Raw genomic sequence first — 72,089 nt, 5'->3', positions numbered from 1 at the left:
CACTTTTCATTGTTGGTCATTTTTTACAATATGAATTAATTATTCTGGAAAAAAAAAGTGTGTGAAAGATCTGAAATTTTGCACGAAGATTAGTGGTCTTAAACTATATTAAATGATGCATTTATCTGGAAAAAATATTTGCAGTCCCATCATGTCAAAAAACCTCAGTGGAGTCCCTTTAAACTAACTCGGCCTCAAGTCATCTCTGCCCTATACTAATATGTATCCCATGCCCAGTTGGTATAGGATCAAGTTGACCCTTTACATGTATAGATTTAAGTTTCAAACAAAACATATATGAAATACTTCATATATCGAAATGAAAGTATCCCAGCAATAGGGAGAGCATCAGATTAGTAATACTTGGGCAGCTAGTTGATAAATGATCCGCGTCACAACAAAATCAACATAATGGGTTTGCGACCATCCCCACAGTCTGATCAGGATCGATGCTGTTTGCTTACCAATCCTATTACAAGTAGAGAAACTGATAGCAAACAGCATGGATCCTGATCAGACTGTGCGGATGCAAACCCATTATGTTGGTTTTGTTGTGACGCGGTTCATATGATCTCAGACTTACGGTCAGTTGTCTCTCACCACTGCTTCATGCCGATCAAGGGCAGAGAAATTTATAATACTGGTTAGCTATAGAGGAAAGGTATATCAACCAAGTTATTTAACCAAAAGTCAGCATAAAAATCCAAACAAACAGACAGCATAGGTTAGGGAAAGTATATTGGTTCCAGGAATATACTCCCTACAATTGCCACTTGAAACAGTAAGAAAATAATCTGTTTGTTTATTCATTTTGTTTTACGAGGCATCAACACAGTTTAGATCATATGGCACTGAAACAGGAAAGATGATTTTGGCAAAACCTTGGGTTTTACACTAAACTCCGGGATCAAAACCACCTCACCTGCTTGAGCTAAGAGATGCACTATTGACTCCATTATTTTGAACCAATTTAGTTGCCTCTTACAATCATGCAGGGATAAACGGTGGCTGCATTGTCGGCAATCCCTTAGTCACAAGGGGTAAGAAAATAATTTACGTTGAAAAGTATTAGAATCAAATTTTAGTGTAAATGACCTTGATCTAGTCTCTATCTACAGTGTACCATTGTAGGATACCCGAACCATGTTAATCAACCGTGGGTATCCACTATCCAACAATGCTTAACTACAAACTGAACACATGTACCTAACATAGCAGTTATAAGACAAAAACTTGACCAGTAAAAGTAGAAATACATTTCTGTTCTTCATCCAATACAACTCAAATATCAACCAATAGAAGATGTTCATGCAAGAATCGATAAAATTGTTTCACATTCTAAATGATTATCTAGAGAAAATAAGAATCCCTACAGAAATCCTCGCACATCAAAATTGAAAATGTTGTAAGAGCTGTTTAGCAAATCTTAGTAAAAACTTTAAATCTTTGAGAATATTTCCTTTTTTTTACCTGATTTGAGCCATGAAAATTTTATAAACATCAGCTTGTTTTGAGTGTCGTAGTGCTGCAATAAATTTGGGAAACGATCCTGGCCTTCTCTTAATGGCATCTAGAAAATTCATCACAGCATATGCTTCCCCATGGTTCTTTATTTCTGCCTTAATACTTTGTATTGTCATCAAACTAAAACCAAACTGTTCCATATAATGCAGAAGATCTACAAATAAATAAATTTAAATTTGTCCAATGAAAATCAATGTTTTAAACCAAATTGTTCCATTTGATGCAGAAGGTCTACGAATAGATAAATTTAAAGCATTTTAAAGACCCACTATGCCTTAGAAATGCTATTATTTTTATTTCTTAAAAGCTTTTTTTTCCAAAAAGGTACTCATTTGCTAATTACCTGAATCATCTTTTCCTTCTGTTGCCTTTTGACTAGCCTTATTAATTTGGCATGAACGGTTTGACCCATTTTACAGACTTTTTTTCATACTGTCAAACTGTTGGAAAAAGACATTGCCCATCCAAAATTATCTCCATGTCTCTTTGACAAGTCTAACTCTACTACTGGTACCTACTAATATAGTGTCTGTCTATCAAAGGGCTTAGAGCGAGTTCTCAGAGTGTGAGTATTAACAGAGACAAAGATTACAGAGATAGGCAACTTCCTAGCCAGTTAAAATATCACACGTGCCTGCTAAACTTAAAACTTGTAGCAAATACAACTAATTAATCAGATATCAAAATCAGTAAAATAATATATTTTCTGAAAGCTTATGTATTTGTCTACGGCTGCAGGTAAAAATATTTACAGTTCCCATTTAAATAAATGATACATCAATTTTTAAAGAGAACTTCTTAATAATTTTTGTTACAAAACTATTCATATGACGAAAAAAATGGGCTCAGTGGGTACATGTATGTTCTGCTATGTTTTTCTAAGTGAAAGGCATGGAAAGTTACCAATATTTTAACATGTAGCAATAGATAAAAAATTTATGTTTCAAATGGTATATAATATTAAATGATCAAATGTATATCCATTAAGTTTTATGTCACAGGGTGAGAAAAATGTGCAGCCTGTCCGGGACTAAAACCCAGGACCTTTGGAATACCATACCACGGCTCTACCGATTGAGCTATCCGGCCCCTTACACATCTTCTCCCCTAAATAGTGAACAGTTCTGAAATGTGACATACTCCCCTGCTATAATAAAATTCGTCCTCGAATTTCACAGAGTTACATGTACAGAGCAGTGTAAATTAAACTCTGAGCTATATCAGTCACGGTCCCCCGTTGGGCGCCAAATGTCACAGGGTGAGAAAAATGTGCAGTCTGACCGGGACTCGAACCCGGGACTTTCCAAATACCGTACAGCGGCTCTACCGACTGAGCTTCTTCTCCCCTAAATAGTGAACAGTTCTGAACTGTAACATTTATTTACTACAAAATGCCTAATTTTTCACTTTTCGATAGGCATGAGTGTTATTTCAATGACAATGGAGTATAAAGGAGCTGCTTATCTCTGTTATCTATGTCTCTGATATTTAATCAATATGGTGCTAAAATGTTTGAAGATGCCATCCTAGACAGTAATTCTTTCCATTTACATTTAATCACTGCAAAAGTTAAGTGGAATGACAGACTATTCTCTCCCTTACCAGTTCCCCCCCCTGACGGTTCTCTCCCTAACCGTTTCCTCCCCTGACGGTTCTCTCCCAAATTTGAAATATGCAGACAGTTCTCCCCCAATTTTATTTTTATAAGTTATCATTTTAGTTTTGACTTAATCTAATAATATTTCTTAATGAAGATTATGAAACAGAACAGAACAGAACAGAAATTTTATTCAAGATTTGTACATGGTACATCATCTTACAATTTGTACAATTTAAATATACTATACAATAGTCACATGACATTTAATGTACATAAATATAGCTATAGATCTTAACATACATACTGTTAACAATGAAAATATAGATAAAGAATACAACATTAAATATTCTATTTACTTCCTACATAGAGGATTAACCATTCATTATTACATATTATAAGACATGGATGTTCTATTAGCCATAGCATCTCTGATATAGTAAGCCAAGTTACATAATATTTTCTTATTATTACAATTTAACAATTCAATAAATTTGAACATACTTGGTCTAACATAGTAGTATCTCTTAATATATTTTTTACGAATTTCAAGAAAACAGGTACATACTAATATAAAATGGTATTCATCTTCAATGTCACGAAGATTACAATATATACAATATCGTTCATTTCTAGGAATTCTGTTTACACCATAACGTCTGGTTTGTATCAGTAATGCATGTGAAGACATATGTATTCTACTTATATAAGTTCTAAGATTTCCTGGTATAAGATCTAAATAATGTTCATAACCAAACCCACTCTTCAAATTATTATACAAATTCAAAACTGGGCTACCATTTATGTCAGAATGCCAGTTTTGTAAAAAGTTATCTATTACACGTTGCTTAAATTCGCAGATAAAAGAATGAAAAGAATGTGTTTGATATTAACTGCATTTTATGTTTTATGTTTATCAGCTGAAAAGTGTTTGTAAATTTAACACCTTTTTTCAGCATTTTAATCCTATCAACACCTTTATTGTGAGAGATATAGATCATAATGGACAGTGATTGATATACACCTGTAATTATGTTAAGGTCTAGCTTGTGATGTTCATTCATTTGTTAAATAGTGAATAAGGTTGAAACAAGTATGTTCTAGAAAATAAATAAACAACAACTGGTATGGAAACACATTCCACATTTAATTTTTTACGAAATTGATTTAAAAACATGTAGTCATTAACTTGAAACAATATTTAATACCAAATAACTAATATAATACTTATTCATCAACACCTTTTCACAGCTATTTTAATCTAATCAACACCTTGATTCTTGAGTAATGAAGTAATAAACACCTCAATTATCACTGACAGCAAACTTAACGCATACATGTGTGTATTGAACTCCTTTTTTTTCATTATACAAAAGTTAAGCAATTAAAATTTATTAATCATTTTTTGCCTATAAATTTTATTTTATTTAAAAAAAAAAAAATAATATCTTATGATTATCCTAATCAAATAAATTATTCATTTATTATTTTCAATGACTAAACACGTTAAAAAGTATACATTACATCTAAATAAAAAATCAGAATAATTTACTTATATCATCATTGATCAATTATTGATCAATTATTATTATATGTTAAAAAAAGTTTTTCTAATTCAATTTATATCAATTGATAATAATGTTACAAATTTATTAAACATCTAAATATATAAACCTACCCATTTATTTAACATCTAAACACTTCAATAAAATCTATTTTTTTTAAATTTATATCAATTGATAATAAACTTACCCATTTATTTATCATCTAAATACTGTAATAATAACGTAATTATAAAAATAAGAATGGGGAGGAACCGTCTGCTTATTTGCAAATATGCAGACAGTTCTCCCCCAAAATAGGGAGAGAACCGTCAGGGAGGAAACGTCAGGGGAGGAACTGGTAAGGGGGAGAATAGTCTGACTACCAAGTTAAGTCATGCCTTTTTTCCCAATTTTTAACAAAACATCGCTGAAGTTCCCAATTCCATGGGAATGGGTCATGTTCCCAAAATCCTGGAAAAAAAAACACCCTGAGTCAGTTTAAGTAACAGTAAGGTTGTATATATGACCACATGGATGATGGAGCTAAACAGCTAAATATTTTTTTATATATCTGTGATAACCAGAACACTGCTGTAGAATGCCTTTCCAATATCTAATTAACCATTTATTCTAACAACAAGATAAAATACAAAAATGTACCTTGTTTAAGAACAATTTTGTCTAAAATTAAAATATTAATTATCTAAAACAGTAAAACGTACATCAGTGTTCATTAACATGTTAAAACTCAAATTTCATATGAGTTGACAAACCTGCTAAATTAATTATGTCCTTGATCTTGACAATAACTTCCTTATTTATGTTTTCTACGTCCTTAAACTCCATAGTCGATCTGTGATTAAGTCCAATCAAGAAAATTAATCAATTCAAAACCGAAAGTAGGTGACATCCATAATCGCAACTTCTGGGGCCTTTCTGTCAAACTTCGGATAAGAATTATTATCAATAATAACCAAAATATTCCGCTTGCAAATGAAAAGTGAAAGGAACACTTTTCGCGGAAAAAGCCGCACGCGTCCAAAACGACAAAATTATTAATGTTGCATGCTCGGTTTGGTGCATGGGCAGTACTGGAAAGTTCAAGTAGCTGTCCATGCCACTGGCATCATGAAAAGGGTGAAATTTTGAATCAAGAAACATCTGCAGATGTGTTCATATGGAGGTTGTCATGCAACCTTGAACAGCGTAAACCATTTAATCACACACCCGTGCCGATTTTGCGACTCAGTAAATATGGTATTGCACGACCGTGCATATATTTTGACGTGACGCCATTAGCGTTATACAAACATAGTGTAAAGACGGGCTAAATGTTAGCGTTATACTATAGGCGCGTCAATGAAAAATGACTCTTACGTCATTACTTTCATCAGTCTTTATTTTGGGTATGTGATAAAAAGAATATTAGATTTGTCTAAGTTCATTACTGAATTTATTGCTATCGTTGAATAAAATATTATTATGCTCGCCAAAGGCTCGCATAATATAATTTTATTCAACTCGTGCAATAAATTCAGTATTGAACTTACACTCATTCAATATCATCTATGTCTGATAATATTAATGTTGTCAGTTCACCCTATTTTGAACAATCCGGTTCAGTTTTAAAAGTGACATAAAAAAATGATCTTACGAAATCAACAACAAACATTATAAAATTTATGTAAAGAGAAGACAAATTAAGATAAATGCAGCTCTGTTATGAAATTGTTAAAAGACAACAATTTTGAAATGCCTATAATAAAAGTAATGATAAAAATGTTCATCTCAGAAGAATTGCTTACAATATCGAGAAAGAGTGATCCTTTAGAAGCATTAAAAATCAGTCAAATAAAATGAAAATTGCAAACTGACATTGATTGTGTCGGTACATGAGGGAAATTATGAAAAGTGCAACATCCCTCACTTGATCGATACTTGATCGACTTGATCGATACTCAGTTTTTATCACTAAAAAGTGCTGGAATCAATAACCCCGAAGTATCAGAAAAATATAACAACATTGAAGTGAAGTATGGGGCAACTTTTTTACGGCTGCCAGTGGCCACATGTCACTTAACACCAACTGTTGTGACACATAAATACAGATGCATCTGGGGGAAAAATATCCCTCGGAAGCATTAAAATATAAAGTCAAAAAAATTTAAAATAAATATTGTAGCTCGACTTGGCGGAAAACTAAATTTTTCAATCTAAAATTTGCGGTGAATCAATATCCAAAAAGGGACAAAAATTGGGAAATTTTTAAAACATTTAAAAAAATGTTTTTTAAAGTAACCAAAAATTGGATAAAAATTGAAAATAAATTTGGGAAATTATAACTTTTAAGTAAAACAATTTTTTTAAATAAAAATTAAAATAGATTTATCATTACTTTTGTAATTCCAAGAAAAATGAAAAATTTAAATTTGGGGAAATTTTCAGATTGCCGAGATACTTTTTTTTTTTCTTTTTGGCCAGCCCACTTTTTAAAAATTGAAGTTTTTTTAAAAAATACATAAAACCTTTTTTTTAATAAAACAATTTGACCTTTTTTAAAGAACAATTTTCCCACGGATTTAAAATTTCAATTATATTATTTTTGTAATTTTAATTTTAAAACCCGGGGTTAAAAAATGGGCCCTACATTGTATACCCCAGAAAATTAAATCACTGGGGGTTTTCATTTTTGGGGGCAATTTTAAAGTAAAACTTACCCTTTTTTTCCCAAAAAAAATTTCAAAATTGGGGGACATAAAAGCATAGGGGTTTTATGATTCTAGCCGATCTCTGGGGAAAGTTTTTTTTTAAATAGAATTGAGGTTTCTGGTGCATTTACACGAACGCAATAACAAATTCATGGTTCTAAAGTTTTCCAGAAAATTTCAGTCTTTGGAGCATGCAATAGCGTTAAATGCCATTTTTCTTTAAATACTAAATGATAACGTTAGCTTCTGGTGCAATTTTCAGGTGCACATTTTATAATTCACACTCTACATTTCCCAGAATGAATTATATCAGACGTGCAACGATGTAATTTTCAAAAGGTGGAAGATGAAAACTGAAAGTTTACTGAATTCTAGATAGAAACAGTATCAGTTTTGCAGAGGGGAAGAGGCTATAAATGACCACTGCAGAACAGGGAAAAAAGAGGGAAAAGCCTTCTGTAGAAACCTTAAAAAGAAATGATTCAGAAATGCTTTAAATATTTTAAAAATTTTTTAAATTTTAGGGCCTTTATTTTTTTTGGGAAAAATTTAAAAATTTAAGCCCAAAGGCAAATGTAAAAGGGTTAAAACTTAGTCCATTCTTTGGGGTATTTAAAAATTTACCAGAAAGATCAAATTCAAAGGAAAGGGACTCTTTCTTACATTTTTTTATCTATTATTCTGTAGACTTTTGAATCTGCCTCAAACAGTGACAGTGTTATGGACAAGGTGTACAATAAATACGAAGTCCTGAGAATCAACCGCAAGAAACAACCAACTAGTTATATTCCCTTATATAAACGACATGGTTAACACCTAAAATCCCCTGAGGCTGCAAACTATTTAGGTGTAACAAAAAGTTAAGAGCTATCTTTGACCAATCATATAAATAACATAACAGCAAAAGAAAATAACTCACTTAGAATTATAAAAAGAAATTTTAAAACTTCTAAGAAACTGCCTATAAAAATATTTAATACACTTGTTACTATTTATAGTAACAAAATTACCTATCATTTCAACTGATTATGAGTGTCACGTGACCTATTATGAGTTTGCGGCCCGGGGCCGAGAACTAGTTATCAGCCCGCAGAACATGTGCACGTGCACAAACTGAAACAATGACGTCATATTTTACGTCATCAAACAGTTAACTGTAAAAGTGAAAGTAGGTTGTCAGCACGAATCGCTTTATTGTTATTATGAGAGCTTAAGCGTATTAAGTACAAACACATTTTTGTTACTATTAAAAATTCCGAAAAAATGTAAATAAAACTTGCTCCTAGGAACACACAAACAGTAAACATCTATATGTACAGAACAGTAGAAGAGTAGACAAGGATTTCAACGAAAGAACTTCAAAGTATTTGTTGTTGTTGTGTTGTTTTTTTTTTAATGCTACTATTAGAATCAAACCAAGGTGATTAAAGACATTAAACATCAGAGTGGGGGCCGGGAAAAGGGAAAATGGGCCCTGAAAAAAATAAGGGCCCCTCGGGCAAAAAGCCCTCGGCCTTTAAATTCTTTTTGGGGGCCGTTTTCCCCTTTCCCGGCCCCTTTTCTGTCGGTTTTAAACCCTCTTAGAAAGGGCCCCAAGTTAAAATTTTTGTTCCCCCTTTTGGGACCCTTGGCAAAGTTTTAGGGTTTAAAAACCCGGGCAAAATACAAAACATCGTTACTTTGTCGTTTTTGGGGCTTTTGACTTTGTAACCCTTAAAAGTATAGCCACGGATGTATATTACAGTAAAAAAAATTTTCCGGGTTAAAACAGAATGGCCATTTTGTTGTTTTTTTTGGTGCCGAAATCACGAAACAAAAGTTAAATTCAAAATGTTCAATTTGTATAATTTAGGGGAATTCGTGCCCCCCCGGGAAAGGGAAAAAGTAAAACAAAAAAAAGCGGTCCCATAGGGGTTTTGGGCCCCCTAAAGCCGGAAAACCCATCAAACCCGGACGGCACAGAAAATGCTTAATTTAGTATTTTCTTTGTTCAGTGGTTGTCAGTCACTTTTTTATCAACAATAAATGCATGCTTCTTCTAAAATTAAGTAAATTAGATTTATTTCAACCTCCGTAAATGGTAATATTTTAATGTCTTTTTCAAGAATGTTGACGTTGAAATTTGGGGGCCAAGAAAGCAATGCCTGACCTCATATACCAGCTTTAATCATTTGCCAGAGTAAACAATAGAATATCCAAAACTTCAGCATTTGATGCTGACATATTGTTTAACATGTTAAAAATAAAAATCAAAACACCCAAGCTTTTATCTGAATTAAATCGCGTCATGTACATATCTGTCCGGACAAATCGTACTGTAGTGTAGACAATTTAGGTAATTTTGATACCCTCCTTGTCGATTCTCAGATATAAGTTCCCAATCTTCGAAATAAACAACTAGTTTGTTAGTTGGAAATGACTGGTATCAACATTTTTGGTTCTATGTTAAAGGGATTATGAAATCTTACGGAAAAATGTTCAAAAAGTGTCCCGGTTTTATGGTCCCCGAACCAGCACTTTAAAACATTAAATTTTTTTCGCTTGAAACCGGGATAAGTATGTAGCTTAGGGTCCGTTATGTTTCTTTTCGCGGAAAGTGTAGCTTTCGATATCCTTTTTCCCGGCGCTTCGTTGCAAAAAACGTTAAAGAAACTGTTTCCCGGTCTCAAATTTTGAAAAACACGCTTCCCTTTTTTTCAAAATAAAGAAAATTTTGGCTGTTTTACAAAATTGTTCAAAGGTATGAAATAAGAAAATTTTAATTATGTTTAATTGCTGTTTTAAAACACACTGACTTTAAGTTTTTGACTTTTGAAAAAGGGCCGGAAAAATTTAAAAGATTTTTTTCCGGATAGGGTTTAAAATTCGACGGGTAATTTCTGTTTTTTTAAATAAAAAATTATTTTAAAATAATAAACCCTTTCCATTTTTTAATGAAAAAAAAAGGTTTTTTTTCAACTTTTTTTCCCTTCGATGGGGGCTTTGTCTGGGGCCTCAAATTCTTTTTCAACACTTTCGAATAAATTTTTTTCAAATCAACAGAGGCACCCAATGGCTTTTTTCTTGATTAACAGGCTACGAAAAAAAATTGCTTTTTTTATTATCTATCTCTGGTCTCCAACCCCCCTTTACGAGTTTTTAGGGGCCCGGTTTTAGTGAAAACGGGGATTGTTAGAAAAAGGTGAAAAGAAAAGCAAAAAAAAGAAAACCCAAAAAATTGACTGTTTGGGAAAGGTGAGACGGGAAAAATGTTTTTTATCATGGTTAAAATGTTAATAGTGAAACAAGATGATAAGAGATAAAATAGTTTAAAAACACTGGGAGTACAGGGCCCTCGATCAACCAAATCTGCGGCCGATATTCGGCCGCAGTCCCCCACCAAAATAGTATGTTTTTTTCCCCCTAACAGAGGTAAAAATTCCCCCTCGAAACATATAAAGTGTTAAAGAGAAAAATTAAAACTAATGTTGTTTTTGAAAATTAAAATCCATCTATTTGACGTCTATTTTGTAAGAGGAATATCGTACAGTACATGTCTGCACGTTTCCGTTTGTTTTTTTCCCCAAAATCTACCGTCACATATTGGCCTTTCATCCTGTAAAAATGCTAAAATTTCAACAGAAATATGCAGAAGAAAATCGCAATTCCCATCAACAATTTGATTTCAAATTGTTTATTCATGAAATCATTTTTTTTGTCTTCAAAATGTTAGTTTAAACATAGTTTATTTCGAACAAATTCACAATATATATACAGACAATAATGTACACAATACAAACATATTACATCAACCACGGTAAATTTTGCCGTGAATTACAAACTTGTAAGTTTTGTTTTCATGATACTTTATTAAATAACTGATGAAAAACGATCTTATAATAAACAATCAATTTAATTTTATATAATTTACATCAGAAACAACTAGAATTGTGGATGTGTAAACAGAAAACAAACAAATTTTCATTTGTCACATATTTTCGCGAGGCCCGATTTTTACGAATGTTTTACCAAAGTCAAGAAAAGGAAGCTTTGTCTTATTAAAAGGTGTGTTAGAAACACTAGAAATGTAGTGTATGAATAGAATTTACTTTAAGGTCCATGTATTGTTCATATTAGGTGGAAATGGAGACATTTGTCTGGATGTGTTTCTAAATGATTAGGGGGGGGGGGGGGGGATCATAAAGAAAGCTAAGCAGCATAAAAGATTTGATGGTGTAAGGTGTTCAAAATTTTCTTTCAAATCTTATCAATCACTTCTGAAACAGTTTTAGTGTTACCTATTATGGATTTCTTTACATGTAAATAAAAAACAGCTGATATTTAAATAAGTGTATTTGATAATAAAAGAAAAGAGAAAAAATTCCCCCCAACACTAAAAATTCCCCCTGCTGAGGGTAGCGACCCGCTTCCCCAAATTGGATTGAGGCCCTGGAGTAAGACTAGTACTGCAAACCCACCACTGCCTGTTGAACTGACTCAGGTTGGGCAGGTGGCAATGTTACTAGGGAAGTTTTATTCCATAGTATAATGCTATGAGGGAAGAAAGAATACTTATGGTAGTCAGAGGATACCTGTATTTGGCGTAGGGATAAGGGATGCATATGTCTGGTTAATCTATGTGGGGGTTTGAACATAAGTTGGGAGATTAATTGCAATTAGGTTATGGTATAATCTTATAAAACATTATCAGTCTACAGTCCAATCTGCGATGTTCAAGGATCGCCAGCCCAGTTCTTCCTGCATGGCTGTGACACTAGAGTGGAGGGGAGTAATCCCTTTTAACCCATCTTATTGCGCGTCTCTGGATCATCTCAACTTTGTCAATATTGGTTTTAGTGTAAGGAGACCAAATAGTTGAGGCATATTCAACCTGTGGGCGGACCAGGAACTGGTATGCTAGTTCTTTCACTTTCTCATTTTTAGTAATGACATTTCTTTTAATCAGAGTTCCAGATAATTTTTTTACACTGGGGGTAATTACCCCCACTTTTCAGAATGTGGGGGTAAATTTGAATATATCGTAAATCTAAAGGGTACAATTAAATGACTTACTTTTTTGTACAAAAATAATATGATCCTTTGAAAATAAAATATTTTTTAATGAAAATACATTAAAGATATTTATTTTGTATTAATTTAGCAGATATTCAGCGTGAATTCACTTCAATTGAAAGGCCTTTACCATATTCTTATTTTATTTTACAACAAAAATTGGTGACAATACATAAACAGTAACATTACAAATAATCATCAATCAATTGCCGATGTCTGCATGTTTATTGCACCTTCATTAGCCCATACATAGCCAGCTTTAAATTTATGACAAGTCAGATATTTCATTCGTACTTCAGTACCAGTTTCTGAAATTTGAAGCCACGGATAACATTTTTGCCAATTTTCAAGTGTTGTGTTGCGATTCACAATTATGTGCGCCCTTTCCGTTTTAAATACACAATCTAAAATGTCTTCAACAATAGGATTCACAATTATTTTAGTGTGTAACTGAGTTGCGTTAAAAAATTGTCAATTTTTGGAAGCAGCCATGATTTACGTCTTTATTAACAAACGCTTGCAATTATAAATGGAAATCAAGCCACACGTTTTACCAAGCGTCTACGCGATAAAGACATAATTTGACTGGTTTACAGAATGAAAAGTAGTTGGAAGTATTTTGGCGGGTATTAAACGGAAAAAGATACACAGTCAACTGTTAAACGGAAATTGGAATCAGCTGTTTCGAAAATGAAAGTACACACCAAATACGCTTCGATTTTTCATTCTTTGCGTATTTAATTTATAGCGTGCGTAAATGAACGCAACAACTTTGAAATATGGTGCGTATTTAGCTGCTTTTGAAGCGTAAAATACGCCGATACGCACGTTATCTGGAACTCTGTTTAATAAAGCCAAGGGATCTGTTTGCATTGGAAGTTATTCGAGATATATGTGTATTAAATTTAAGGTCAGCAGATAGATCTAGTCCGAGATATTTAGCATTTGTAACAGACTCTAGGACTTGGCCATGGAGCATATATTTGTGTTTTATTATGGTTTTATTTTTGGTGATATGGATGACTTGGCATTTTGAAGGGTTAAACTCCATGTCCCACTGCTTCTCCCACAGAACCATATTGTCTAGATCATGTTGGAGAGTTGGGGGGTCTGAGGAGGAATTGATGGTTAAGTAATACAGCAGTGTCGTCTGCAAATAATCTGACTTGGGATTTAAGGACAGAAAGATGGTAGCTTGTTGATATATAGAAGGAACAAAGGGGCCCTAGGACAGAGCCTTGGGGCACTCCAAAGGTAACTGGGGACTTCAGATGAGCAGTCACTATCCACAACTACTGTCTGTCTACGGCCAATAAGGAAGGACTGTAATCCAGTTTATAATTTGAGGACAAACACCATGTTCTTGAAGGGTATCTAAGAGTTTAAGATGGTTTACTTTATCGAATGCTTTGGAAAAGTCAAGAAGTATGAGGTCTGTTTGTTTGCCATTTGAAAGGTTGTTCACAAGGTAATCAGTAAGTTCAATGAGTTGTGTCTCACATGATCGTCTTATACGTTATATGATGTCCATAAATAGACAAATGACAACAGAAAAAATAATTCTATGCTTGTTGAAGTTCAACATCTTTTTATCAATTCTCTATCTTAATTTTTATGACTATGAGCATGTTACTTTATTGTTAGAATGAAATACATGTAGATAATAAAATAATAGGTATTAATTTTTCTTGCATTATCGTATAATAATGCAAAGTTTATCGTTAAAAATGCATTGTTATTAATCACTTTGTTGTTAATCAGCGGTCCCCTATATATTGTTAAAAGTGGTGTTTATTGTAGCTAAAGATACTTCAGCGCACAGGTTTTATAGTATTGCTAGACCTGTTTGCTGAAGCCAACCCCGTATCAACCAGACCCGTGACATTTTTATGTCATGCTGTAACTCAATAAATTTGCGTGGTCTGGACAAAAACTATTTTAATACAGGTAGTTAGATATATTTGGGACCCATCAGTCTATATTTTTGAACACACAATGTTAAATTGATGAAATATTGCCTCAAAGTTTATCAGCGGGTTCACATTTCATAAAATTCGTCGCCATTGCTGCCCTAATTATCACCTGACCAGCGAGAATTTAGGTCGGATACCTTTGCATGACATTTGGTGACAAGTGACCCAAATGCTATTTTTAATTGAAAACGTGGCTTTGCAATTATGAATAACGATGTATTTATTCAATAACAGACATTGTACCAAAAACATGTTGGACTTATATTGTTTTGAGTGATGATTCATGAATTATTTGTTTGTTTTTATATAAAACCATACACTTACTAAAAATAGTGTATGGTCCGTTACTAAAAATAGATGCTAGAATTTCCAAAACATGAATTCCCGCGAGATCTCATTTGAAAGCAGACTCCATATTGGTAAAAATCCTCTACATATTTCTCTAAAAAATAGTTGGGTACACAATGTCATTGAAGTTTCATTTAAAAACAAAACATGAATTGGTTCAAAATTGATTTGTTTATCAAATGGTATTTTTATTTGACCCAAACTTGTTTAATAAGGGTGATTTAGTAGGTTTTTATGTACGGCGCACGAACTGTCAAATTTTGGTAGCCTTTGCAAATAGAGTTGACCCATAACTTTACTGTCGCAACGTCAAAATAAAAGCGACATATAAAGTTATGGAAGCCAGAACTATGTTTATTGTATATACAATATTGTGTATCATTTTAGGTAATCATCTGCTATGGACGGGGACCTTTATGATGAGTTTGGTAATTACATAGGTCCAGAATTAGACAGTGATGATGATGATGATAGCGATGACTCTGGGGACCAAGATGACGTAGAAAAGTACCCAGATTACGGAGGTGCGGATGTAAGTACTGGATACTACCCAAAGAAGTGTTAAAATGAGCCGCGCCACGACAAAACTAACGCAATGCATTTGCGACCAGCATGGATCTTGACCAGCCTGCGCAGTCTGATCAGAATCCATGCTGTTGGCTATTAGTTTCTCTACTTGTTATAGGGTTTGTAAGCGAATAGCATGGATCCTGATCAGACTGGTCGCAAACGCACTATGTTGGTTTTGTCATGACGCGACTCAAACTATCTCTTAACCCTTGTTAGAACAAAAAATTCTGGACAGATTTAGCTTTATCATTGACCTTTCTTTATATGATAGATGAAATTCAATTATTTGTTTTAGATAGGCATTAAAGAATAGCATGTTTGTGTGTCTGAAATGAATAGAATTTGTATAATTATACATTATAATAATAATAATAATAAAGATTTAATTTAAAAGAGCATCACAATTTGGCATGCTCAGTGTTCCTATGAACCTAGATAAAATGTACATATATACAGTTTTGGACCGCTGAAATCATGGTCTGCACTTTTTCGTTTTGGTGATCTATCCTTTCTTGCATAATCACAAGAAATCACAATTTCATATGTGTTGTTTTTGTGCTTGAAGTTTTATTTGTATGCATAAACATGTGATCTTTTTGCGAAAATTTATACATATTTACTGCGCTTACCTGGAGACCTGCTTTAAATTAAACTCTTCAAAAAGTGACACAAAGTGTTCAATTTGACTAATGATAAATCATTTGATGGATAATATACCATCATTTCATATTCACGTTGTAAGCAAGTCAGTAAATTACACTAAATGTTGGCTATTTTGTTACACTAAATTACACTAAATGTTGGCTATTTTGTTACACTAAATTACACTAAATGTTGGCTATTTTATTACACTAGGACGAGGAGGCTATGGATCAAGATGACGAAGAGGCCTCCGACATGCAGGTTGTTCTTCATGAAGATAAGAAATATTATCCGACACCGGAGGAGGTTTATGGGCCAGAAGTCGAAGTAAGATACATTTGTGCTGTCCGAGTATTAAAATTGTTTTAGGAAATATAGACTATAGGCAAATTGTGTATGATATAAAATAAAAAAGCAATGACTCAATAAAATCGTTTTGTGCCGAAATTAATTCAAAGAGCTTTCAAATGCTGTGGCCTGTGTAAGATAGGTTTTCTGTAATACAGTTGTGGGTGGAAAGATTAAATTGACCTTTTTGCACAGCCTGTACGGACAAGTGAAATATTTTCATAACATTTTATAGATTTTATACGGACAAGTAAAGAGATCCTTTAGCATAAATGGACAAGCAAGTCAAAATCTGATATTAGTTTTTGGTAAAACTATCTCATGACTTTGGTAAAATGTGCATTAATTTTTTATGCATGTTACTTGAATATAGTAATCAACGATAATATGATATTATATAAATGCAATGCTTTCTTGAATTTCAGACAATAGTTCAAGAAGAAGACACTCAGCCTCTATCAGGTAAAGCATTTAGTTACAGTGTGATAGTTTAGTTTATTTGGTAGTTATCTATTTACCATTTAGGCCTGTACATTGAATTTTTTGAGAGGGCTCAAATATAACAGGATACGAAACTTTGACGTAAGCTTACAGAAGGCTGTTTACCCTTATTGTGTAATTGAGTCTAAAAGGCATATTATGCCTCGACAGGAACAAATGAATAATTGAGCCGTGTCACAGCAACACCAACATAGTGCGTTTGCGACCAGCATGGATCCAGACCAGCCTGCGCATCCGCGCAGTCTGATCAGGATCCATGCTGTTCGCTACCAGTTTCTTTACTTGTAATAGGGATGGGCAGGCTGGTCTGGATCCATGCTGGTCGTAAACGCACTTTGTTGGTTTTGTCGTGACACAGCTCATATTTCCTTCTTTAGAAAGGGCAGGCATGAGTTTTGTAAAGTTTATATGGTGGTTTTAGAAGATACAGTGTTCTGCCAAGGTTATAAAAAAATAGGGACAAATGTCTCCTTAAATAAAAAATATTGGGGACATTTTGAATATCAATAAGACATCAAAATTTTAAAGAAAAGATTACCTGATTTTATTTTGATGTTAATCTTCTTTATGATGTTATGAACACTATTTACATATGTACATCACCACTACTGCTTGTTGGAAAACTGAACTTAAACCAGAGAGTTTAACTTTATTTAAATTTAAACTGTTCAAACTGTAACTTGTGAATAACTGAAATGTTTATCATTATTAGAATAAATTATAAAAATAACTTTCTCATTTTCTCACTCCCTCCACACTTCCAATGCCCTTAAAAAGTCAAAGTCTTTCATTGAACCACCTTCAAGTTTCACAGTCATGACATCATTAACAGTCTCTGGTAGAAGTCTATTTCTAGAATGGAGTTTTAGGTTTGGTTTTGTGTACTAACCCCCTTTCACAATCAGAAGTATGAATTGGAGCAGTCAATGCCAAAGAAGCTAATTTTAGAAGGTTTGGATAGTCCTTCCTTATGGTGTTTTTATTGATAAAGATTCCATAAAACAGCCATCTTGTCCCTAGGGTAACCTTCCTGGACTACTGTCTCTTTCACCTTAGACCATTCTACTCTTGTTTGATTTGGATTGAATGATAGGTGTTTGGGTAACCTGGGGCTGTTCTTCTGTTGGAACTGATGTTTTTTCTTCTCCATACTGTTTAATTAATATGTCAATCTTGTCATTTCCCCAATCCATTCTGTCTTTACTAGATAAGAATGTGATGGGTCTCATTCCTAAAACTGCAAATGCATAAATAACATTTGTATCATCATCTGGGAACCTGTCATTCAGCTTCTCAAGAATTTTATCTATGAATTTTGTTTTAATGGAATCAATGTTCTGCTTGCCATGCACCACATGATTTCCTTTAAAGATAACCTTCCCACCACTCAAACTTAAATGTTACATTCTGCAGCTGCTGTAGATATGACCCATGTTCTGCATTTGCTTCACCAGACTTTATCTTCATTAATTCAAAGCTTAGCATGAATCAACTTCAATTTTTACTTGACAAACATCTAGATCTGCTTTTTGGAAAACCAAACACATTTGTGACACAATGGGCAAAACATCCATCAAAAGATAGGTACTGGCAATAAAGTCTTGGGTAGAAAGTTTCTTTCCATAACCCTTTGCTTTGGCATCTTTGTCCTCTGTGAAGTAAGTGATGAGAGAATCCAATACAGTATATACTGTTTTAACTGCAATATAGGTACTTAACCATCTCACCTCATGAACTTCCTTTACTTTTAATGATGGCTCCTCAAGAAGTTTCTGAACTTCAGTCAACTGATGACACCTCTTAGCAGATGCTTTGAAAAAGTAGAAGAGCCCTGTCAATATTGTCTGATATTCAACTAAATAAGGAACTTCATTTGCAGCTTGAGATGTGACTAAGGCTAGTTTGTGAGCTAGGCAGTGATAGTTTAGGCATCATAAGGATTATCTCTTAACATAAATCCTGTCACCCCCTTACCTACACCTGTCATCACTTGGCCCCATCAGTTCCTAAGCCCATTATCTTTGAAGAAGCAATCCCTTTCATGCTGGTCAATGACTTAAGTTCTTTGTATATAGCCTCCCCAGTAAGCAGAATCAACCTTCAAATTGGTTACAAACATAGTACATGGTTTAAAAGTATTAATATCAAGTACTCGAGCATATACAACTAGCTTTTTCTGAACACTGAATATCTGTACTCTCATCACAAAGGAGGCTAATGTAAGGTGAAGTTTCAATACATCTATCAACCTTTTCCCTGGTAACATAAGCTAGTGACTTCAACATATCAACAGCTGCTTTATCAGATGAGTAGTTAACATTTTTAGCAGTATTTAGGTCATCAACATGAGGGCAATTCAATTCTGAAAGAAGAGTCAGCAGGCTTTCATGTTTAGTTAAAGCTATATTTTCCTGCACTATCCAGAAAGTAGACTTTAATGCCACTATGGCAGCAGATTCCTTCACAGTCAAAACTCTATCAACAACTTTTTTTAGGTCACCCTGCATCGATTCAGCATGCCGATTCAGTGTTGTTGTCTTGAAATTTGTATTTTTGGACGTGAAAGCATTGGTCTTATTATGTTTAATGCACAATTTACAGGTCATATAATTATCGGTAGAGTAACTAAGCCACGTGTATTCATTTAACCATTTTTTTTGGAATGTTTTCTGAAGGCTTCAGGGTTGCGGGAGGCTCAGACGATGTGGACTGGTTCGATACATTATTGTTTTTGTCCGACTTTTCATTGTCATTTGGAATTGGGCTTTTCTTTTGAAAAAAATTGAGTATCGTTTTTGGTATTTTCTCTGGCGTCGCCATTATTAACAACAGTAAAAATAAAATAGGTTTTCATTGGCCGTTCTATAATTATAAACCAATCAGAATCGATGTTAGATAACTTACGCGCACTTGCTTCGGTTACCGTGTAATAATTTTAATGCCATGAGAATTGCCACCACTTTTGTCGGATTCGTACTCGGAAATTTCGTACGCGACAATATTCGCACCACTGCATTTTTATGTGCGACATTTGCATTTTTTTAGCGAGAATGTCGCGGATTCGCGGCCTTGGCAGAACACTGAGATAGATGCTTTACACCTGAAGGAAGTAGAGCTTAATTTGAAATTAAATATCATAAAGTTGGAAAATGTGCACAAAGTAGTATTTTGACTTCCATACAAAATACTAAATCACTTTAACTGTACTAATTGCTAAAAAGTGACAGCAGCAACAGATGGATCTGGAAATTGGCCAATGAGTAACATTTTAGAAACTATAACGGGACATCAAAAATAAAAAAAAGATTTTGAGTAATAAAAAATATAAGCATTCCTGAAGCATAATGGGCCTTTAAAAATGTGTGAATGTAAACCCTTTAGTCTCAAAGTAAATAAGTTAACATTAATGGTTTATAATTTTTATTTTCAGAGCCCATCATTGCTCCAGTGAAGAAGAAAAAGTTTTCCATGGCAGAACAGGATTTACCAGATACTGTATACAATATGGAGTAAGCTGCATTATATATGTATAACAATTATCATACATTGTCTTCTTATAAAGACTTTTACTATTTACCTATGTCATTTTTGTGACTTGGTAAAATAGTATGGCAAGCCCATGCATATATTTTGATGTGATGCCACTTGCGTTATACAAACATAGCGATAAGACGCACTTAATGTTAGCGTTACACTATAAGTCAATGATAAATGATTCTTTTTTACTATAAGCAGTTCTTATTCTATGTATGTGATAAATAGAATATTATATTCGTGTAGAGGCTCATTTTTAAATTTATTGAACTTGTTGAAAAAAATTAAAATCATGCTCGCCAGAGGCTCGCATAAGATGATTTTATTCAACTTGTTCAATAAATTCAGAATTAAACCTACATTCATTCAATCTCCTCTATATATTAAACAAGCTGGGATGCACTATAAAGTGATCCCACAAAGATGTTCTTTGTGACAAAACCACAACATTTCATGTCCACAAAATTAAGTGAATTCAGAGTATATTTTATTAAAAAGTGATCCATGATTATAAATTTTAGAATTTTTTGCGGCATTTTTAGTAAGTATATTATGAATTCCATTTGAATTTTTTTCACATATTTTTCATCTTTTATCTCAAAAAATAGAAAGAGAGAAAATGCGTTAGTATGAAATTTAACAGAAAATATTGATAATTTTGTGTTTTAGATTCTTGGCAGATTTAATGGACACACCTGAGTTAATCAGAAATGTTACACTTTGTGGACACTTACATCATGGGAAAGTAAGTTTTAATATGATTTATTTGTTATAAAAACATAGATACGCTTGTTTTTAAAGGCCCATTATGCCCCGAATGCTTTTATTTTAATTTTTCAAAAGCATTTTATTTTTGTTGTCTCATTAAAGTTTTTCAGAAAATAACTACGTTTGCTTGAATCATTTTTTTGCTTCTGTTGTTTTTAGCTCACCTGTCACAAAGTGACAGGGTGAGCTTTTGTGATCGCTTTTCGTCCGGCATCCGTCCGTCCGTCCGTCGTCCGTCCAGCGTCCGTCGTCCGTCCGTAAACTTTTGCTTTAAATGACATCTCCTCATTAACCTCTGAGCCAATTTCATCCAAACTTCACAGGAATGTTCCTTTGGTGGTCACCTTTAAAAATTGTTCAAAGAATTTAATTCCATGCAGCTCTGGTTGCCATGGCAACCAAAAGAAAAATCTTTAAATATCTTCTTTTAAACAACCCTAACAGCTAGAGCTTAGATATTTGGCATAAACATCTTCTAGTGGGTGTCTACCAAGTTTGTTCAAATAAAAGCCCTTGGGTCAAAATTGGCCCCGCCCCAGGGGGTCATTGATTTTCCCTATATGCATATAGTAAAAACTTAAAAAATCTTCTTTTAAAGAACCCAAAGAGCTAGAGCTAAGATATTTGGCATGAAACATCTTCTAGTGAGTGTCTACCAAGTTTGTTCAAATAAAAGCCCTGGGGTCAAAATTGGCCCCGCCCCGGGGGGTCATTGATTTTCCCTATATGCATATAGTAAAACCTTAAAAAATCTTCTTTAAAGAACCGTAAGAGCTAGAGCTTAGATATTTGGCATGAAACATCTTCTAGTGAATGTCTACCAAGTTTGTTCAAATAAAAGCCCTGGGGTCAAAATTGGCCCCGCCCTGGGGGGTCATTGATTTTCCCTATATGCATATAGTAAAAACTTAAAAAATCTTCTTTTAAAGAACCATAAGAGCTAGAGCTTAGATATTTGGCATGAAACATCTTATAGTGAATGTCTACCAAGTTTGTTCAAATAAAAGCCCTGGGGTCAAAATTGGCCCCGACCCAGGGGGTCACTGATTTTCCCTATATGCATATAGTAAAACCTTAAAAAATCTTCTTTTAAAGAACCCAAAGAGCTAGAGCTAAGATATTAAGCATGAAACATCTTCTAGTGAGTGTCTACCACGTTTGTTCAAATTAAAGCCCTGGGGTCAAAATTGGCCCCGCCCCGGGGGGTCATTGATTTTCCCTATATGCATATAGTAAAAACTTAAAAAATCTTCTTTTAATGAACCGTAAGAGCTAGAGTTTAGATATTTGGCATGAAACATCTTCTAGTGAATGTCTACCAAGTTTGTTCAAATAAAAGCCCTGGGGTCAAAATTGACCCGCCCCAGGGGGTCATAGATTTTCCCTATATGCATATAGTAAAAACTTAAAAATTTTCTTTTAAAGAACCCAAAGAGCTAGAGCTTAGATATTTAGCATGAAACGTCTTCTAATGAGTGTCTACCAAGTTTGTTCAAATAAAAGCCCTGGGGTCAAAATTGGCCCCGCCCCAGGGGGTCATTGATTTTCCCTATATGCATATAGTAAAAACTTAAAAAGTCCTTTAAAGAACTCAAAGAGCTAGAGCTAAGATATTTAGCATGAAAGATGTTCTAATGGGTGTCTACCAAGTATGTTTAAACAAAAGCCCTGGGGTCAAAACTGGCCCCGCCCGGGGGGTCATTGCTTTTCCTTATATGTGTATAGCAAAAACTTTAAAATCTTCTTTGAAAAAACCCAAATAGCTAGAGTTTAGATATTAAGCATGAAACATTTTTAAGTAAATATCTACAAAGTTTGTTCAAATAAAAGCCTGGGGGTCAAAACTGGCCCTGCCCCAGGGGTGTCATTGTTTTTAACTATATGTGTATAGTAAAAACTTTAAAAATCTTCTTTTAAAAAACCCAATGAGCTAGAACTTAGATGTGTAGCATGAAACATCTTCTTATGGGTGTCTACCAAGTCTGTTCAAATAAACAAATAAAAGCCCTTGGGTAAAACTTGGCCCGGGGGTGGAGGGGGGGCCTATATACAGGTGAGCGACCTCAGGGCCATCATGGCCCTCTTGTTTAGCATTTGAGCCGTGTCACGACAAAACCAACATAATGTGATTGCGACCAGCATGGATCCAGACCAGCCTGCGCATCCGGGCAGTCTGATCAGGATCCATGCTGTTGGCTATCAGTTTCTCTACTTGTAATTAGGGCTGCAACGATACACCAAATGTTCAATTCGATTCGATTTCGATTTTAGACACTCCGATTCGATTTTTTTCGATTCGATACATTTCTGATTACTTATTTATCTTTGGTATATAATTCTGCTTGTCTGCTCCAAAAGTGAGTGGCCTTCAACCTAGTGCTTTGCTTTTCTGTTGTAATATAACTATTATATTAGCTTATTTGACTTAATAATTGTGTTTATGAGAATAAAAAGCTCTTGTCTATTTGGAAAATAATTCTAATCAGGCAAATAATCATTAATCTCAGTAACATGACTATCACAGATACCTTCTGCTGACTAGGAATTTAACAAAGTATGTTAATTGTAAAGTAAATAATAATGAACAAAGTTTCACAAGGTTGTCAGAACTGAAATTCAGATATTCTGTTTATAAATCCCATAATATGTAAAATGAATATTCAATCCTAATGTCAGTGTTGTCACACAATACTTCTTAGTCTAGTAACTAAGTTACAAACATACCTTTTTGCTGAACTTGAACTAGGCATGTCATGCTTACCAAACAAGTCCACATCGTGTTTTCGTTTCATATATTGCATTAAATTAGACATACTGCCAGACTTTGGATATGACACGTCCGTAAAGCATACTTGTTTGCCGAAAATAAAACATTACGCGCCCACTGATTGGATGACCGAGTTTTAACTGGCCAATCGTATGTAACGTGATAAAGCACGAAGGGAAAGACTAAAACTCTCACTCTTTCAATGTTTATTTTTGGGTGGGGAAAATGTTACAGTTGGTATCGGGAATCGAATCGGCGCTCATAAAACCGGTTTTCGATGCATCGAAAGGTATCGTTGCACCTCTACTTGTAATAGAGTTGGTAAGCCAGCAGCATGGATCCTGATCAGACTGCGCGGATGCGCAGGCTGGTCTGGATCCATGCTGGTCGCAAACACATTATGTTGGTTTTGTCGTGACACGGCTCATTTAATACAGATACAGTGATATTGTATTTTGAATGGAAATCATAAGACTACTTTGTTTACATTTTGCTACTCTTTTTTTTGACAATTTCACATTCAACGCTACTTTCTTTAGGTACATGTAACAAGCATATAAAATGCATTAAAACCATTTATTTTAACATTGTCAATTTCAAGTGTGCCCTTTCTAAAGAAAGAAAAAATCATTCTTTTCTGTTTAAAATTAATAACAGAAATTTATTTTTTTATTTCCATTTCAGACTACATTTGTAGATTGTCTGGTATCTCAGACTCACCCTGAGATCAACGTGAAAGATGATAAAGATGTAAGTATTTGACAATCTCTGTTAATGTTTTATCTCCAGCACTTGCACTGCTTTGAAGTTGTAGCAGTCATTAAAAGAGCTTCATTGAGGTCAAAAAGCTTCACTGAGGTTAAAAAGCTTCACTGAGGTCAAAAAGCTTCACTGAGGTCAAAAAGTTCCACTGAAGTCAAAAAGCTTCACTGAGGTCAAAAAGTTCCACTGAAGTCAAAAAGCTTCACTGAGGTCAAAAAGCTTCACTGAGGTTAAAAAGCTTCACTGAGGTCAAAAAGCTTCACTGAGGTCAAAAAGCTTCACTGAGGTCAAAAAGTTCCACTGAGGTCAAAAAGTTCCACTGAGGTCATAAAGCTCCACTTAGGTTAAAAAGCTTTTGAGTGAAAAGCGTTGCAACGACTTTTGGTGATTTTGCACAAAAAAATCATTTATTATGGAAAAATGGGTGAGAATTTAGCAGACCTACATGGATTGGTACACAAATCTTGGAAAAGATTTCCAGTTGAGTCATTTCAAAATACTTCAGTGGAGCCTTTAAGTATTTACTGGGTTTTCAGTATCAAATTATTTTTTTATGTTATTGCCAACAGTATAGAGAAAGGTCAGACTGCCTGATGAAAGTGTAAGCGCCCTAAACTTGCATTTTAATGCAAATGTTGGTATGATGAAATAATTATGAAATAATAAAAATAAATGACTATTTATTTATTGATCAATCAATCAATCAATAAATTGACTGATTGATGTATTTTTAGCTCACCTGTCACAAAGTGACAGGGTGAGCTTTTGTGATCGCTTTTGCCGGGCCCCCGGGGCCGGGCCCGCCGTCCGCCCGTAAACGGGTTACTTTAAATGACATTTTTCCTCAAAAACCAACCCAAATTTTCACCCAAATTTCACGGAATGTTTTTTGGTGGTCCCCTTAAAAAATTTGGTTCAAAAAATTTTAATTTTCCATGCAAAAATTTCTGGTTCCATGGCAACCAAAAGCCAAAAAACTTTTAAATATCTCCTTTTAAAAAACCCAAAAGAGCTAGAGCTTAGATATTTGGCATGAAAACATCTTTCTAGTGAGTGTCTACCAAGTTTGTTCAAATAAAAAGCCCTGGGGGTGATCAAAATGGCCCCCCCGCCCCCAGGGGGTCATTGATTTTCCCTATATGCATATAGTAAAAACTTAAAAAAATCTTTCTTTTTAAAAGAACCCATAGAGCTAGAGCTAAGATATTTAGCATGAAACATCTTCTAAGGGTGTCTACCAAGTTTGTTCAAAAAAAAAAGGCGGCCTGGGACCTGTCAAAAAATTGGGCCCCCGCCCAGGGGGTCATTGATTTTCCCTATATGCATATAGTGAAAACTTTTTTTTTAAAAAATCTTCTTTTAAAGAACCCAAAGAGCTAGAGCTGAAGATATTTAGCATGAAACATGTTCGTAATGGGTGTTCTTTACAAAGTTTGTTCAAATAAAAGCCCTGGGGCTCAAAATTGGCCCCTGCCCCGGGGTCATTGATTTTCCTTATATGTGTATAGGCAAAAACTTAAAAATCTTCTTTGAAAAAACCCATATAGCTAAGAGTTTGTAGATATTAAGCATGAAAACATCTTCTAGTGAGTGTCTGACCCCAAAGATTGTTCAAATAAAAGCCCTGGGGTCAAATTGGCCCCCCGCCCAGGGGTCAATGATTTTTCACCTATTATGATATGTAAATAACTTAGAAAACTTTCCTTTAAAGAACCCTAAAGAGCAAGAGCTAAGATATTAGCATGAAACATGTTCTAAATAGTTGTCTACCACGTGTTCGTTCAAATAAAAGTCTGGGGTCAAAATTGGCCCTGCACCGGGGGTCATTGACTGTTCCTGCTATATGTGTTATGAGCAAAAACTTAAAAAATCTTCTTTGAAAATAAACCCAAATAGATATGAGTTTAGAATATTAAGCATGAAAGCATTCTTCTAGTGAGTGTCTACCAAAGTTTTCCTTCAAATAACATGCCCTGGGGTCAAAAGTTCGGACCCCGCCCCAGAGAAAACGGGTGGGTCAGTCATTTTGATCCCTTTCCAACTATATGCATATAGAGAAAACTTAAAAAAAGCTTTCTTTGAAAGAACCCAAGAGCTTAGAGCTAACTAAATTTAGCCAATGAACACATGTTCTAATGGGGTCTACCACCACCAGTTTTGGTTCAACAAATAAAACCCTGGGTCAAAATTGCCCCGCCGCCGCCGGTCTTATTTGGATTTTCCTTATGTGTGTATCGCCAAAAAACTTAAAAAATCTTCTTTGAAAACCCAAATAGCTAGAGTTTAGATATAAGAATGAAACATCTTCTGTAAGTGTCTACAAAGTTTATTGCAAATAAAAAGCCCGGGTCACAAACGTGCCCCGCCTAGAGGTGTCATTGTTTTTAACTATAGTGTGTTTAGAAAACTTAAAAAATCTTCTTTTAAAAAAACCCAATGAGCCTAGAGGTTAGATTTTTAAGCAGAAAACATCTTTTGTGGTGTCTACCAAGTTTGTCCAAATTTTAAACGCCCTTGGCGTTTTAAAAATGGCCCTGCCCAAAAGGGGGGGGAGGTCCATTGTTTTTCAATTATATGTGTGTAAGTAAAACTTAACATCATGAAACATCTTCTAATAGGTGTCTTCCAAGTTTGCTCAAATAAAAGCCCTGGGGTTTTTTAATGGCCCCGGGGCTCCGGGGGCCTATTATTTTACAGGTGAGCGACCTCAGGCCGATTCATGGCCCTCTTTTGTTTGATTGATTGATTGATTGATTTATTTATTAATTTTGTGTTTCAGATAAGATATACAGACACTTTGTTTACAGAAATTGAGGTAAGAGAACATATTTTTAGCTCAACTATACGAAGTATATGGAGAGCTGTCCTACTCGCCCCGGCGTCGGCGTCCGCAAATCCGGGCTGTCCCAAGATTTTAATTTAAAAGGTTTTGGTCCCGTTAAAATATTTTTCACTATAAACTTTGTCAATTTTTAAGGTATCAAATTTCAAAAAACTTTCAAATATATGTCCTTTCATAAAACCCCCCACCCTTTATTTTTAAAAAGGTTAAAAAACCTTCTAGCAACCAATTTTTTTTCAAAATTTATTTCCCCTTAACTTGGGAAATTTTCCTTAAAAAAAATCCCCTTTTTTTTAATTTGTTACTTCTTTTTTCTTAAAAGGAAATCAACCTCTTTACTTCAAAAAATATGACCTTACTTTCATCCCCATCTTTTTTGTGACGGGGGTTTCAAAACCCCTTTAGAAAACCAAAAATTTTTTTCAAAATTTATCACCCCCTTGAACTTAGAATTTGAATATTATTTTGTACTCGCACACGTTTGTAACTCGATTTAAAGTTTCTAGCGTCACCTGAGTCAGCAAGTGGTACGGTCAAGGGTGAGCTTTTCGTGATCGCCGTTTTCGTCCGGCGTCGTCCGTCCGTCGGCGTCCGTCCGTCGTCCGTCCGTCGTAAACTTTTGCTTTAAATGAACATCTCCTCATAAACCACTGAGCCAATTTCATCCAAACTTCACAGGAATGTTCCTTTGGTGGTCACCTTTTAAAAAATTGTTCAAAAAATTTAATTCCATGCAGAACTCTGGTTGCCATGGCAACCCCAAAAAAAAAATCTTTTAAATATCTTCTTTTAAAACAACCCTAAGAGCTAGAGCTTAGATATTTGGCATGAAACATCTTCTAATGAGTGTCTACCAAGTTTGTTCAAATAAAAGCCCTGGGTCAAAATTGGCCCTGCCCCGGGGTCATTGATTTTCCCCTATATGCATATAGTAAAAACTTAAAAGATCTTCTTTTAAAGAACTGTAAGAGCTAGAGCTAAGATTTTTGGCATGGAACATCTTCTAGTGAGTGTCTACCAAGTTTGTTCAAATAAAAGCCCTGGGTAAAATTGGCCACGCCCCGGGGGTCATTGATTTTCCCTATATGCATATAGTAAACACTTAAAAAATCTTCCTTTAAAGAACTGTAAGAGCTAGAAGCTTAGATATTTGGCATGAAACATCTTCTAGTGAATGTCTACCAAGTTTGTTCAAATAAAAGCCCTGGGGTCAAAATTGGCCCCGCCCCAGGGGTCATTGATTTTCCCTATATGCATAAAGTAAAAAACTTAAAAAATCTTCTTTTAAAGAACCCAAAGAGCTAAGCTTAGATATTTGCATGAAACATCTTCTAGTGAATGTCTACCAAGTTTGTTCAAATAAAAGCCCTGGGGGTCAAAATTGGCCCCGCCCTGGGGGGTAATTGATTTTCCCATATGCATATTAGTTTAAACTTAAAAAATCTTCTTTTTAAAGAACCGTAAGAGCTAGAGCTTAGATATTTGCCATAAAACATTCTTCTAGTAAATGTTCTACCAAGGTTTGTTCAAATAAAACCCTGGGTTAAAATTCGCCCCGCCCCAGGGGGTCATTGATTTTCCCTCATATGCATATAGTAAAAACTTAAAAAATCTCTTTTAAAGAACTGTAAGAGCTAAAGCTTATATATTTGGCATAAAACATCTTTCTAGTGAATGTTACCAAGTTTGTTCAAATAAAACCCCATGGGTCCAAAATTGGCCCCTCCCCAGGGTCATTGATTTCTTATATGCATATAGTAAAAACTTATAAAAAGATCTTCTTTTAAAGAACCCAAAGAGCTAGAGCTAAGATATTTAGCATGAGACATGTTCTAATGGGTGTCTACCAAGTATGTTCAAAATAAAAGCCCTGGGGTCAAAACTGGCCCCGCCCCGGGGGTCATTGATTTTCCTTATATACATAGCAAAAAACTTAAAAATCCTTCTTTGAAAAAACCCAAAATAACTAGAGTTTTAGATATTAAGCATGAAACATCTTTAAGTAAATATCTACAAAGTTTGTCAAATAAAAGCCCAGGGGTCAAAAACTGGCCTCACCCGAGGGTTGTCATTGTTTTTACTCTATGTGTATAGTAAAAACTTAAAAAATCTTCTTTTAAAAACCCAATGAGCTAGAACTTAGATGTTTTGCATGAAACATCTTCTTATGGGTGTCTGTTCAAATAAACAAATAAAAGCCCTTGGGTAAAAATTGGGCCGGGGGGGGGCTATATACAGGTGAGCGACCTCAGGGCCATCATGGCCCTCTTGTTTTCTAAAGGGATCACTTTCATACTTCAAATATATTTACCTTGTCATCATCCATATCTTATGTGACAAGGTTCATTACTCTAGCACCAATATTGCAAGAATTATCTCCCCATAAACTTAGATTTTATTTACTAGAAAAATGTTATTTTTTTACTATAACTTTTTTAGTTTTAAAGGTATCTACCTCAAACTTCAAATACTTATTCCTTATAATCAATTATATTTTATGTGACAATGTTCATAACTCTTGAAGTAATTTTTACAGATTTATCTCTCTTTGAACTTAGGATTTTCTTTATGAAATATTATAACTTTGTTCATACATGCCATAACGTCCCGGATGCCCGGAATTGTCCCAGAAATCGGATGTCTGTCCCGGAGATGTCCCGGGCATCGATTTGATCCCAGAAAAAAAAATCAGGATATTTTGCAAAATGTTCATAAATTTTCTTAAATCAAATCTCGCACATTTCACCTCTCGATCGTAAAACATATTCTGACCTGGTACACATAATACACAGGAACGTTGACACTGACAAGTTTACAATAAACAGCCCCCCAATTATCGACTGTCGATTCCCCTCGGCAATAGCTTTCTTCATGCATCGGCAATTAACATTCTCTGTTGAATTCGGCAGCGTTTAATGGCCGGGTTAATTAATGGTTTACGGCCCTTAACAATTATCGTTAATCCCCGATAATCATTAATTTTTAGATCAATTGCTAACTTGCCGAAAGTCTAATTATTACAAACAATGTAAATATATCTATCAAATAAAAAATTAAAGGTGTCAAATAAATCACCTTGCAGTGTTTGTTTTTATGACTGGAATAATTGCATTAGGTGTCATGTAGTAATTATCACGACTTTAAGATATAACGGGTGAACAACATGGCTGCGCCCATTCAGCTTTTAGGGAATAATAAATGAAATACTATGAAATGATAAATATGTCGACCTAAAAGACTACTTCTAAAACTAGTAAGTTAACTGTTTATCATTAAAATTCAGGAGAAAGTCGTCCTAATATAATAAAATTATACGATTGACACACCCCCCCCCTTTTCTACAACTGCCTACACATCCATTATTGCCGCGGTGAAAAGTGTCCCGGAAAGCTGTCCAAAAATTATGGCATGTAAGACTTTGTTACTTTTTAAGGTATCTACTTCAAATATATACTTCTTATCATTACATACATGTTGTGTGACAAGGTTCATAACTCTAGCGTGACTATTTCTAGAATTATTTCCCTTGATCTTGGAATTTATTTTAACAAATGTTATTTTTTTACTATAACTTAATACATAATTATACATAATTGATTTTTCTTTCATAGTTTTGTCCTCTTTACTGCGTCCAGTATTTTATTAGTCGAGCTTGGCTGTCTCCTGTGACAGCTCTTGTTTGAGTACTGCTATATTCATACTTATTTAAACCTGTGCAACTACTTGTATTTGTTTTCAATTTGAACTACCCAGTACTGATGTTGTATTCAGAAACATGGCACGGAGCAAACTATTGATCCTGAGTTTGAAGGTAGACACCCTTATTATTAGGCCATTGTTCCACTTGGAGATTTCATGCAGTGTCATGCATTTTGGATTGGAAGTCCAACTGGTTTAAGTCACCTTCTTCAAATCACTTGCTCCACATTGGTGGATTCAAGGCTTTTTGTATGAATGGTTTTGAACAGGGGAAAAGAGTAGTTTTCATACATTTGACAGTGTGATATACATAATTTGTAGATAATGGTTTAAAAGTTCACTGTTTTTCTTGATAAATTACAGTATTTCAGATAAGGTGTATCTATTTATGTCTCCTATATTTAATTTCAGCGTGGTGTGAGCATCAAGTCTACACCGGTGACGTTGGTACTGCCGGACACGCGGAACAAATCCTACCTTGTCAATGTGTTTGACACACCAGGTAAGGCCTAAAATAAAATATTGTTTGTTTCCAATCCCACTACCTAGGTAAGGCCTAAAGTAAAATATTGTTTGTTTCTCGTTCCACTACATACCGTCAAAAGGTTTGACACACCAGGTAAGGCCTAAATAAAATAAAGCTTGTTGTCTGTCCCAGTACATACCCACAAAAGGTTTGACACACCAGGTGAGGCCTAAAATAAAATATTATTTGTTTCCCATCCCGCTAGTTACCCACATAAATCACAGCTATGCAAAAAATTTCATTCCCTAGGGAAAACATTTTTTTTTCTTTACTAGACATAGAATGAAAATCTTCATAATATTACCTGTCTTATGTTTTTGAATTGTAGGTACACAAAATGGGATAATGAAGAATAAAACTTTGGAAATACGATTTTAAACTTTAAACAGATCTTAGACTAACTCCAAAGCAAATGTTCAGTCTTTCTTTTTACAAAGACCTAAATCTTACAGAATTTTGTTTTCAAAACGCTTCAGAATCCAATATGGCGTGGGCATTCAAAATGACTGCCAATTCTATGCAAAACTGATATATATGTTATTATGATAAACTTTGTAGCAAAGATTTAGCCATAAATGTCAGAAAATTTAGATTGGATATTAATAACAATTGAATTTTTTTTTAGAAAAATGACTTTAAAGTATGTCACTTTGTTGAGGATCATTATACCCCCACAAACGAAGTTTATTATACCCCCACAAACGAAGTTTAGGGGGGGTATATAGGAGTCAGCTTGTCGGTCGGTCGGTCGGTCGGTCGGTTGGTCGGTCGGTCCGTCGGTCCGTCGGTCGGTCCACATTATGGTTTCCGGACGATAACTAGAGTTTGGAATGAGGTATTGTAATCAAACTTGGTATATAGCAACTTTATGTGGAAACTCCGGTTGGTATTGCATTTGGACCCCCTGGGGTCAAGGTCAAGGTCACCGTTACTAAAAATAGAAAAATGGTTTCCGGACAATAACTAGAGTTAGGAATGAGATACTGTAATCTAATTTGGTGTAAAGGAAGCTTATATGAAGACCTGGGTTGGTATTGCATTTGGACTCCCTAGGGTCAAGGTTACCGTTACAGTGTTACTAAAAATAGAAAAATGGTTTCCGGACAATAACTAGAGTTAGGAATGAGATATTGTTATCAAACTTGGTGTATAGCATGCTTATATGAAGACTTTGGTTGGTTTTGCATTTGGGCCCCCTGGGGTCAAGGTCAAGGTCACCGTTACGAAAAATAGAAAAATGGTTTTCGGACAATAACTTGACTTAGGAATGAGATATTGTAATCTTATTTGGTGTATAGGAAGCTTATATGAAGACCTGGGTTGGTATTGCATTTGGACCCCCTAGGGTCAAGGTCACGGTTACAGTGTTACTAAAAATAGAAAAATGGTTTCCGGACAATAACTAGAGTTAGGAATGAGATATTGTAATCAAACTTGGTGTATAGCAAGCTTATTTCGAGACCACAGTTGTGATTACAATTAATTGAAATATTTCTTTGTACACAGTTGATAGTTTGTGTTCAAATTTTTCTTCAGACTACTTTTTTTCAAAAAGTCAAAGTTGCTGGTGGGGGTATTAATCACCTTCAGTGATAGGTCTAGTTTTTAGCTCACCTGAGCATGCTCAGGGTGAGCTTTTAGGATCGATGATTGTCCATCGTCCGTCCGTCCGTCGTCCGTTCACATTTAGTTGTTAACACTCTAGCGGTCACATTTTTGCCTCAATCATCATCAAACTTGGTCAGGATGCTTATCTAGTTGATAGCTCGGATGAGTTCGAACATGGGTCATCTCGGATGAGAAACTAGGTCACAAGAGCTAAAAATAGAAAAACCTTGTTAACACTCTAGAGGTCACATTTTTGCCTCAATCATCATCAAACTTGGTCAGGATGTTTGTCTAGGTGATAGCTCGGATGAGTTCTAACATGGGTCATCTCGGATGAAAAAGTAGGTCACCGGAGCTAAAAATAGAAAAACCTTGTTAACACTCTAGCGGTCACATTTTTGCATCAATCATCATCAAACTTGGTCAGGATGTTTGTCTAGGTGATAGCTCGAATGAGTTCGAACATGGGTCATCTCGGATGAAAAAGTAGGTCACCGGAGCTAAAAATAGAAAATTCTTGTTAACACTCTAGCGGTCACATTTTTGCATCAATCATCATCAAACTTGGTCAGGATGCTTATCTAGTTGATAGCTGAGATGAGTTCGAACATGGGTCATCTCAGATGAAAAAGTAGGTCACCGGAGCTAAAAATAGAAAAACCTTGTTAACACTCTAGCAGTCACATTTTTGCATCAGTCATCATCAAACTTGGTCAAGATGCTTGTCTAAGTGAAAGCTCCGATGAGTTCGAACATGAATCATCTCGGATGAGAAACTAGGTCACCAGAGCTAAAAATAGAAAAACCATGTTAACACTCTAGAGGTCACAATTTTGCCTCAATCATCATCAAACTTGGTCAGGATGCTTATCTAGTTGATAGCTCGGATGAGTTCTAACATGGGTCATCTCGGATGAGAAACTAGGTCACCGGAGCTAAAATAGAAAAACCTTGTTAACACCCTAGCGGTCACATTTTTGCATCAATCATCATCAAACTTGGTCAGGATGTTTGTCTAGGTGATAGCTCGGATGAGTTCGAACATGGGTCATCTCGGATGAAAAACTAGGTCACAGGAGCTAAAAATAGAAAAACCTTGTTAACACTCTAGTGGTCACAATTTTGACTCAGTTGTCATCAAACTTGGTCAGGAAACTTGTCTTTTAGGTCATTGCTGGGAATAAATCGAACATGGGTCATCTCGGATGAAAAACTAGGTCACAGGAGCTAAAAATAGAAAAATCTTGTTAACCCTCTTAACTGTTGTGATCCAAATATTCTGTTCATTCTAACATTCTAGTGGTCACATTTTCAACTCAATTATCATCAAACTTGGTCAGGATGCTTGTCTAGGTAATTGCTTGGAGGAGTTCGAAATCACATGTGAAACTAGGTCATCGGAGCTAAAAATAGAAAAATCTTGTTAACACTGTAGTTGCTACTGTTTTGATCCAAGTATCCTGGAAATTAGTCTGAAAGTTTGTTTTGATGATTTCTAGGTCAAGTTTGAATATGTGTCATTTGGAAAAAAACTAGGTCGCACTGCTCAAATATGGATAATCCTTGTTAACACTGTAGTGGTCACATTTTTGACTCACCTGTCATGAGACTTGGTCAGAATGTTTGTCTAGGTAATTGTTTGGATGAGTTTGATAAGTCAGGTGAGCGATCTAGGGCCATCATGGCCCTCTTGTTATGGTATAACATGTATGCAAATGAGCTAATTACTCATACTTTTGTCTATTTACAGGTCATGTCAATTTCTCAGATGAAGTAACTGCGGCCTTACGGATAAGTGACGGCGCTGTCATATTTGTTGACGCCGCTGATGGGGTAATTAATCTGTCATTTTACTGTAGTAATATCTGTAGACAAGCATTCTAGATGATTTCTTTAAAACTTTACAAATTTGTAGATTGGATTTGTTTTAATTTGCTAAATTTCGGTAATGTATTATAATATTAGAGTAATGAACTTGGCCAGGTTTGAATTTGGAATAGTCCATTCAAAGTTTCAGGGATTTCAATATCAAAATCAAAAATTGAGCTACAAACTTCATAAGAGCCTGGTCAGACTGCATGTAAACGCTCTTACCTGAGACAATATAAGGATAACAAGTCTCTCAGGGTAAAATGGCATATTAGCAACTAGAGAAGAGCTGAAATAACACCCAAGGCAGAGCTAAGGGGTGCTGATATGCATTTTTCCCCTGAGAGATGTGTTATTTCCCTGAGATATGTGTTTTTTTTTTCTTTTCTTATACCCAAACCAACATTAAATTTAATGTAATTTTTTACCACAATGCAATTATTACTCTGAGAGCCATTCATTATTGATTTTATCACACAGAGTAGAACAGCCAATAGAGAGAACTAGAACATAAAATTTCCTTAGGTCTATGTAGATTACTCGCCCCTAGGGAATATCGCAAAAAAATTATTGACCGGGTGATATTCATTTCAAGGATGAGAGATCAAAATTACCCAATTTGACGTCAAATTATGCTATACATGTATAGTAAAAAGTTAACGTGAGGTATATTGATATGAAATTTTACCTATTACACAATGTGACGTCACATAAGGCTATATAGTAAAATAGTAAAAAGTTTACGCGAGGTAAAATGATAAGAAATTTGACCTATGTTTATACAGGTGATGTTGAACACGGAGAGGTTTATCAAACATGCTATACAAGAGAAGTTACCAGTCTGTGTATGTATTAACAAGATTGACAGACTGATACTAGAACTGAAACTACCTCCCACAGATGCCTACTTCAAACTGAGAAATATTATGGACGATATAAATGGAATTATCAGGTAGAGTGATTGTAATGATACTTCATATTCTTTTAAAAGGACTCCACTGAGGTCCAAAAGACTTTCTATTCTTACAAAGGAACTCCACTACTGAGGTCCAAAGACTTCATATTCTTACAAAGGAACTCCACTAAGGTCCAACAGACTTCATATTCTTTTAAAGGAACTCCACTAAGGTCCAAAAGACTTCATATTCTTTTAAAAGGACTCCACTGAGGTCCAAAAGACTTCATATCTTTTAAAGAAATGCTACTGAGGTCCAAAAGACTTCATATTCTTTTAAAGAAACGCTACTGAGGCACAAAAGACTTCATATCCTTTTAAAGGGACTCCACTGAGGTCCAAAAGACTTCATATTCTTTTAAAGGGACTCCACTGAGGTCCAAAAGACTTCATATTCTTTTAAAGGGACTCCACTGAGGTCCAAAAGACTTCATATTCTTTTAAAGGGACTCCACTGAGGTCCAAAAGACTTCATATTCTTTTAAAGGGACTCCACTGAGGTCCAAAAGACTTCATATTCTTTTAAAGGGACTTCACTGAGGTCCAAAAGACTTCATATTCTTTTAAAGGGACTCCACTGAGGTCCAAAAGACTTCATATTCTTTTAAAGGGACTCCACTGAGGTCCAAAAGACTTCATAATCTTTTAAAGGGACTCCACTGAGGTCAAAAAGACTTCATATTCTTTTAAAGGGACTCCACTGAGGTCCAAAAGACTTCATATTCTTTTAAAGGGACTCCACTGAGGTCCAAAAGACTTCATAATCTTTTAAAGGAATGCTACTGAGGCACAAAAGACTTCATATTCTTTTAAAGGAACGCTACTGAGGCACAAAAAACTTCATATTATTTTAAAGGGACTCCACTGAGGTCCAAAAGACTTCATATTCTTTTAAAGGGACTCCACTGAGGTCCAAAAGACTTCATATTCTTTTAAAGAGACTCCACTGAGGTCCAAAAGACTTCATATTCTTTTAAAGGGACTCCACTGAGGTCCAAAAGACTTCATATTCTTTTAAAGGGACTCCACTGAGGTCCAAAAGACTTCATAATCTTTTAAAGGGACTCCACTGAGGTCCAAAAGACTTCATATTCTTTTAAAGGGACTCCACTGAGGTCCAAAAGACTTCATAATCTTTTAAAGGATCGCTACTGAGGCACAAAAGACTTCATATTCTTTTAAAGGGACTTCACTGAGGTCCAAAAGACTTCATAATCTTTTAAAGGAACGCTACTGAGGCACAAAAGACTTCATATTCTTTTAAAGGGACTCCACTGAGGTCCAAAAGACTTCATATTCTTTTAAAGGGACTCCACTGAGGTCCAAAAGACTTCATAATCTTTTAAAGGAACTCCACTGAGGTCCATTAGACTTCATATTCTTTTAAAAGGACTTCACTGAGGTCCAAAAGACTTCATAATCTTTTAAAGGAACGCTACTGAGGCACAAAAGACTTCATATCCTTTTAAAGAGACTCCACTGAGGTCCAAAAGACTTCATATTCTTTTAAAGGAACGCTACTGAGGCACAAAATACTTCATATTCTTTTAAAGGGACTCCACTGAGGTCCAAAAGACTTCATAATCTTTTAAAGGAACGCTACTGAGGCACAAAAGACTTCATATCCTTTTAAAGGGACTCCACTGAGGTCCAAAAGACTTCATATTCTTTTAAAGGAACGCTACTGAGGCACAAAAGACTTCATATCCTTTTAAAAAGACTCCACTGAGGTCCAAAAGACTTCATATTCTTTTAAAGGGACTCCACTGAGGTCCAAAAGACTTCATATTCTTTTAAAGGGACTCCACTGAGGTCCAAAAGACTTCATAATCTTTTAAAGGAACTCCACTGAGGTCCAAAAGACTTCATATTCTTTTAAAGGGACTTCACTGAGGTCCAAAAGACTTCATATTCTTTTAAAGGAACGTTACTGAGGCACAAAAGACTTCATATCCTTTTAAAGAGACTCCACTGAGGTCCAAAAGACTTCATATTCTTTTAAAGGAACGCTACTGAGGCACAAAATACTTCATATCCTTTTAAAGGGACTCCACTGAGGTCCAAAAGACTTCATATTCTTTTAAAGGAAAGCTACTGAGGCACAAAAGACTTCATATTCTTTTAAAGGGACTCCACTGAGGTCCAAAAGACTTCATATTCTTTTAAAGGAACGCTACTGAGGCACAAAAGACTTCATATTCTTTTAAAGGGACTCCACTGAGGTCCAAAAGACTTCATAATCTTTTAAAGGGACTCCACTGAGGTCCAGCCTCATATTCTTTTAAAGGGTCCTCCACTAAGGTCCAAAAGCCAAAAGCATTGAAATCACTTTATTATATAGATGAGCTTGGGCACTTAAAACAGAAAGATATGTAAAAGATAGGTCAGAAATAAACTCAAAGATAAATTGAAATCATATTTTTGTGTATTTATTTGTTAGCCCAATTTGATAGAAATGCGTTCCAACTTATATTTTGATTCTTTATCAAGAATCTGTTCATTCTGTTGACATAAATGTCTTAAAACCAAATATTGAAAATTAATATTTGTCTTAAGTGGCAGTGTGAATTAATGATCAGCCCAATAGAATGCTTATGTAACAACATAAAGACATCCAAACCATTGAAATAAAACTGTTGATTTAGCAATTGTTTGAACAAATAAGCATACTGTCCATAATTTATTAAAATTCTAACGATCGTTTTTTTTCCAGTTTATATACAGAAGAGGAAGGTGGCCAGCAGGTGTCGCCACTGATCGGTAACGTCTGCTTCGCCAGCTCGTACTACAGACTGTGCTTCACACTCGGATCTTTTGCCAAGATTTACTCTGACACTTATGGCGGAATAAATGAAAAAGAATTTGCAAGACGTCTTTGGGGTGATATTTATTTCAACAGTAAAACGTAAGTTTACCGTTGGTAAATGTTATGCGTATATGTATTTTTTTCGGTGTGTGTTATTCATTGATAGGTATTTCTTCGAAATTGTGATCTTTTTTTTTTGACAAGGTCACATTTTTCAATCAAAAAAGTTTTAGACAATGGATGGGTGATAAGAAGAAGAAAGTCTACAGTATTGGCCTACCTAAGATTCTAGGTGAAATTTCATGGAATTTGTTGTCAGTTTTATTTTAGCATATTAGCAAATTTCAAACCCACAATAAGCATGCAAAAAACTTTTAAATTTCTGGATAATTAGAAGTGTTTTTGTAGTGTACATGTTTGAATCAAATTCAATTTTAATCATCTATGTTGCTTTTTTAGCTCGACTTTTCTATGAAAAGGGGAGCTATCCTACTCGCCCCGGCGTCGGCGTTGGCGTCACACCTTGGTTAAGTTTTTCGTACCACCCCACTTTATTTCAGAAGTATTACAAGTATGGCTTTGAAACTTACCATACTTGTTCACCATCATAACCTCCATCTACAGACAAGAGTACATAACTCTGTCAAGGTTTTTGACAGAATTATGGCCCTTTTTTGACTTAGAAAGTGTATTGAGCTTGGTTAAGTTTTTTGTACCACCTCACTTTATTTCAAAACCATTGGAGGTATTGCTTTGAAACTGACCATACTTGTTTACCATCACGACCTTCATCAACAGACAAGAGGACATAACTCTGTCAAGGTTTTTGACAGAATTATGCCCCTTTTTGACTTAGAAAATACATTGAATATGGGTAAAATCCACTTATTGCCTTAACCCTTTGAGATATTGCTTTGAAACTTTTAATGCTATTTCACATCATTACCCCCATCTGTACGCAAGAGAAGGTAACTCTGTCAAGGATTTGCTCATGGCCATTGTTCACTTTAAAAATACAGAGATTCTTGTATTGCCTTTTACTGCAAAAACTTTTTTTATTGGCAAGCAATAAAAAAGTCGAGCGCGCTGTCTTACGGACAGCTCTTGTTTACTTTGGATTCTTAAAGGGAAAGACAAGGTTAGAATAAAAACTTGATTTCAGAAAAAGAATACTATAAATAATAAGTCTGCAAATTTTCTGCCGCCAAATAATAACATTAAACGAATGAAAACAAAATTTAAATCGCTAAATCACCGATTTCTACAAATCAGTAAGCGCGGCCATGTTTGTGTATTGACCGTATAATAACAGGTGCGCGTGATGTCATTTCCCCACATCTTTAGATTCATGATAAATCTAGTTGAATCGTAAGGAAATATTAATTAATGACCAGACAATTTAATTTTCACAGGAGGTGTAGAGGAGATTTTTTATGGTTCAAAATACGTAACAATATCAAAAAATAAATAAATAAAAAATAAAGAAACGTACGGCTAGCCAAAAGTTCTAGCCGTACGTGAGACACGAACGACTAGCCAGGACGCACTGTACGTATTGTCTAGCCGTACGGCACTTTTCAAAATTATATGGAAGTCAAACGTTATAAGATTGTTGATTTTTGAATTATTAAATCATTTTTGTTAATTTTAAGCACATGGATCGAATAAAAAATGATCGGAGTGGAATAAATAAATAAAAAGAACATTGAATGAAAAAAAAAAAAAAAAAAAAAAAAAAACGGTGAAATGCAAAAATAATTATATAATTTTCAAAACAGTAGATAAATATCGAACATAAAAGCACAGTCAATCAATTAATTAGCCTTGATTAAAACCTATCCAGGGACTGACAATAGAATTTTAGAATGCCTTTCACGGAACATGCAAACTTTCCTTGATGGACAAATTTCTTTACAGTACCGTCGGTAATTGTCGCAATTATCAAGAGCCTATAACAACAATCATTTTCAGTGTTTGTTGTTTTGTTTAGGAAATAGATATCAATTCTGAGTGCATTGTTGTAGAATAATGCACGGTTTGAGTTCAAATGCGTAGTAATATAATCACGAAGGCCGATAGGCCTGAGTGATTAATTACATAGCATTTGAACGAAAAACGTGCATTATTATACAATAATGCACGAAGAATTGATATCTATTTCCATTCTAATACCTCAAGAAAAAATATAATTTTTATTATAACGTTGGACTTTATGTTTGGTGGTTGAATTTGTTTTCGCCTCAGAGTTTCCAATAGAAACGTTCTTTAGAGGCCGTTCCAGTGGGTTGAAAAAAAAAACTGTTAAATCTACCGTTTGTAGAAACATTTTGAAAATAACGAATTTTGAAAACGTTGATACAACTTTGTTTGTTTATTTATTTCAGTTTATAATTTTCCAAGCGAAATACAAATTATTAAAAGTGAAATAAATGTAAAACTAAACTCGTTTGCGACATTAAATAGCGAACTTGATTTGATTGTTTTGCACGTGCTGTTTGGCGCTACATTGTGACGTCACGTAAACAACACTTTAAACGTCTGTACAGCGTTAACGACTGAATTAAAGATATTGGTGTTCGGATTAATTTTCTTAGTTAGACCATTTTCTTTCATTCTAGATAGTTTTCACAACAAAATTCGAAAAAAATTGTTTTAATTTATCAGATTTTTTAAACAAAATGGCGCCTTCAATGTGAAAATACACAGGGAGATAATAAGAACGGCGAGTGCATTGTTGTAGAATAATGCACGCTTCCGGCCTTCTTTGTCTATATAGAAAAAATTCCGATAGTGTTAGAATTTGTTTTTTCATATAAAAGGTGTTGAAAATTAAACTTAATGAAACAAAAAAGGATTATTATCAAAATTTTGTAAACTATTTCAATTGGTGTAAATGCAAGCAAAGGCTATTTTTTTTCTCGACATCTTGCGATGACAAAGATCGATATATATAGCGATCAAGGCGATTAATCTCTAAAAAGTTAACATCCAAAGACAATTAATGCTGTTTCTTGGTTAAAACCCTCGCTTAAAGTCATAAAATAACATATGCATTTTCGACTTCCATAAAATTTTGAAAAGTGCCGTACGGCTAGCCAATACAGCGTGTCCTTGCTAGTCGTACGTGACTCACGTACGGCTTAAACTTTTGGCTAGCCGTACGGGCCCGTACGCTAGCCACTTCCATTATAAAAACCCTACTAAAACGTGTTCTTAATAGTACATATAATTAAATTTTTGCAGTTTGATTCTGACTTTCAAATTTAAAGGTGTGAACATATGTTATAATTGATGTACACATTTCAAAAATATAAGCAACTCTTTTGAAAAGTAAATTGTTAACATGTCTTTCAACGTATGATGCTGCGCATCGTAATCGTAGCCTAATATTCACTGCAGGCAAATTATTTTTATTGGCTGCTCAAAAGTCTAATTTGCATAATTTATTCACACAATTGCTGGTTCTTACTATTTATGTCTATTACTGCGCATTGTCCATTTTAATTGTTCCTAATTTGCACCAAATGCTCCTGTCACACTGTGTACTGACGATTTTTATTGCTCCTTGTATGCCTCTGTGCCGACAGACCTTTTGATCATGCACAATGTTGCCCTGATTGGTTAATCACCCTTGTCAAATATTCTAATGACGAAATAGACATCTATTTTTTTACGCTTCATCAGTGAACTGAATGACCTTAGGGGGAATTAGGTTCCACACCTGTCAAATTATACTGTGGTAAATTACAGCACGTCATAAAATAGCAACACATTTTTTTCAGTTACCAATAATCATTTTAAATATTAAGTAGATTTATGATTTTTTGTTTTATTGGATTAAATTTACGGTAGTAGAAATGCGTATCTGTCGGGGAAAGGAATTTGGTATGTAGATATATATTGGATTTAGTTGATATTTTACCTGGAAAAAAGATACATGACCGGCGATGTACCCTATTTGGACAGCTTGTCTAGCGAAAATAAAGTACAAAATAAAAGGATATATCGTCAATTTGAAGAAGTTTCTCGTAGTACCCAAATTAAATTTATGGTTTATCTTTGAAAATTAACTTATTAAGCAGTCATTGCTTAAATCATGTGGTGGGATCATCAGCAAGCTTGAATATCGGAGAAATAATAATTAATGTCGCGGCGTCTTCAATTAATTAATTAAAGCAATTCAGTTCCATATGATGTTTTCATAAATAATATATAATGTACGCAATAAAATTAATAAGTTCTTCATCAAGATATATTTCTGTACCAGCGTGTACACCTATACCGGAAGTGGGTATTACACGTCACAATCTCGGTCTCGTCTGTCTCGCGAGAATGACAGAACGCCAAAATGGCGGCGCCCATGAACTTATTTCTCAAGTAAAAAATAGTGTCTTAAAACACGAATTTCTCTCTTATAGGGTTGATGTCAATAGGAAAACTGTCATGGTTCCTTTTTTTAAATGATGAATATTTATATTAGACAGACATCAATCCATCCATTCCTATTCCTTTAATTGAATGATTTATTTAATGCCATGTTAACATTTCAGACGTAAATTTACAAAGAAGCCCCCTAACAGTTCTGCCCAGAGAAGTTTTGTAGAGTTTATACTTGAACCCCTGTACAAGCTATTTGCACAGGTATGTTTTATAATTAAGACCTCTTTATTTTAATCTTCCATTGTTTGCCTTCAGAAGATTTGATTGGAAAAATTTTCTGGAAAGGGGAACATGGTTACCACTGTGTCTGTTTTTCATTATTTTTCATTTATCAACATTGATCTTGTCATGATATTTAAAGAACGCGGGAATCAGATATTCCTGTCTGAAATTACAGTAGCCGTTTAAGTTTTTCTTGCATATAACATTTTAATTATATTTCGAACAGAAATTACAAAAATTAATATTTTCGTTTAGCACTTTTCTTATTGTAGCATATAAATTTACAACTTCATTCATAATGGCAAAATGACATCATCATAATAATGAAATTCATTCAAAAAAGGTGCGCGGCAATGACGTCATATAAAGCATGCGACTTGTCTTACATGGGGGGTGTAAGACAAGAGTTTTCTAACACCGGTATAAACAGTACATAATCCTGTCTGAAAGGCAAAAAATGTATAAATGTTCCCAATCATAGGGACATTTTTGCATGTTTTAGGCTCTTTAATTCTTAATTTACTATCTAGTTTCACCATATTTTGTGTTACATAGTAACACCATATTTCTATCACAACTGTTTTGTCTTGTAACAGATTGTCGGAGACGTGGACGAGAGTTTACCTCGGGTTTGTGATGAGCTAGGTATATCACTGACCAGCGAGGAGAAGAAACTCAACATCCGACCTCTCATGAGAATTGTTTGCCGTAGATTCTTTGGAGACTTTACAGGTAAAATTCAGTTTTAAATCCTTATCATTGTAGGGGTTGTAATATTTGTTACCCTTAAAGGAACTCCACTTGTAGGGGTTGTAATATTTATTATACCCCCACAAACGAAGTTTAGGGGATGTATATAGGAGTCAGCTTGTCGGTCGGTCGGTCCGTCCACATCATGGTTTCCAGACGATAACTAAAGTTTGGAGTGAGGTATTGTAATCAAACTTGGTATATAGCAACCTTATGTGGAAACCCCGACTGGTATTGCATTTGGACCCCCTGGGGCCAAGGTCAAGGTCACCGTTACTAAAAATAGAAAAATGGTTTCCGGACAATAACTAGAGTTAGGAATGAGATATTGTAATCAAACTTGGTGTATAGCAAGCTTATATGAAGACCCCAGTTGGTATTGCATTTGGACCCCCTGGGGCCAAGGTCAAGGTCACCGTTACTAAAAATAGAAAAATGGTTTCCGGACAATAACTAAAGTTAGGAATGAGATATTGTAATCAAACTTGGTGTATAGCAAGCTTATATGAAGACCCCAGTTGGTATTGCATTTGGACCCCCTGGGGTCAAGGTCACCGTTACTAAAAATAGAAAAATGGTTTCCGGACAATAACTAAAGTTAGGAATGAGATATTGTAATCAAACTTGGTGTATAGCAAGCTTATATGAAGACCCCGGTTGGTATTGCATCTGGACCCCCTGGGGCCAAGGTCAAGGTCACTGTTACTAAAAATAGAAAAATGGTTTCCAGACAATAACTAAAGTTAGGAATGAGATATTGTAATCAACTTGGTATAAAGCAAGCTTATATGAAGACATAGGTTGGTATTGCATGTGGATCCCCTGGGGCCAAGGTCAAGGTCACCATTGCTAAAAATAGAAAAATGGTTTCCGGACAATAACTAAAGTTAGGAATGAGATATTGTAATCAAACTTGGTATATAGCAAGCTTACATGAAGACCACGCTTGGTATTGCATTTGGACTCCCTGGGTTCAAGGTCACAGTTACTAAAAAAAGAAAAATGGTTTCCAGACAATTACTAAAGTTAGGAATGAGATATTGTAATCAAACTTGGTGTTTAGCAAGCTTACATGAAGACCATGCTTGGTATTGCATTTGGACTTCCTGGGTTCAAGGTCACCGTTACTAAATATAGAAAAATGGTTTCCAGACAATTACTAGGGTTAGGAATGAGATATTGTTATCAAACTTGGTGTATAGCAAGCTTATATCAAGATCCTAGCTGGGATTGCAATAAATTGAAATACTTCTTTGTACACAGTGCTGATTGTACTTTATTTACTGTAGGTTTATTTCAAATTTTTTCTTCAGACAACTTATTTTTCAAAAGTCAGAGTTGCTGGTGGGGGTATTAATCACCTTCAGTGATAGGTCTAGTTACCCTTAAAGGAACTCCACTGAGGTCTTCAAAAAAAAAAAAAAAATCTTACAAAAAATGATGTGAAGCCCTTAATTGGAAAACTTTACAAAGGAATAACAAAAACTATAATATAATGAAATTGAAAATAGATTTTATGCGATTTTTTATGCAATTTTTGGTCAGGTTTAAGTAAAAAGTGTTGCAATGCTTTTCAATTTTGGGTCATTTTGCACAATAAAATTGATCCACCTTGAAAAACTGGGTGTGGGAATGACCTAAAATTTGCTCACAAGTTATTAGTCTACCCCTTTATGAATTGGTACACAAATCTGGGAAATTATTTTTAGTAATGTCCAGTCAAAAAACCTCAGTTGAGTCCCTTTAAATGTTGGCATTTTTACATCTTAGCAATTAACTTGTCATGTTTTCATATATGTCCTTTATGTAGAGCGTTAGTAGCCCAGTGGTTTAGGTCATTGACTTCAAACTTCTTACCCCTGGAATCTCAACAGGGACTTTGGATTCTTTCGTGTAAGGAAGCTATACAGCAAGCTTATGGATCGTTGGTGGTTCTACTCTTGTGCCAGTTTGTGTCTGAAATAATGCACGTAAGGTCACCCAAGGTCTTCCTCCACCAGTAAAGCTGGAAAGTTGCAAAATGGCCTTTACTGTGTAGGTGCGTTGCAAAAGCACAACCCCCCAAAAAATCTTTTAAGTACGTACAGTTGACTGGATATAATTTGTTTCTTTTAAAATAACTGTTGTATATATACTAAAATTCTGTATTTAGGTTTTGTGGATATGTGTGTGGATCACATAAAGTCACCGCTAGACAATGCAAGACGTAAGATTGAGCATATATACACGGGGCCGATGGAATCTGACCTTGCTGATATGATGGTCCAATGTGATGCTGACGTATGTCGTTTTGTTTGTAGTGATTACATGTACTTAAAATAATTTGAGCCACGCCATGACAAAACCAACATAATTGGTTTGCAACCAGCATGGATCCAGACCAGCTTGCGCATCCCTGCAGTCTGATCAGGATCCATGCTGTTTGCTATCAGTTTCTCTACTTTTAATAGGGTTTGTAAGCGAACAGCATGGATCCTGATCAGACTGCTCGGATGCGCAAACTGGTCTGGATCCATGCTTTTCGCAAACGCATTATGTTTGTTTTGTCATGGAGCGGCTCAAATTTGTTATCAATATTTTTGTTTGGCATGTATTGATTACTTAAATAATATATAAGATTTTGAGTTTTTTTTATGTTTAGATAAAATCAGTCTAGAGAACAGGCTATACAGACATTTATTGCTGCTTTTAATTCTTATAGTCCAGTATGGCACCATGATTAAAGCAGCCTTCAGCTTTTCTAAAGGTTAAATATGTTATTTTTACATAAATTGTTTTATATAATTGTCAAATCAAAAGGATTAAGGTGGAAAATGAAATCTGCCGACGATAAAATACATAAACAATCAGGAAACCTCTTGATACCTCTAGTCTACCAGCCCGCTTTCTTTACTATTAATATACCAGTCTGTTCTCTATTTTTAAATCAGTAAAGCAGACAATAGTTTCCTGATCTTCTATTTTTAGAAATGAACGTCACTGAGGCGTTATAGATAGCTCTTTGGATGCTGTTTTGAAGAAGGTTTAACAGTGATATGATGCTCTTTTCAAAGATGAAATTACTGAAAATACTTAGTTTTAAAACATCATAGAAGTGTTTTTTTCAACAGAAAATAAAAGCTGAAGGCAGCTTTAAGTTTTTAGTACTGCCCCACTTTTTCAGGCATCCCAATTAGTTATCTTGCTTTGAAACTTTAGACACTATTCCATTACTAAGTACTTAGAATGGTTGAGCATATTGTTGTACATAACCTCTTGTAATGTTTCTGTTGAGTTTTATTTTTTGTTATAGTCATTACTACCCCAAAAAACCCCCTAAGATTTTGTCTGGCTATCATTCATGACATTTGGATTATTTGCTTTACTATACCTCCACAGGGTCCACTTATGGTGCACACCACCAAGTTATACCCCACCCAAGATGCCACATGCTTTCATGTATTTGGACGTGTGGTGAGCGGAACGTTGTATGCAAACCAGGAAGTGAGAATTCTGGGAGAAAATTACACGTTACAGGATGAAGAGGATTCGAGGTTTGGTCAGATAGGACGACTGTGGATCTCAGAAGCTAGGTTTGTACTTCTTTATGTATAGTTCACTAAGTTCATTCCGCCAGGGACTTACGATTCTGTCATGTAAGGAAACTACCCAGCTAGCTTATATGTCAGTGGTTCTACTCAGGTGCCTGTTCACGCCTGTAGATAGGACAACTTTGGATACCAGAAGCTAGGTTTGAATTGTTTTAGTTTATTTATAGTTTACTTGGTTTTAAACTAGGTTTCATTGCCTTTGGGACAATGATTTTTACGTTTGAGGAGGCTTATCCAGCTTTTTCCTATTTCTGTAACATCATGTGATTTACTTAATGTAAAATGTTATTGACAAGTTGACAAACTCCGTATTTAATTGTGTAATAATGTAAGGATAATACCATTTAAAACACAATATGTCTTACTTTGAGGGGATGGGTGTAAGACAAGTTTTTCTAAAACATGGGTGTAAATGGTAGATTATCCTGTCTGATATGCAAGAATAAAATGATAAAACAATGTTTTGTATATTGACAGATATAAGATCGAGGTGAACAGGGTACCAGCTGGGAACTGGATCCTGATAGAGGGAATAGATCAACCTATTGTAAAAACTGCCACAATTACAGACACGTCGGCTCCGGAGGAGGTAATAATGTCATATATTATCACACCATCCCTTAACTTGTGGAACTTGATAACTTTATTGTGTTCCAGAAAAAGAATATGAAATTTGTTTTATCAAATAAACCAAATGGAGGAGTGTAATAAAGCCATTTAATAAAGAAGATATTGCACTTTGTATATAACTCAAATGTTGTCACATCAAAGTATTATAACCCTATATCCAAACATAGTGTTAAAGCGCACTCATGTTAGCGTTAAACTTTAGACATGTTGATGTAAAATGCTTCTTTTTAACTGTAAAATGTTCTTGTTTTTAATATGTTTGATAAATAAAATATTATATTGGTGAAGATTCAGTACTAAATTTATTGAACTTGTTGAATGAAGTAATATTATGCTCACCAGAGGCTTGCTTAAAATTATTTTATTCAACAAGTTCAATAAATTCAGTAATGAACCTGCACAAATAGAATATTATATTTATAACATACCCAATATATAATGTGAATCACTTTTCATCAATGCACTTATATTGTAACGCTTATATTTAGCGCGTCTTTACACTTTGTTTATATAATGCAAATGACGTCCCATCATGGCCATGCAATACCATTTTTACGGAGTCGCAAAAGGTGCACTGGTGTGATATAGCTGTTAATTTGATAACTTAACAGAAGAAAGAAAATTTAGATTTAGAGCATAATTCTTGAAAAATTCAGCATTTTCAGGGTTTTTTTTACAAATGGAAAGAGGACATCAATTTTAATCTACTTGGTGACACTGTATTCAGTATTACCAATACACATTCAGAGTATTTTTTCTACGACATTTCTTGAGTTGTAATATGTATATTTTTTTGTGACATGTACATTCATTCAATTTCAGGTACATATATTTAGACCACTTAAATTCAACACGAGTTCTGTGATTAAGATATCCGTGGAGCCGGTGAATCCATCAGAGTTACCTAAAATGTTAGACGGATTGAGAAAAGTCAACAAGAGTTATCCCCTTGTTACGACAAAGGTTATATGTTTAAACATGTTTACATTCTTATACACTTTATATGATAACTACCACTAGCAGGTAGTAAATTCTTTAACAGAGTCCCTTGCTCGGACCTTGTGGAAAGGGGTTTATTTTTGTGATGGAAAAAGTGTTTATGATAAATTCAAGAGCAAGTTTTAAACTCTCCAGGATGCAAACTAATCATGGTACAATAAAGATTTTAGTGTCACATTACAAAACATTAAATACATTAAATATACATTAGCTATGTATGACTGAAATACTGTCACATATTATTCTTGCATCAGATTGGTTTTTCTGTTAGTTTTACCCATGTTTGAAATTTCATCTGGCATGGAGATGCCAGATGAGTTGTGTGCTATACAGTTTGCATCATTTTAGCCCATTTTGTGAGTGAACTGCATGTATGTAAGATTGAATCTACGTGCCTAGAATGACGTCATTTCGACATTATGAATGAATTTATAAATTCATACGCTATTGTAAAAAATAGCTACGGATGAAATGACATTTATTTCCATGGAAAATTGTTTTATTAAGAAATTAAAATATGATAGAATATGGTAGAATATGCAAGAAAAAATATATGGCATAATGTATTTGTTGTTCGGACCGGAATATTCATCCCTCGAAAACTTGCCCATGAGCAGCAAACAGGCTTGCCCAATAGGCAGATCCTCTCAAGACAGATATTCCGATTTGAACCATAACATATGACAATATATTATTATTCTTGTACCACTAATTAATGTTGTATTAATGTGGTATTCAAGTTGTAGTAATGAGGTGTAACATATATTTTAGGTGGAAGAATCCGGTGAACACATTATTCTCGGTACAGGAGAACTCTACCTGGACTGTGTGATGCATGATCTCAGAAAAATGTACTCGGAAATAGGTAAAATTTGTATTATGTATTAAACCAGGGCTACCTAAAGTACTTACTGAAATGTAAAAAAAAATTTAGGCATTTTGATTTACTGTAACAACTGACAAAATGTCTTTTAGCAAGTGACATGTATCTTCCAGAAACAGATCTGTAACTATCCATATGAGTGCAATGTAATTTTAAAAGTCAACAGTTTTTAAATGATTAAATAGTTCAATAGATATAGCTCTATACCCTTTTAAATGCTTATTCTGGTGTAAGATTTACATGAAACATTATAGAGATATATATATATGTTATGACGTTTTCAGATATTAAAGTTGCCGATCCAGTTGTGTCGTTCTGCGAGACCGTTGTTGAAACATCATCATTGAAGTGTTTTGCTGAAACACCAAACAAAAAGTAAGTGTGATACACAGATAAACATCTGAAGTTCTCCACCACATATTTATGCTGAGAAGTTGCCAGATTATCTCAATTTATGCAGAATTCAAACAAGCATAGTGATATGTCTATTTTGACACTACAAAGCAGGACAACCTGTTCTCCTTCATGGATAAACATACTATAATTTTATACCATTGCATGCTTGATTTTAGACCTGGATATTGAAACCTTGTAAACCAAATATTGGCAATATGGAATTCAAGATAGGAGAACCCTGTCATAAGAAAATAGGTTTGAAAGTTTTTATATTGATATCTAATAATAGTCCCTTTTAGATAATATTTCATAATATAATGTGATTCTTAATAGGAACAAGTTAACGATGATTGCGGAACCACTGGAGAAAGGTTTAGCAGAAGACATCGAGAACGAGATCGTACAGATTACGTGGCCAAGGAAACGTCTCGGAGAATTTTTCCAGACCAAATACGACTGGGATTTGCTGGCCGCCAGATCTATATGGGCGTTCGGACCGGATGCCACCGGGCCTAATATTCTCGTAGATGATACACTGCCTTCTGAGGTAAAGATTTTTGAAAATAACTGTGTCTTTTGAGTGAGGCCAAAAAGTGTTGGAGGTATTTCGGTATATGCTGGACAAGGCACTTGAATGATTAAATGCTAAAATCTCGCCTTTACACCTGCTGAAATGCACTTTTAGATGCCTAATTCATCTGTTCACACCAATTTATATACCACCATGAATGACAAATGAATCAGAGAATTGGCGATATTTTTTGTACTTTGTAATCATAATTTCTGCAAGGGTTTAGAGGTACTGCTCCAACACTGTTATTAGTTAAATCCGTGTCTTTTTTTCCCAGTATAAGAAGTTAGTGCTGTATTCTTTAGACAGCTGCATGTGCTCGAATCAGTCGGGAACAAAGCATAAAAGTTTCATGTGTAGTTCATCTAAATTTGGGAAATAAGTGATCTGTTGTAGAATATGACTATAGATGTTGAATTTTAGAGAATTTTTATGGGAAATACTTAGAAAAAGAACTACAGGAAGTGCTTGGGACTAAAACTCCACCCTTACTTGATGTGCTTGGACTATAATTCCACCCCATTTTGATTTAGATTTTTGGTTTTTAGGCTATCTTTAATAATTATGTTGATACTGCTTCTCAGTTATTCATGGACAAATAGTTTTTGTAAGTTTACATCAAGAATGATTGTGAATGATTTGGGAAATGTGTCAGGTCTCTACCTAACATCTGACCCAGCAGTTCAGAGTCCTTGTGCGTGGTCCCGTTTTGGTGAAAAATTAACACTGGATATTTCCCTACTCACAGAATTGATTTAGGCATTTACTGAACATTTTACCTAGAAATGTCCTGTTAGGGTGGAGTTTTGATGATGCAAGGCCAAAGTCCCAACTGTTCACTGGATAATTTGGGTGGGGGTTTTGGAGGAAAGGGTGTAACAATATACAGAGGTGCAGTAATAGTATGAATTTGATTAAAATATTTTGCAATAAATATAGGTTATAAAGATATGTTTGTCTTAAATATTATATGTTGTTTTAAAACTTCAGGTTGACAAAAGTTTACTGGGTGCAGTAAAGGATAGTATAGTTCAGGGATTCCAATGGGCCACAAGAGAAGGTCCCCTTTGTGATGAACGTAAGTTATTTATTATTGTAAGACCTATTTTGAGTAAAAAAGATATTGGATTCTTTGGATTCTTTCATGTGAAAAAGCTTGCCCAACTGTGTTGCCTCATTAAATAAAGTTGTTACTTACTTACTTACTTACTTACTTACTTACTTACCTACTTACTTAATTACTATCAAGCCATCTTACAGAACATAGATGTTTCTACTCGGGTGCCATTTGTGCCTGAAATAATGAGGTCTTCAACCACCAGTAAAGCTGGAAAGTCGCCATATGACCTATACTGTGTAGGTGCAATGCAAAACCCAACCAAAAAAAATCACAAAAAAAACTAACTCTTTCCCTATCAAACAGTCTTACCCTTAAAATCCCAGCTTGTGTCAGTGGCTATTTAGATATAAACACTTCTTATAACATAGAAATGTTGTAGTCTTCAATGCAAAAATATTCCAACTTCGAGCCGACAAACATTGATAAGTTTTTGTCTGTTTTTGTATTTCAGCAATACGTAATGTAAAGTTTAAGATTCTGGATGCAGTGATCGCTCAGGAACCTATACATCGAGGTGGAGGACAGATTATACCTACAGCTAGGAGAGTAGCATACTCAGCTTTCCTTATGGTAAATATTTGTTTTCCTCAATCATGTCTTTCATTAGAGTCTATGCATCACGTAGTTCCAGCAGATGAAATGGTTTTGACCTCCGGTGTTGCTTAAAGTTTGTTACACCCGAGGTTAGCCAAAATCATCTTTCCTATTTCAGTGTCATATGGCCTAAATGAATTGTGTTGGTGCACTGTAAAACCAAACAAAACAAACAAACAAATCTTTCATTGATTTTATATTATTAAATATTAAATCTAGTTCAAAAAAGAAGTTTGTTGCAGAATTTAAGACTTATTTGTGTGAGAAATTGTTGAAGTATATTGAAGATTTTCATAAAAGAAGAAGACAAAGTGTCCTTAAGACAGTTTTAACAGCAGTGTTTGTGTATGGGTATAGTTTAAACATTATTTTAGCTTGATTGTGATTAAAGCTTTACCAGGCTAAATACTTGCATCTGAAATGTAATTTTCAAGTTATTCAACTTTAAGTGAAAATTTAAAAATAAGTACTGACTGAGTAGAGGTCTTTCGTGGCCAAGTAGTTAAGGTCATTGACTTTGAACCACTTGCCTCTCACCGCTGTAACAAGTGTCATCGGATTCTACATGTGAGAAAGTTATCCAGCTAGAGTACAGATCGTCTGTAGTAAAGATAAAACATAGCATGATTTTAGTAAGGACTGAGCTGTTCGATAGGAAAATGCTGATGTATGTGTGTTAATTAGGGTATGAGTGAATAGAATTTCTCCGTTATTTCAGGCAACACCCAGGATGATGGAACCCTATTATTTTGTAGAAGTTTTGGCCCCAGCTGATTGCGTGTCTGCTGTTTATACTGTCCTAGCAAGGAGAAGGTAGGCAACATGTATTATTATTTCTTTTACTTTTCTTCTGTTTCCTGCAGTTTTATGGAAAACTTCAGTAGATTAAGGAACATCCATGGCAATATTATAGATATCATACACTGTATTCTACTGAAGAATAATTGTTAGAGTTAATACCATTGGTATTACTGTAGACACTTTACAAATTAAACATGCAGAATCCAGGATTATTTACCAGAGAGGGTGTGGAGGGGGTCACATAATTTAGACAAGGGGTAATGCATATTCTAAAGGGGGTATGGCATTTAAGTAATTTTCCAGACGTGTTTACACGTAAAATTTTGGTTGATTTTTCACTAGTTCTGTGTGATAAAAGTAAGTTAATACCCAACTCATAGAGAGATTTCATGTGTGATCTCATTTTCATAAAATACCTATACCTGTATATGTTTTTGCTATAAGCATTGTAATAATGTTTTATTTGCAAATAAAGTTATTTGTATTGTATTTCAGAGGTCACGTGACACAAGATTCGCCGGTACCTGGTTCCCCACTATACACAATCAAAGCTTTTCTGCCAGCTATAGACTCGTTTGGGTTTGAGACCGATCTGAGAACGCACACACAGGGTCAGGCTTTCTGTCTGTCCGTGTTTCATCATTGGCAGATAGTACCCGGTGATCCCCTCGATAAGAGCATTCATATCCGGCCACTGGAGGCCCAGCCTGCTACCCATCTAGCCAGAGAGTTCATGGTGAAAACTAGGAGGAGAAAAGTAAGTTTTTGTTTAGCTTGTAGTCTGTGCCATCTTACCAGGCTTAATACTGCTGGCTGACAAATTTCAAATTTTCATCTTGATAACCATTCCCTAAAATATGTAATTACAGAAAGTCAAAGGCTGCGCACCCGGGCTTTGGTTTGCCCGGCTATAGACTACACATGTATATTCAAAAGTCAAATCAAATCAAAAACAATTAAAGAATATAAAGAATTCTATAACTATCAATGAAATTTTCAGTGTCAGTTTTAGTTGGGCGCTGCCATTTTCTATGTAACTCAGTGGTAATAGTATTCCGATAACAGGACAAGTGGAACTTTTCGGATCAATAATAATCGTTGATTGTTCTGAGTGAAAACTGAAGCGGTGCATAAAATACTGGATCACACCTTTAAAACGGAATAATGAATGATTTTTTTAACTGATTTCCCCGTTTATTGGCTTTTTCTTATTTCATATTAGAAAGTACCAAAATTGGAAGCTGGAGCTGATTTTGACCACTGGTACATGTGGTATTGCTTTAAGTTTTTAACACCCAAAATCACCTTTCTTGTTTTGGTATCATATGACCTAAATTGCGTTGGTGAGCTGTAAAACCGAACCAAACAAAAATGGAAAAGGCCCATCCACAATTCCAAAATTCCAGCTTAACATGTGAAAGGAATAATCTTTTTCACAGTAAAGAAATTGGAAATGCTATTAAGTTCATATTGTAGATTTTTAGTGTACTTTATAAACTGTTGTATTGATGTATGACTTGTATATTTGCAGGGTTTGAGTGAGGACGTGAGTATTAACAAGTTTTTCGACGATCCTATGTTGTTGGAGTTGGCGAAACAAGATGTACTACTCAGTTATCCGATGTAGATGTGAAATTAAAATTCTTGGAAGTCGAAACAATTTGGAACAATTTACATACTTATCCATGGACATATTTACAGCAAATAACAATGTACTCTTTCACACTGGTTAAGTGAAAGACAGGAAAATAAATGCAAAACTAGATGTACTGATTAGTTATTGGATGTAAATGTGAAATAAAAAATACAAGTTGACGTGGAAGTTTCACGCACTTATCCATTGACATATTGACTGCATATAATAATGTACACTTTCACACAGGTTTTAGTGCAAGACAGGAAAATAAATGATAGATTATAAACACCGGCAGAACACTACATAGAAATAGCTCAGTTGAAATGTAACATACGCTGCCATAGGGTGCGAAAGTAAATAATCAAATACACAGAATAAATAACGGAGATTGCACAATGGTTTTGATGCTAAGCTACATTTACCAATTTATTTTAAGTGGTGTTTATTCTATAAAGTTTGTGTGTTTTGTTAAGAACAAATTTCCTTTTTGACAATGAAGAAAACGCCTGTATTTAGTGAAGAAAACATCTGTATCTAGTGTGATTAGTGAAGAATACACCTGTATTCAGTGAAGGAAAATCTGTGTTTAATGTGGTCAGTGAAGGAAACATCTGTTTTCAGTAAAGTAAGCACCTGTTAAATGGGGGACATATGTATTTAGTGAACACCTTTGTTTAAGGGGGGGGGGACATCTGTATTAAGCCAAGGAAACATCTGTTTTCAGTAAAGTAAACGCCTGTATTTAGGTGGGGACATCTGTATTTAGTGAAGGAAACATCTGTATAAAGGGCGGGAATCTGTATTTAGTGAAGGAAACATATGTATTTAGGGGTGACATTTGTATTTAGTGAAGGAAACACCTGTATTCAGTGAGGAAAACACAAGTAGCTGCAGGGCATAATCAAAACGAAAATGCTATGTACAACAGCATATCCTTGCATGTTCTGATTAAAAAACAATATTAAGGAAAAAAGAATTCTTTTTGAATTATTCAAAAGTAACATCTTTCAGCATGCTTTTTGAGGAAATCTGAATGAATTGTAAATTCCATAATAATAATAATAAAATTTGTTTGTTTAACATGGATGATTATGAGACATCTTAGATTTCAATGAGATGAGTTTAGTAACAGATTTTTTTAAGAATCTTGTTTGTTTGTTGATTCATTAAATAAAATTGCATTACATTTCGTAACATTGCATTGCATTACATTACATTCTTTTGTTGTATGTTTTATTAGTCATTACATGTTTTTGTATTATGAATGTCTATCATGTGAAATTGAAATTTATAGGTCACGTGACAATAAAATACATAGTGAGAAACATAATGTGTTTGTAATTTTTGTATTTGAAAAAAAAACATATGAAATTTAATGGTCTCTGCAGGGCATTTTCACCTAATTACCAGGGGCCGAATGAATTCACAATCCAAAAATCGTATTTTTTCCTAATTTCAAATAAAGTTAAAAAAATCACAACAATCCAAAAAATTCAAACTGTTTAAATATTTGAGATAATTTGAACTGTTTCTTTAAAGATGTGACAGGTTATATGACCATACACATGTTAAATAAACTAAAAAGTCATAATATGATAGATTTTTAACTTAATTTCAAATTTACCAAACTGTCGAATGATTTTTCCCAATTTATGTCCGGGCTTTTTTAGCTCACCTGTCACAAAGTGACAGGGTGAGCTTTTGTGATCGCTTTTCGTTCGGCGCCCGACCGTAAACTTTTACTTTAAATGACATCTCCTCGTAAACCACTAAGCCAATTTCATCCAAACTTCACAGGAATGTTCCTTTGGTGGTCACCTTTAAAAATTATTCAAAGAATTTAATTCCATGCAGAACTCTGGTTGCCATGGCAACCAAAAGAAAAAACTTTAAATATCTTCTTTTAAAAAACCCAAAGAGCTAGAGCTTAGATATTTGGCATGAAACATCTTCTAGTGAGTGTCTACCAAGTTTGTTCAAATAAAAGCCCTTGGGTCAAAATTGGCCCCGCCCCAGGGGGTCTTTGATTTTCCCTATATGCATATAGTAAAAACTTAAAAAATCTTCTTTTAGTTAACCCATAGAGCTAGAGCTAAGATATTTAGCATGAAACATTTTCTAATGGGTGTCTACCAAGTTTGTTCAAATAAAAGCCCTGGGGTCAAAATTGGCCCCGCCCCAGGGGGTCATTGATTTTTCCTTATATATGCATATAGTAAAAACTTAAAAAATCTTCTTTTAAAGAACCCAAAGAGCTAGAGCTAAGATATTTAGCATGAAACATGTTCTAATGGGTGTCTACAAAGTTTGTTCAAATAAAAGCCCTGGGGTCAAAATTGGCCCAGCCCCGGGGGTCATTGATTTTCCTTATATGTGTATAGCAAAAACTTAAAAAATCTTCTTTGAAAAAAACCATATAGCTAGAGTTTAGATATTAAGCATGAAACATCTTCTAGTGAGTGTCTACAAAGTTTGTTCAAATAAAAGCCCTGGGGTCAAAATTGGCCCCGCCCCAGGGGGTCATTGATTTTCCCCATATGCATATAGTAAAAACTTAAAAAACTTCTTTTAAAGAACCCAAAGAGCTAGAGCTAAGATATTAAGCATGAAACATGTTCTAATAGGTGTCTACAAAAATTGTTCAAATAAAAGCTCTGGGGTCAAAATTGGCCCCGCCCCGGGGGTCATTGATTTTCCTTATATGTGTATAGCAAAAACTTAAAAAATCTTCTTTGAAAAAACCCAAATAGCTAGAGTTTAGATATTAAGCATGAAACATCTTCTAGTGAGTGTCTACAAAGTTTGTTCAAATAAAAGCCCTGGGGTCAAAACTGGCCCCGCCCCAGGGGGTCTTTGATTTTCCCTATATGCATATAGTAAAAACTTAAAAAATCTTCTTTAAATAACCAAAAGAGCTAGAGCTAAGATATTTAGCATGAAACATGTTCTAATAGGTGTCTACAAAGTTTGTTCAAATAAAAGCCCTGGGGTCAAAATTGGCCCGCCCCAGGGGGTCATTGATTTTTCCCTATATACATATAGTAAAATCTTAAAAAATCTTCTTTTAAAGAACCCAAAGAGCTAGAGCTAAGATATTTAGCATGAAACATGTTCTAATGGGTGTCTACAAAGTTTGTTCAAATAAAAGCCCTGGGGTCAAAATTGGCCCAGCCCGGGGGTCATTGATTTTGCTTATATGTGTAAAGCAAAAACTTAAAAAATCTTCTTTGAAAAAACCCAAATACTAGAGTTCAGATATTAAGCATGAAACATCTTCTAGTGAGTGTCTACCAAGTTTGTTCAAATAAAAGCCCTAGGGTCAAAATTGGCCCCGCCCCAGGGGGTCATTGATTTTCCCTATATGCATATAGTAAAAACTTAAAAAATCTTCTTTTAAAGAACCCAAAGAGCTAGAGCTAAGATATTTAGCATGAAACATGTTCTAATGGGTGTCTACAAAGTTTGTTCAAATAAAAGCCCTGGGGTCAAAATTGGCCCCGCCCCGGGGGTCATTGATTTTCCTTATATGTGTATGGCAAAAACTTAAAAATCTTCTTTGAAAAAACCCAAATAGCTAGAGTTTAGATATTAAGAATGAAACATCTTCTAGTAAGTGTCTACAAAGTTTGTTCAAATTAAAGCCCTGGGGTTAAAACTGTCCCCGCCCCAGAGGTGTCATTGTTTTTAACTATATGTGTATAGTAAAAACTTAAAAAATCTTCTTTTAAAAAACCCAATGAGCTAGAGGTTAGATTATAAGCAGGAAACATCTTTTTGTTGGTGTCTACCAAGTTAGTCCAAATAAAAGCCTTTGGGTTTAAATTGGCCCTGCCAAGGGGGGGGGGGGCTGAGGTCATTGTTTTTCATTATATGTGTGTAGTTAAAACTTAACATCATGAAACATCTTCTAATGGGTGTTTTCCAAGTTTGCTCAAATAAAAGCCCTGGGGTTTAAACTGGCCCCGCTCCGGGGGCCTATATACAGGTGAGCGACCTCAGGGCCATCATGGCCCTCTTGTTATGCTTTTCCCAAAATAGTTGGGAATGACCTTTTCTCTTAATGTCATTTTTTAGTTATATGTTTTATGTAAGAGCTAGATACTGCTTGAAATAACTAAATGTCCTGATTTAAAAGCTAACAGAATTCCACCGAGGTTTTTAAGCCTAAAACATAAAAAATTAATTTCTCGCATAGATCAACTGCGACTCTTAAAACAGAAAGTTTAATAAAATATTACTAAGAAATATACTGTGAAATACATGGAAAATCGTATGATTGTGCTATATTCAGTCCGATTTGAGTGGAAAAAAAAGCGTTGCAACGATTTTCAATTGAAGGTCATTTTTCAGAATTATAATAATTATTCTAGAAAAACAGAGCAAGCTAATGATCTGAAATTTTGCATATAAGTTGTTGGTATAGACCTATATCAAATGGAGTATTAACCTCGAACAATTATTTCAAGTCCCGTCCTGTCAAAAATCTCATTGAAGTCCCTTTAATGTTTATAGCCCAGTTGTATATCTCACCCACTTAATGAAGGAAAATTCTACATTTTGAATTAAAGCAGCATGCCTCTATATTCCTGTTTGTTTTCATGATTTAATAAGTAAAAAATTGTGAAGTGAACATAGAAATTAATTTACACATTGCAGATGGCACTTACAACCCATGTAAAATTATCAAAAAAGAGGTATAAGCAAACAAACCTTTTACTTGCATTAGTAACGCATTAGAAATATCCTGAAAAAAATACTGGAAAATCGATAATTTATCGCACATAACTTGGTGGAATTTATTACATTTATCTTGAATCCTTACTTTAATAAAAAAACCTCGGTATCTCAAGTTTTTTTTTATCTTAATATTTTGGCTCATCTGAAGGCATGCAGCTCTAAATAAACTTACAAAATAAAATGATTTAAATTGAAGTCTTGATGAACTATACTGTATAACATGACTGCATTAAAACTGCAAAAGCACTGTAACTCGAAAGTGAAATGAAAACAGGACAGGGAGAGAAAAATATACACAGAAAGAGCAAATCAAAAACGACCATGCCATGTAACTAATGCAAGGGACAATTAAATTAGTGTACATTGTATTTTTAAGAAAAGAAATTCATACTTCTTATATACAGAAAGAGCAATTCACACACCCGACAATGCCATTCGGTCCTACTCTTGGCCATATACCTTGGGCTAGGGCATTGGGTCTGATAAAGTAGTAAATTTGTTTGTTTGTTTGATTGGATTTTACATCGCACCGACCGACACAGTATAGGTCATATGGCGACGTTCCAGCTTTACTGGTGGAGGAAGACCTCAGGTGTCTGTCCGTGCATTATTTCAGGCACAAACGGGCACCTGAGTAGAACCACCGACGTTCCGTAAGCTAGCTGGATAGCTTCCTCACATGAAAGAATCGAAAGTCCCTATCTGGATTCGAACCCACAGCGGCGAGGGGCAAATGGTTTGAAGCAAACGACTTTAACCACTCGGCCACGGACGCCCCATAAAGTTTTAAAGGAGAACATCCAAACTAATGTAATTTTTGTAATCCGTAATGGGGTCACACAAATGATGTTTGAAAGATTGACACCAGAAATGAAATACAGGAAAAACGAGTTAACGATAAAAAACGACAATTTTTTCTCGCGTTAGAGCTCTGTGCTGTATTTTATTGTAAAGAAGAATCTCTATGCAATTGCTAATCCGCAACCAAATTACATAAAATGATGTTTCAACAGTTTTATCATGAATCACTACTGTTCAAGGCATAAATTCTTATGATATTTAATACAACATCAAAATCACATTTTCATGAAGTTGTGAGGCCACTGTTTTGTGCCCATTTGAATTTACATAGACCATAGGTTATAAATCGTAGTCTCTGCAAAAATGCTTGTGAAATTTTCTTTCCAGATAGTAAACATATCACCGATTTTTAAAATTTTCAAAACGACCACGCTGCTTGGGGACTTGGGTTACAGTTTTGTGCTTTATATTGCTGTAAAGAACCTCAAAAGTATTGCAAAGGTCAATCGTAAACGAAATCGGACGAAAAGTGTTTGTACGGTTGGCTCCAGAAAATGGTGTGTTTTTTTTAAAAGAAAGAAATTTCATACTTATAAGATACAGAAAGAGCAAATAACCTATCTAAGAAACGACCATGCCTTGCGTGCCTCAGGAGGCTATTTCCTCAGGAACTGTGTGTCTTATATTGCTATAAGGGAGAACTTCCAAACTCCAATGCAAAACAAAGTCAGACAAATTGTAATTTAACGGTTTGCACCAGAAAATAGTGTGTCTTTTAAATGAAAAATAAATAAAATTCATACTTTTTATATACAGAAAGAGCAAATCACCAATAAAAAAAATGTCATGCGTTCTTCTCGAGGCCAAATGTTTTCGGCTAAAGCTCAGTGCCTCCTGTTGCTACAGGAATTACTTATCCGCAAGAAAATCAGACAAATAAGGTATTACGGCTGACAACTAAAAATATTGTTTTTTATATGAAATATTTTACACTTTATAAAGAGATAAAAATCAAACGCCTGCCCAAAGAACGATCATGCTACGCGGAAATTTGGAGGCCATATTCCTTGTAAAGAAGAACCTCCAAACTTATTGAATTTCTGAGCTGCAACGAAATCAGGTAAATGGAATTTTAATGGTTGACAACAGAAGTTGGTGTACTTATGAAAACACAATTATATATTTTTTTTCCATTTAGTAAAGCAGATGTCGTAGCTCAAAATGGATCTAATGCATCAGAAAGATTCAATTAAAATTCAATCTCAGAATCAGATAAAAGTGTGCCTGCCTTTCACCTACAAGTATGTTTGTATGCGGTTTTATCTGTATTGCAGGTATTTTACTATTTGTATTATTATTTTGTTATAATCAGATTACAATAGATAAAATCTAATCGATGCTATCATCACTTTAGACATCATCACTTTAGACATCAGTCAAGTGTGTCTTTCTCTGTCAAAGTCAAAATAATTCCGTTTTAGGCAGAAATGCTAATCGAGACTGCCTATGATGACGGAAAATGCTCTGATTGTGGCAAACGTTCTGACAGAAAAAACACGGTCTCTCTTTTATCATATATGTTTTATTCATATCATACCTTTGCTTTAAACTATAATTTATAATATTTTTCTCATGATAGAAAAGATTTTAATGCGAAAGGTGCATCGACAATTTTAAACCTTTTTATTTACACGCAGTTACAGGACAAAAAAGGATTCACTGCGACCAAGTGGCACTGTAACTAAAGCAAATAACATTGGGAAAAGATTCCGTCTTATGTAAGTAATACTTATCTGTTATAAGTAAACAGACATAGAGCTATTCTTTATCTTTATATTTTCATGTAATATGAAATGGCATGGAATTGATGGACTTCGTTTGATTTGAAATCACGTTTACTGTGTGTCATTAAATAGTGTTGTTTCTTCGACGCATCTATCGCATTGATAATTTTTCCATCCTTAGAAAATGTAACAAATGAAAGTTTAAAAGGCATATGCAACAGTTACTTAGACATAAAGGCATATTGAAAACTGTATAACAGAATTTGTTTAAACTTTGAAGGAGTTTAGGATAAAAAAAAACAATTGTGTAAATGTGACAATCGCTATAAACACTGCACTTTTACACTGCTGGAACCGAATTTGGAAACTGGAATTTACCGTTATAGAATACACGAAAGCCATGCTGCAAATCGTGCCCCTTACTTATGGCTGGCAAACTTAAAACATTTCTATCTTTATATTCCCAGATTTATAGACAAAAAAAATTAAGAAGCTTAAACAATGGAAGCTTGAAAAGTGCATTTTACAATTTCAGCCGGTAAAGATTAGGCTTGCAAATGTATCTTAACAGTGTTAGAATTGTTGGCTGCTCCAGTTACTTGCAGCCCATCACATTACCTCTTCTATTACCTGTAGGATAAGTCAAACATAGAAATTTAATGCGTATACAAAAATGCCCCCAGGTTAATATTTGCAAACAAAGTTGAAGGATTATCTCCCATATTTACTGCAGAAACCTTAATGTTTTATATTTATTAAATAATTCTACTATATACATAGAATGAAAAGTAGAAAAAAACTTTAAACTCAAAATTTTCCAATAAATTAAATATGGTCTTTTTAAATTTTCAAAGCGAACTTAAAAAGACGGAAACTAAAAACCCGTTTGGTTTGCATTATTACTGCGGTATATAAACTAATCCTAGACATATCTGTGAAAATTTGCCACCTTATCAATAGCAATAAGGGAAAGGCATGTTTTTAAAGTCTGCCCTGTATCAAAAGGGCGGACAACTCTTTTTCCCCTTCTTGAAAAGGGGATGTTTGCCCTTTCTAAGGGCGGACAACTTTGTCCCCTTTCTCATATGAGAAGGGGAATTCAGTGATGCGTGTATGTGGTCACACGGTCACTTTCCTTATAGCATGTCATCGATGCATGTATGTGGTCGCATGGTCGAAAATCTCTAAATTAAAGCTTATAAACACTTTATAAAAGCCTAACAAGAACTTTTTTTACTTTTAATTAGGACTTAACAAAGCCTACTTATTCTGACTCTTACTTAGGCGTTATCAAATCCTAATTAATCCTAAATATTAGAGATAAAAATGTTTTATTAGAATTTAGTAACTCACAGTTACTCTTAATATCAAGCAAAATTAGCGGAAATAAAATTTTTTTTATAAAAATAAAATCAGGAATAAGTCCTATTAAGCTTCAAAAGCATAAAATAAAATATACATGTCATTTGAACTTTGAAGTTGAAATCATGATTTCGTGGTGTTAAAATACTGAAGTTGAAAATCGTGCATAGACGAAGTGAAATTGTGAATTTATAAAGATGAAAGCACTAATTCGTGAATTTGAAGTCGTGAATTCGTGAAGTTGTTATCGTGCATACACGAAGTAGAAGTCGTGAATACACGAAGCTGAATTCGTGAATTCATGAAGTTGAAATCGTGAATTCGTGGTGTTGAAATAGTTACGTTGCAATCGTAAATTCGTGAACTTCAAATCGTGAATTCGTGCAGTTGAAATAGTAAATTCGTGAAGTTGAAATCGTGAATTCGTGCAGTTGAAATTGTGAATTCGTGAAGCTGAAATCGTGAATTCACGGAGGTAAATTCGTGAAGTTAAAATCGTGAATTCAGAAAGTTGAAATCGTGATTGCACGAAAATGAAATCGGGAATTCACGAAGTTGAAATAGTGAATGTGAAATCGTGAAGTTGAAATTGAGAATTCGTGAAGTTGAAATATTGAATTTGTGCAGTTGAAATCGTTTATTGGTGCAGTTAAAATCTTGAATTCTTAAAGGTGAAATAGTGAATTCATGAAGATGAAATCGTGAAGTAGAAAAAGTGAATTCTTGAAGTTGAAATCTGGAATTGATGAAGATGAAATCGGGAATTCATGAAGTTGAATTGTTCCTACAAGTCTTTTTCTATTAATAGAGCTGAATTGCATTTTCCTATGGCTAGAGCTTTGTGCCTTATATTGCTGTAAAGGAGACCCTCAAACGTTATGGAATTTCTAGTTCAAAACAGAATCAATCAAACGATTGACAACAAAAATAATGTTGTTTTTTATGATTCTTTTACACTTTATAAACAGAAAGAACATGTTGCAAGACCAAAATCTGACCATGCCACCCGAAAATTTGGAGGCCGGCCGTTTTCCTTGGGCTAGAGCTCTGTGCTTAATATAGTTGTAAAGAAGAAACTCCATTCTACTAGTAATGAAATCCACAAAGGGATCAGAAAAATTGTCTTTAAGTGACGACACCGGAAAGTTATGTTTTTATATACTTATCCCACAAATGACAGATATGTGTTATTTCTTTTTGTTATACCGAACCAATATATTAAGGCTATGCATTATTACTCCAGAGTCATACATTAATGTAGGTTTTTATCAGACTAAAATTTCCTTTATTCAGGGGAGAGAACTAGAACATTACGTTTTCTAAAGTATATACAGATTACTCGCCCCTGGAGAATATTGCGCGTGACGTCACATTAGGCTTTTGAGGTATAATAAATACTATTATCAATTATCTTATTAAGAAATAATAAACATCAAGGACGGATGTCGACGGTATGTTCTGATCTATGAAACATTTTCCTAAAGACTTTTTATACTTTAGAAGCGCTGGAAATTAGTATTGCAGTGAATTAAAATAGTATTACATTTTGCTACATATACGACACATTTCTAAATGTTCAGCGTTATTTCGCCAGTTGCTTAACATCTTACATACTATTAATTTGTTACCAAAACATCATAAAACACATAATTTCTAAAGAATTTTAAAAAAAATTCTGAGGCAAAGTGTGCCTTTAAATCTGTACATATTTGGGGAAATTTCGATTAGGAAGTACATGGCCGTAAGTAAGGGCATAGTATAATATTTACTAGTATTACTTTACATGCTTTTCAATGCCTTCGTTAGCCTTTTAAAACAGATCATTTAAAAATTAAAAAAATTGTCTTTTGTGTTGCACCGTATGACATAACATCTTATCAAAAGCACACTGTTAAACTAGAACTCCACATTGAAATAGGCCACATGGTTATATTGAATGTATGTTTTTATCTAGGACTCCATACACATTAGATTAAAGGCACATAATCATTAGATATAAATATTTCCCCTTTTCTTTTTTGAAAAGCATATATATGTTTTGTAACGTTAAAATAATGCTTTTAGAGCATGTTAAATGCTTATTGTCTGGCGAGAGTATCATTTAATGTGAAATAAATTATTTGTCATTCAAATATTTAGAAATGTCAAATATTTGTTTAAAATGTTTTAAAAATGAACTAAGTGCATCTTAGATGTTTAACAACTGAAGAAAGTAGCACAGAAGGTGCAGTAATGTGTCATAAAGGTAGCAAAATGTAAACACAGTTGTATTTTGACTCCATACAAAATACGTATTCACTATAATTATACCAATTGCTAATTTAATGAAAGAAGTAAAAGATAGTTCATATACCGTATATGGTATTTTTTAAAACTGTAGCAAAAACTGGTACCAAAAATAAAAAGGTTTAAAAAATGAAAAGGATAACATTTCCTAGGCATAATGGACCTTTAAAGAGATCTCGACGGCATGGGGGTCTATATAAAACTAAAGCAAATATAGTGTAGTTATCTCGGGAAGTGGGTTTGTGAAAATTATGTCTCGTAATCACAAATGCTCTATATCTAGGCCAAATTAACTCACCGAGAATATATATCTTTATATAGCATAGCTATCTCGGGTAGTGAATTTAACTTTTTAATATTCAGGTTAACAAGTTAAAATTTGCTTCCTTAAATTTGTCGTGCTTTTTAGTATAAAAAATAAAATATGGGACTACCGCAATTAAAACTTGAGGATATACCATGCATGAATTTAGGGAAATTCGTGTTAGAAAGTATGAGAAAACATGACAGGAAATCTATCGCAATGGTAAGTTGTATCTGTAAAATCTTTAAAATTAGGTTTGAAGGTCGTTGACTTCAAACCACTTGCCTATCACCTCTGTGGGTTCGAGCCGCGCCAGCGACTTTGGATTCGTCTATGTAAGAAAACTATCCAACCACTTTATTGAACGTCGGTGGTTCTACTCAGGTGCCTGTTCGTGCCTGAAATAATACACAGAAGGGCACCTGAGGTTTTCCTCCACCAGTAAAGCTGGAAAGTCGCGATATGACCTGTACTGTGTTCGTGTGACGTACAACCCCTTAAAAAATATCTCTTTTGTTCGTTTCTGTTTTATTTCAGTGTATATTTATCTATTTGATAAGGTCGAAAACGTGAGAAGGCTAATTTCTTTTATAACTTACGATAACACATGGCAAATATCTTATAAATATTCATATATTTATAATTTATTTGGTTTAACGGACACTATAAAACACTTTAAATAGTTACAATGGTAGAAATCTTGTATCATTAAGTCATGAGATAGCTGGATAGGGTCAAAGGTTATAAATTAGCACGGAAGCGCAGACTATATATGATATTCCCTAAATCAAAGGCAATCAAGAATTCGTTTAACCGAATAAAAAATGATTATTTTTTTTACTTAATATGTTAACTTGGAACAAAGCTGGCATGGAAATAAAATACTGTTTTATTTTGGTCATTTTTTTCCCGTAATTTTCGATATCTGTCAATGTGTTTTAAAGCAGCATACATCCAGATTCATGATAATTTTCATGAAAATTTTAAAAAATGTATTTAAAAGTGAAATATTGTGAAGTGAACAAAGAAAGTAATTTTAAAATTCAAACAGCGCTTAAACTCCAGATCAAACTTTTAGTTTTGTTGTTGTTTATTTTAAAAATACACTATAGTTATGATTTTTTTACATGCATAAAAGGCCATATACAATTAATATATTGCTGCTATGCATCAGCGTTTTGTCTTGTATACAATACAATTTTATTACATAGGTTGACGCCAACACCGACAGGAATATAAGCTATGGAGAACTGATAAACCTGACCGAACGTGCGGCGTCAGGACTCCTGGATCCGGTTGTTCAAAACATTGGTTAGTGTTAACCAGTGGTTAAATTCATTATCCGCTGGTTAAATTTTGTCCGTTGGATAAATTCTGTTGCTCAAAATTTATCCAACGGATAAAATGCGTTATCCAGCGGTTAACTTTAACCAGTCCTATGACCACCGGATAATGCCCTTAACCAGTGGTTAGTCATCATCATAAAAAAAGTAAAAATCATTAAAACTTTTTTAAAACCAGATTTTTCTTACAAATATATGTTTATTTTCCTTAACTAGAACATTTCATATGAAATGCATAGGATTAAATTGAAACATTTCTGAAAAAGTGCTTTAAGAACCCTTTTTCAATCTAAATTTGTTGTTGTTGTAGTTCAGAAAATTCAGTTAAACAGTCATAACTTTCTTATTCTTTAATAAAACATACAAGTGTCGGTACTCATTTTCTTAGTTAGAACAATACCCATCTAATGGAAGTAATTTCAATTCAAAATTTGAAAAAAAAGTTGTTTTTGAATTTTTTCTTATGTGTGTCTCAGGGAAAAATAGATCTATCAATACTTTAAGGTCTCTGATATACTTTATGTTTAATTCCAAAAACCTAGAAAGCACAAAACATGCAAAATTATTTCTTTGGGAATTTTTTTATTCTAAAAAATTAATTATCATAAAAAAATCGGCCATTTTGTTTCCAGAATCCCTAACCAACCCTGTTGCATTGTGGTACTTAACCAGTGGATAAATATGCTATCCACTGGTTAGGTAGCCAGGGTACTATCCAACTGTCTAACAATGAAATTTTATCCACTGGATAGCTGGCCGCTGGATAAGGATTTAACCAGTGGATAAGTTATCCAGTGGTTAATTTTAACCAATGTTTTGAACAACCCGGTCCAGAAATTGGGCGTTCGTAAAGGTGACGTCATATGCATCTTGTCACCAAACCACACGGACTACATGGTGGCTTTTTACGCCACTGCACTGATAACAGCAACATTCCAACCGGTTAATCCACTATATACACGAGGTTTAGTATCGTTACTTTATCAACAAAACATAAAATAATCTTATATATTTTGTTTGTAATTTTCCCGCCATTTCTAGCCCGAGCCAAAATCATATATATCATAAATACACCGAAAACTATGCCACTGTTAACACATTAGAGAGCAGCTACATTTCGACTGGCATCCTACATTTTTTACTTTAAGAATTAAACCCTACGTTAAATTAAGCGTTATAATTGTTTTTCTTAATGGACCATTAAAACTATGTACGTCAGTAAAATCATAATTAAACTCAACATCATGATCTCCATGTAACTTAAATGAATGGCAAGTATAGGCAATCTTCGAACCATGTCGACTGTTTAGTTATCAAACTAGATAACTCCAACACAAGGTCAACAAAGGGTCACACAAACTACTCACTCTAACATGCTATCTTAAGTTTAATTTTAATATATATTTCGCGACATTTAAAGGTAGATTATTGCACAAACGGTCGCAATACTTATTTGAAAGTGCGTACATTGCGATATTTAACGCTGCCTAAATTATATTATGTTTGCACCGATTACGTGCAGTAGGCGTTACCCTGTATGGTTGGTAACTTCCGGTTCGGAAGTGTACTACCCAAATTAAAAATGTCTGTAAAAGGAAAGAAAATATATTACATGTATTACATTTACGAAAACAGGAAGGAAGGGAGCATATGATTTACATTTTACTAAGTAATCATTTTTTCTTATATCAAATCAAAACTTTATACTATAAACAAATCAGATTTACTAAGTATCATTTTTGTCTGAAAATCTTCGCACAATAATTCCTAAGAAAAGTTTTAAACCATGAAAATATTTCCTTAGAAAATCTTGAAAGTAAAAATCGCTTTATGTCCTATTACTACTTTTTTTATGGCACTGTAAACTTTGAGTATGTTTTAAGCATGATGCGCGTGGTTTTCAGTTATTTCCGAGGTTTATATACCGTATATTTAATAATAGAACGTTTGATTTATTTCTAGATGATATAAAAAGGGTGATCAAACAGTGCAATACCAAGTTTATTATGACGGTCCCGGAACACCTGTCTAAAGTCGAAGAAGCCGTTCGTGGCACAAATGTGAAGGTGATTTTTTGTTTGAATAAATAAATTTAATTTGAAATGTTTACGTTTAAAGTCCCTTTGAGAGCAGATGAAAATTTTGTTTTTACTTGTGGTGTTTTTATCGTGCATTGCGATACAGCATACATGTAAAACATACCCGAATATAGTTCCTCGAACATGAAACGGTTGTTCTATTATGCTGCAGTCGTTCTTTTTCAGAAAACATAAAAGGAAAAGAACATTATATATTTTTTTTACAATATATCTCGATTAAAGTACATGTTGTTAACTAGAACAGGTCCGAATTTACAGTTTTTGAGACGCAGGCGCGTTTAAAGCTATGTCATCTGCACATGGAAAGAATTTCGACCTCTACAATCGAAAATTAAGTGGCTTTCAGCACTTTGATTTTTATCTGGTTATAACAGTTTTGTACGAGCATTAAATCATTTTTATTATAAATGACAGTCGTCAAAATGCTTGTCATACATAAATAAACTTACATGATCACCAAAAATTCATTTTATGCTTTTATTTTTAAAATGTTTTTTTTATTTTTGGCGTAGATTTATTAGTTCCAAAATGTTACTCATTGGCGAATTTGATGAATCATCCTTTTCTTCTGAGTATCGTTATAGTTATTTAGTATTTTGTACTGAGGTCAAATTACTTCTTTGTTTTCATTATGCTACCTTTATTACAACTCATTTCACATTTACATATTTTCTCTAGAACATGTAACAAGAATCTATACATGCCCCAAAACCATTATTTAAACGTTATAAAATTCGTGTTTGCTTTTTATTCGAAGTTAAAAAATATTTGTATAATTAGAAGCATAATGTGCCTTTAATGACATACAATTTTTACCTGCTGTGTTTTAAATGTGTAATTTGTTGTTTTAAAGATACTAATTAAACTGATATTAAACGGAATTTCAAATAAGTGTTTGTTATCAGTCGGTGTTCATTAACTGGCCATTAACAATATTTTCATTTTATTTTTTATTTTTCAACTTTAGGTTATAGTTTTCGGGAAATCACAAGGTCACGTGACGTTCGAGTCTCTAATTCAAAACAGTGACGGACGGTATACAACGCCCGCGTGTGACGCTAAAAATGACGTCGTGGCGTATATGTCGTCATCAGGAACTATGGGATTCCCCAAAGCTGTGATGCTGTCACATTATGCTATTATAGCAAATACACTACAACAAAAGTAATAAAGCAAATTTTTATGCTTTTATAGCTTATTAAAATGGTTAAAAATAAATGAAGATATTCAATATCGCCAATAGACGTGTAATTCAAATTAAAGAAAGTGACAATGTTTTAATTAGGCATTTTGTAAAAAAATAATTTCAACTAAACTTACGTAAGTTTCTACGGAGTCTCGTTAAGGCTATCATGACACATCACGAAAATAGATCGACTTTTCACCATCGTGGTTTTGTTACTTCGACTTTTCACTTTTGTACTTTTGACGTTTCATCATCATACCTTCGACTTTTTATCATCGAGGTTTCGTTATTTTGACTGTTCACCTTCGTAATTTCGTGCTTTCGTTGTTTCGAGTTATTTGTGTGTCGTGATGGCCCTAACGGGACACCGTACGTTTTTGTTCCATACATTTTTGTTCTGGAAACAGCTATTTTTCCATGTTTCAATATCATTTCTGTTTACATCTACTCTTTTCAAATTTCGGTAATACACGTGAAGTGACGGAATGTTCCGAATATTTACGAAATTGTACGATTTGTCTATTTTATATATTATATATATACAGGGCTGTAGGTTTGGCAAAAGCAGACGACTGTTATATAATGTTTCTGCCATTGTTCCACATGTATGGT

General features: G+C 34.3%; 2 protein-coding genes across 4 annotated transcripts in view; one reads left to right on the top strand and one right to left on the bottom strand.

Annotated features, from left to right (window-relative positions):
• The window catches only part of LOC132730633 (type-2 histone deacetylase 1-like), a 23,600-nt gene extending 18,002 nt beyond the window's left edge, over positions 1-5,598 (bottom strand). For 2 of the 3 annotated variants that reach the window (XM_060716603.1, XM_060716604.1), the window contains exons 1-2: positions 5,439-5,598; positions 1,471-1,678 (exon numbers count right to left, since the gene is read on the bottom strand). In XM_060716603.1, coding sequence (XP_060572586.1) covers positions 1,471-1,678; positions 5,439-5,511 — 281 coding nt within the window. In that variant the 5' untranslated portion in view covers positions 5,512-5,598. Of the gene's footprint in view, positions 1-1,470; positions 1,679-1,867; positions 3,102-5,438 lie in introns of those variants that run through there. The other variant, XM_060716605.1, reaches the window with a different exon arrangement.
• Positions 5,599-15,112: 9,514 nt separating this feature from the next.
• On the top strand, positions 15,113-56,891 carry LOC132730635 (116 kDa U5 small nuclear ribonucleoprotein component-like). The gene is made up of 25 exons (XM_060716606.1): positions 15,113-15,278; positions 16,172-16,285; positions 16,732-16,768; positions 20,238-20,316; positions 21,011-21,086; positions 24,561-24,626; positions 27,418-27,453; positions 31,591-31,681; positions 35,064-35,146; positions 35,968-36,134; positions 38,851-39,042; positions 43,494-43,584; positions 44,202-44,337; positions 46,508-46,635; positions 47,734-47,927; positions 48,423-48,534; positions 49,398-49,538; positions 50,346-50,439; positions 50,742-50,832; positions 51,187-51,400; positions 52,415-52,502; positions 52,996-53,114; positions 53,857-53,951; positions 54,435-54,696; positions 55,471-56,891. The coding sequence occupies exons 1-25, from the start codon at positions 15,147-15,149 to the stop codon at positions 55,564-55,566; spliced, it is 2,934 nt and encodes a 977-aa protein (XP_060572589.1). The 5' UTR covers positions 15,113-15,146; the 3' UTR covers positions 55,567-56,891.
• Positions 56,892-72,089: the final 15,198 nt, after the last annotated feature.

The sequence above is a fragment of the Ruditapes philippinarum genome, unplaced genomic scaffold, assembly GCF_026571515.1.
Source record: "Ruditapes philippinarum isolate M1 unplaced genomic scaffold, ASM2657151v2 ctg4723_1_1_1_1, whole genome shotgun sequence".
NCBI classification, from domain to species: domain Eukaryota; kingdom Metazoa; phylum Mollusca; class Bivalvia; order Venerida; family Veneridae; genus Ruditapes; species Ruditapes philippinarum.
Note: the sequence above shows the minus strand (reverse complement) of the source record. Positions and strands in the feature narration are given on the sequence as shown.

Coding starts and splice junctions, on each gene's coding strand:
- LOC132730635 (XM_060716606.1), top strand. CDS start 15,147: ATGGACGGGGACCTTTATGATGAGTTTGGTAATTACATAGGTCCAGAA. Junction 52,503..52,995: donor AGGTCCCCTTTGTGATGAAC/GTAAGTTATTTA, acceptor TTTGTATTTCAG/CAATACGTAATGTAAAGTTT. Junction 54,697..55,470: donor TGAAAACTAGGAGGAGAAAA/GTAAGTTTTTGT, acceptor GTATATTTGCAG/GGTTTGAGTGAGGACGTGAG.